Source organism: Brachyistius frenatus, unplaced genomic scaffold (genome assembly GCF_029030835.1).
Source record: "Brachyistius frenatus isolate BFR_SWC_R1_liver_20210118 unplaced genomic scaffold, ASM2903083v1 Contig_10, whole genome shotgun sequence".
Lineage (NCBI taxonomy): Eukaryota > Metazoa > Chordata > Actinopteri > Embiotocidae > Brachyistius > Brachyistius frenatus.
Genome location: NW_027210609.1, coordinates 3,212,888 through 3,284,976, shown reverse-complemented (window position 1 = coordinate 3,284,976; position 72,089 = coordinate 3,212,888). Strand labels below are relative to the sequence as shown.

The 72,089-nt window shown below is 39.0% G+C and overlaps 4 protein-coding genes across 4 annotated transcripts in view; 2 read left to right on the top strand and 2 right to left on the bottom strand.

Moving 5' to 3' along the window:
* Nucleotides 1-6,199, bottom strand: part of LOC138616539 (protein shisa-5-like) — an 11,994-nt gene extending 5,795 nt beyond the window's left edge. The window contains exons 1-3 of the mRNA XM_069690915.1: nucleotides 6,045-6,199; nucleotides 4,173-4,323; nucleotides 3,187-3,326 (exon numbers count right to left, since the gene is read on the bottom strand). Coding sequence (XP_069547016.1) covers nucleotides 3,187-3,326; nucleotides 4,173-4,323; nucleotides 6,045-6,111 — 358 coding nt within the window. The 5' untranslated portion in view covers nucleotides 6,112-6,199. The remainder of the gene's footprint in view (nucleotides 1-3,186; nucleotides 3,327-4,172; nucleotides 4,324-6,044) is intronic.
* A 3,305-nt stretch (nucleotides 6,200-9,504) lies between these two features.
* Nucleotides 9,505-15,064, top strand: alas1 (aminolevulinate, delta-, synthase 1). The gene is made up of 11 exons (XM_069690913.1): nucleotides 9,505-9,520; nucleotides 10,666-10,907; nucleotides 11,121-11,303; nucleotides 11,398-11,538; nucleotides 11,770-11,989; nucleotides 12,540-12,724; nucleotides 12,820-12,999; nucleotides 13,107-13,271; nucleotides 13,828-14,096; nucleotides 14,240-14,402; nucleotides 14,734-15,064. The coding sequence occupies exons 2-11, from the start codon at nucleotides 10,700-10,702 to the stop codon at nucleotides 14,892-14,894; spliced, it is 1,875 nt and encodes a 624-aa protein (XP_069547014.1). The 5' UTR covers nucleotides 9,505-9,520; nucleotides 10,666-10,699; the 3' UTR covers nucleotides 14,895-15,064.
* Nucleotides 15,065-29,912: 14,848 nt separating this feature from the next.
* Nucleotides 29,913-71,794, top strand: poc1a (POC1 centriolar protein A). The gene is made up of 11 exons (XM_069690904.1): nucleotides 29,913-29,986; nucleotides 34,440-34,524; nucleotides 34,634-34,805; nucleotides 35,051-35,230; nucleotides 35,437-35,544; nucleotides 35,667-35,782; nucleotides 37,389-37,522; nucleotides 41,799-41,867; nucleotides 42,049-42,198; nucleotides 56,851-57,126; nucleotides 70,886-71,794. Exons 1-11 carry the CDS (start codon nucleotides 29,972-29,974, stop codon nucleotides 70,994-70,996), a joined length of 1,416 nt encoding a protein of 471 aa, XP_069547005.1. The 5' UTR covers nucleotides 29,913-29,971; the 3' UTR covers nucleotides 70,997-71,794.
* b9d2 (B9 domain containing 2) lies at nucleotides 31,235-32,046 on the bottom strand. Its single transcript, XM_069690905.1, has one exon. The coding sequence runs from the start codon at nucleotides 32,044-32,046 to the stop codon at nucleotides 31,519-31,521; it is 528 nt and encodes a 175-aa protein (XP_069547006.1). The 3' UTR covers nucleotides 31,235-31,518.
* Nucleotides 71,795-72,089: the final 295 nt, after the last annotated feature.

Here is a 72,089-nt window from a genome sequence, read left to right as displayed (position 1 = left end):
TCTTTCTGACTTTGAGTTTCGTTGGATAATGGCCATTAATGATGGAATGCTTGAGGGCCGACAGGTGAAGAGTTGTAACCAAAAAGATGGCAGGTGATTTTAATTTACGCTCGTTCGGAGACGAGACACGCACAGGGCAAGAGAGCAATAAAGAGAGCACACTGGATAAACACTGCCTTCATCAGCTCAAGTAACTGACATAACACGACGATCTTTTCATTGTGTATTTCGCTTGGGAACATAGCGAACAGTGCGTAAAAAAAACAAACAGGCGCAACGCTCAAAACACCAGCAGTGAGTCGAGCGTCCCACAGGCCGCGAGGCTGCTCGAACCAGCCGGATATTATGCTGCCCTGCAGTCTTGCTGTTAATGGGTTTAACTTCTCACTAGCAAAGGCAAAAATCCGGCACAGCCCAAAAACTGCTTTCCCAGAGGACCACCATTATAAAAGACACTCGTAAAACTGTTGACAAGATACATCAAAGTAAAACTGGGTCAATCGTAAAGCTTCCAAATTATATACATTCAATCCATGAAGGTTTTATCTGAAATTTTCCCAAGCCTACAAAAGCAAAGTGTGTGACCGTCATACAACGGAAAGTCTGTCGGGACAAATGTGGAATTCTTCTTTGTAGCCGTTGTTGCCCAAAGACTCTTTCTCACACACGAAGCTGAACAGGTCAACTTAAAATGAGATCTCACAAGCACACACTTTCTCTGGTGGGATTTATCAGGATCAAATGAGCGATTGCATTACAACTTTGTACAGTTAAGAGTTTGGTGAATTAACCTTGGAACACCCATACGGGCAAGCCTCTCACAAAAGAGTAAGAGCTTAAGGATACAAAACTGTTCATGTGTCTTTGTTTATGACTCAAACTCTGAGCAATGACTAAAATTTGGTGGAACGAGGCCAAAGAGGATTTCATCACATTCTGTTATGTTCTGGTACTAAGATGTAACTAAAGCAATGAAAGAGACAGGCTTGGTTGAAAACTCTGAAAGCCTAAATCCGGAAAATGTTTGAGTAGTCACAAGTACTGATGGAGGACTTCCACATACATAAATAGACATTCTGGCATCTTGTCTCCAAAACTGCACAGCAACAGCTCAAAAGTGGGAGTGGTCACAGCCAAGCAACCACAGCAGATGAGCTTCAAGGTCTACTGCTCAGAGGCAGATCAGCTGATCTAAAACAACAAGGCACTGACCACAAGGGAGACAAACCTGAAACAGCAGGCAATCACTGCATGAAATATTGATCCTTTGCCTTGATTCTAATTGAAATTACTTAACAATATCATGATTGATGTGAAAAAAGCCATTCTAAGCACTTACAGATCTTTAACACTGAAGGCCACTAAAAAAGCTACAATAATCTATTGGACAAGGCTGCCTAACCCATCTGTGGCCTTCAGCTTACGACTGAAGGTAAATAAGCTCTACAAACAGATCACAAATATTAAACACAATTTTTTTAAGAACAGCTCAAAGTTATATTTCAGAGGTGTGTTTCATCAAACATTACTCAAACAGGAGTACATAGTCAATTTCTAGGAAACTCTTTTCATCCATTAGTAACTATGTACGGCAGCTGGACAGTTCATGTTGCATGGTTGCACGGTGCAACATCGTGGCTGTTAATTTTGAAAGAAGCGTAATCCTTCTCCGACCAGATAGTCAATACTCAGTAGGATCAGTTAATTGTTGCTTTTGGTCTTTTAGGGAGATTATAGATACTTATAGATATAAGAGGTGCGGTTTAAAGACAATTAGATTGAAAAATGAAGCGGTTTCTAAAAATCTTAAAGCTGGTTTCACAAGTGCAGAAACTTAATTCACCATAAATGGAACTTGATTTCAGAGCACTGAAAGAAAGCAGTGGCAAAAATCAAGTAAGGACATGACGCTTCCTTAATAGGAAGCACAGTATCTTCCAGGTTTGGCACATAATCCAAACAGCAATTATCTCCAACTACAGTGAGTCATCAACCCGTGGGATACGGCTCACCAAAGAGAAGTGCTGAAAGCGAAACCTTGCACAGCATGCCGAACCAGCACAAGTGTTCTGTTTACAGAGTTTACATTGCCCTTGCATATTACTTTGCTATTGGAACATTCGATCAGTTTGCACTCTGTGCCTCAATGCCTTTTTTATTCGTAAGACCAAACCACAGCCATAATGAAAGTCATGTGGTGGGTTGGCCAACAGTCCTCAAATGAGTGCCCTGTGACGTTCCGCTCTGAAAAACACTCCGACAAATCACACCGGAAACCAAGAATCTGACTTCTTCTTTTAAACAAGGCATACATCAGAGAATGCATGTCTATGTGGGCTGAGGGGCTTTTAACAGCCAGCAGTTAAAAATGGGTTAATGGTGGTTGTGGGCAGGAAGCCTTACCATGCGCAGCAAATGCAGCAGCATATGCCTTCAAGGTGTCAATACATTACATTACAAAAATCTGCTTGAGTTTAGTTGTATGAGGAGGGTACGGGCAGGTTTAGGTTTCCCTGAGTCTGCAGAGAAAACGCTGCAATAGTGTAATTCACACTGATGGTTCCTTGTTTAGATGAGTTGGTATAAGTTCCTAACTGGTAATTCATCGATTCATTTTATCATACTTATTGAGAGGAAGTAAAAACAAGCATCAAAATGATGATGTTGTGGGAGGTTAAATCCTCTTGTCCTCTCTGAGAAGGTTCCTTCTACATGAAAATAGCTCAATGCAAAGGACTAATGCTTTGTTTATAAATCATATTACTACTAGAAGTAGGTGATATGGATATACTGTGATATCTAGACATTGTAACTTTCAGGAAAATCCAGTATAAAATTGTAAAAACAGTTAGTTTTGAAGGATTTACACAGATTTTTCACTTCCTCATTAAGATTCTGTTGAAATACTCCTTTTGCCACATAAACTGAGGCACCATATATGAATGGTGTTTCTGTAGAGCTACTCAATTTTGACAAAGCGAGGTGCCTTACGCTCACCGACATTATGGTGCCGACTTGTTTAAGTCTGCCACAATAATAAATCAAACCACAGTTTCTTTTGAGCCCCTGAAACATAGTAAATATCAAGGCTGTTAAACTCTTGGCTAAAGAACTAGCTGCCAGGTCTGCATCTAAAAGCATCTCCTACAACAGCAGAAAGTATTCACCGATGGCGGGGGTACTTACGTCGTGGCTTACGGCACATCTTGTACAAGCAGCAGCAGGGACAGACACAGCAGCAGATGAAGATGAGTACACTGATGACAGTGCCAGCAACACCAACGATCACGGGCACTGATGAGTCACTGCTGAAAACATGGTAGTTGCTGAGAGAGAAACAGAGAAACATTATGCTAAACAGTATTCCTGTTGCTATTATCTCGCTGGTACAAAATCATTGACAAAAAAAAAGCATCCGTCCAGGGTTCACCAAGTACTTTTCAAGGCCTTTTAACACCACATTAAATGTAACAGTTTCACAATCATATTAGCCAACATATGAAAGCAGGACAAGAGACATGCCTGCATTTCATTATTATATCACATTTTTGCACTACTTCTTAGAACTACACAGTATAATTTGTTTTCCAAAGGATATAGCAAATTAAATTCATGGGATCTGTACCTGGATAAGGGCATCAGAAAGGGGATAGATTGATTAAGCAATTAAAATGATATCTCGGCAACTACGAGACGATAAGCTTCTTGTAGCACGCACACTCAAGCTTTGGTTAGTCATCTTCCAACAACCCACGAATAGATACAAAACATTTCAAAAGACTTGTAAATAAAAAATAACGTGTTTTTTTTTTGTTTTGTTTTGTTTTTGGGAATTCTGTTTTCTCAAAAACAAAAAACAACAAAAAAAACACGTTATTTTACACTTAAATAAGACTCACAGCAATAATGCAAATTAAGACGTTTGCACGTTGTAGCTGGTTCGCCCTAATTAGCTCCTTGCTGGTGGTTATGCACGGGAAGTACTTCCTGTTTCCTCACCGTGTAGTCCCAAAAAACATCTCAACTATTTTTGTATAAGGACATCAAAAGAGATTCAAAAAAGGGACCCACTTATGTATTTCGGTTCACAATCTAAATGGGAAATTATAATCGCACAAAAGGTATTTAAGAGGCATTCATTATCAGTTGCAGAATTAAACAGAAGAGAATACCATTCTTGTTGTGCATCCTCATTAAACCGGAGGAAAGAATTGTGACAGCAGTATCTGTTGTTGCAGCTACCACAGCAAAATCCTGAGAAGCATTTCTGCGTAGAATGGTACATGCTGGAAATGTCTCTGTAGGCCTGACAGTCATTGTCCCCTGTTGTAACAGAGCAGAGATAGAGGGTAGAGAGGAGCAGCAAACATAAGCCTTGTTACCACTGAAGACAAAGTTGTAGTGGTGCTTAGCAGTCAGAGATCTATGAAATTGGAGTAGAGCAAAAGAAGAGATTACTGAAACACACACACACACACACACACACACACACACACACACACACACACACACACACACACACACACACACACACACACACACCTCAAAACACTTAAATAAGACTCACAGCTATAAATTCATATTAGCATGGTGGCTGAGGTTTATGGCAACTCAGAAATAAAACAATTGGGTTATTAATAAATTGGCGGATCAACAGAAAATGAATCAGCAACCATTTAGATTATTAATAACTTTAACTGATGAGGACTTGCTGCTTTATAATTTATCACATATGTTAATATACCAAATATTTTTGGGTTTTGAACAGCCGGTTGGACAAAAACACAATCTGAAGTATGTCACTGTGGGCTCCGGAGTATTGTAATGGGATTTTTTTTTTTTTTTTCACTATTTGCATTTTATAGGTAAAATGACTGCTTGATTATTCATGACAAATAACACTTGTTGCAGCCCTAAACGGTTGTTTATCAGAAGTAAACACAACTAAACTTCCACCAGAACATGGATTTTTGTTGTTATCGAAGTGTACACTCAGTTGACACTGTATAGACGAAAGTAATAAACAGAGCTGTGATATCCAATACTGACGGTTATAATGACATTATTTATTATATATGTATTTATTATGTTTGTGTGTGTTTATGACAGCGATATTCAGTCTGTCTGCTTCACAATTCCATTTTCCTGCGAAAAAAAAAATGATTGAAGTGAAATTAACAGACTGAAAACTTCATATTTATTAGACACAATGGATGTGGTCAACATTTTCCTTTGGGGATAATAATTGCTTCTTTTTTCTTCTTTTTTTTTTTTAAAGAATAAACTGAAATATATGTTGTTGCAATAATTAGCAAATGTTTAAAATCGCAATAATATAATATATTAATGTAATAATCAAGACAACATCGTTTCATGTGACCTCTGGTAATCCTAATCATTACGTGAAGATACAATTTAGTTCATGGCTGCTCCTTTAGACGGTATTAAGTTTCACTACCTGTATTTAATTAACTGGAAACTGAGGGAAACTTAAGGCAAATTATTTACAGATAACAATAACGTATGGCTACGCAATAGATTTTTAAAGACAAGTTTTCAGTCAAAAATAAAATGATATTTAAAGTGAACAGGTAATTATGGATAATAGCTGTAAGATATTAGAAAACAAGCCGGGCCCTGGCAGTGACTAACGGGTTAAACGTTAGTTAAATATGTCGGTGTGTGTATTTACATTTTGTAAACGAATGTTGACCTTCAAATCCTAAAAAAAACCACAAAAAAAACCAAACAAAAACCCGGCTGGGTCTGGTAGAAATCCCATTAGTTCACTGACACGAACTAAAGTTACAATGTTTTAATAAGAAACGGAAAGTTTGACGGGAGAGCCAGGGAGGGCTCTCGGGTACGCAGCTAACGTCACCGACATCGCCCCTAAATGTGGTCTATCTAGAGCCTCCGGCGACGCGAGCTAACGTTAGTGAGAAACAACGCCGATAAGAAGGAAAAGAAGGATTGTTTTAGAGCTTTTAAAAAAAAAAAAAAAAATTTAAAAAAGAAGAAGAAGAAAAAAAAAGCCAACTTACCGGATACACAAGGGGACAGGATCACACATAGAACAAACACTATAACACAGGAGAGGCCTGACGCCATGGTGGCGACTTCAAGATTCCCGGATTCAGTTCAGGAAGCGGAGAATCTCCTCCGAACAGTCGGGAGGAGGTCTGACTCTGGTCTGAACACAACGGCTGCTGCTGCGAAGATCGTCTATGCGGCGCTGCCTCACTCCGTCATAGCTCCGCCCACCTCCTAGGGGTCATCAGCTGTGTGTATAAATATATTGAAAGTTCAACATGAGTAAATATTTTCACTTAGAATAATTTTTAACTAAAGTGAATGCTGTAATTTGAACAGCTCTATGGCTTTAGGCAACTAGTTTTATTATTTTCTTAACTATACTGTATTTTGTTTTTGTTTTTGTTTTTTAAATGAAAAAAAATGTTTGATTAACTTGCTGGAGACAAAAAATTAGCTGCCGGGCCCTATCAAACACACCCAGGTCAACACGTTCTGTTTCTACATGTACAGCGTTCCTGTTTTAGAAAAAATACGTTTCCTCTATGTGGATTTCATTGAACACCGGTGGCTGTAATTGAGATTTCTAAGATAAGCACAATTGTAGTGCTTTAGTTTCGTTTTTCGTTTTTCGTTTATACACTTTTTGTCTACTACATTTAATGGGGAAATATTGCGCTCTTTATTCGATCACATTTGTGTAGTTATTAGTTTTTGTATTTGTATTTTCAAAAAAACAGTAAATAAATGCCTCAGCAACATAATTATAGCACTTCTTACATGACTGTTATATAATATTAAGTCATAATAACGGTTACGCTCTTGGGTGAGAGATGAAATGTCTATTGTATTGTAACGTACATCTTTCTATCTTCACAAAGAAATATACTTTAAGAATGTACTTTCATAAAAATAATAGTCTACATGTAAAGTTTCCTCTAATTTTAATAGTGGATCTGCATCTGGATTAATGTTTGCATCACAGTATTCTCTATGCAGGAACTCGAACTCTGACTCTTAATAAACTGTTTTCTGAGTGTCATTAAACTATTTTTGGTAGATTTAAAGAAAAGACAGCATGACATAAATCCAGTCCTGTATACAGTATAACATGTTTGCAAATGCAGAAGCCTATAAAAATCAGTAGATGGCAGCAAAACACCATGCTAGTTAATACAGAAACGCCAACACTGGGACCGGGACGTGGTCTGAAGAAACAGACACAGAAATCTCACATGTCACACATGCAGCCGGAGTTATTTGCTGTCTTCTTTTAAATGATGGTCTGGACTCACTTTCTTGCGATGTAAGAAACGGCGATTTGCTCACTACTTTTTGCTCATGTCACAAACAACATTTGAAACCTATACTTGGGCTTCAAATGAGTGTATCCAATTTATTTAGTTCAAAACACAAGTGGTAGAAGTTGTAAACAAGTAAACGTTTGAATATACTGACATGCTTATTTATAACAATGGAAATGTGATTTATTACAAAAATAAAGTTCAGAAGTTAACCCTTAAAATCTGGGGGTTTAGTCTTTCTTTGTTTTGATCAAATTTACACAGGGTTGTTTATTAAGTACACCTGGGTCAAACTAATACAACAGCAGCCCTGCAATAAACCGTAATTTCTTGAAGGTTGTTTCTCTCTGTTTTTGTCTAAACACCTTTAAAGAGCTGCTTGTTCAATTCTTTTCTCAACCAACATTTTTTGGTTCTGCTGAGTTGCAACAGTGTTTTACTAACAGTCACTGCATGGCAGTAGCACATCCACTGTATTAGACAGACTATGTACACTCTCAAAATATCTTACAAGATGGTTTCAATAAAAAAAACTAAACATTGCAACCTTTGTGAGTGATATAACTCAACCACGACTGATGTATTAAATGTATTAGTTCTGAGATGTAACTACTGTAACCAAGTGTATGCTGTTTATTGGGTTTAACCTCAGTTTATATTCAGTCATGTTCAATCTAAATATTTGAGACACGTGTTTCCACTTTCAACCTATTTTAGAACCGCTTCATGCTCAGCGTCCCTGTTTCAACACCAGAGGTCATGTGTGTGCAGAAAATATCTGCAGCAGATTAAATCTTAAACTAAAGAATTGTATGTCAATAAGGCTGTACAAAGACGATTGAAGGAACAATTTGATGTGCCAGATATGAATTTGGTGTATTTTTTTTTACGCTTCTTTGGATTTTAACAAACAAGTCATTCGTGTAGTGAAGGGCAACTCTTATTAGTTGAAAACAATAGCCAAATTCAAGCAGTTTTTAATCACATAAGTATCGAGAAATAGTTATTCATGTAATAATCGCCTCTAGACTGGACTACTGTAATCCTTTATATATGACACTGAGCCATTCCACAATTTCTAAACTACAAATACAGATACTATACTTTTAAACAGAGCAAATATAACACTCCCATCGGCTATCAGTTTAACATCTAATTTATTTTAAAATTTGATTTGGTCTATTTGTTCTTAGAGCCTTTGGATTAGCTCCACAAATGATTACAGATCTGTGAACTCCATTGTGTGCCTCTAGATCACTTAGGTAATCTTCACAAAATCTCCTCTCAAGTAAAATACTCTGTATATAAGTATAATTTTGATTTAGGCTGCTTGATTATTTTTCAATTTGATCCTACTTTATACTTCCACTCCACTACATTTCACAGGGACATATTGTACTTTCCACTCCATTTATGTGACAAATTTAGTTACTTTCAAGATTAAAAATGTCAACACATTGCTACAGATTAAAGCAGTGTTTCTTAATCTGTTTGTCTTCTAACATTTTACAAAAAGCAATTTGTAGTCAGAGTCACATTTTAGATGTCTCAGTTGTTCAATTCTGTGCCGGTATCATTTTAATAAGTGTTCAAATGATCCACTATGTCACCAAAAATCCAAGATTAGAGGAAAAGTCCATAAACTGAAAACAGATTAGAGAATCATTGTTTTTTTTCCCTTCTTTCCCCTTCCAGTAATCATCTGACAACCCCCTCCAATTGATTTGGTACCACTGTAAAACGGTTTATAAAGCTCCACCTGCAGCAGCTGCAACAGTAACATGCTGTTTACACACTGATGCTTACGAATTAAAAAAAAAAAAAAAAAAAAAAATCTAATGGTTTATATATTAAGTCCGAACATTTTGCCAAACAACCTCTATACACAGAGGTGAGTGTTTGATGACTCATAAGGTCGTCTGAAACGGCCGTTGACGTCAAACAAATAAGATCTCGCGAGACTTGTACGCGGCTGCAGCTCTTATAACCACTGGCGAGTCCTCGTCCTTTTCGTTCGTCCTCAGTGCAGGATAACGAAGCGGTCTCCGGCTCCACTTTCTCAAAAACACGAGTAAGATCCTCTGAGGATATCTTCGCTGCTGTCATCCTGCGCGCTACCCGACCCGTAAGGAGAATTTACGCCCATCAGGTGTGCCGTTTTAAAAACAACAACAACAAAAGAAGTAAGTTTCTTATTTAAAACTCCTGCCGTGATCACAAACATCACCACTTCTCGCTGTAGCTTCTTGGCTAAGGTTAGCCGTGCCGGCTCGCGTTAAAGCTCGTTCAAGGAAGCGCGAGTCCGAGCTAAAGTTAAAGAGATTTAGATAAATTACCCCCTTAAACGTCTTCATTTTCACGTAGACTCCGGGTGACGTCGGAGCCAGGCAAGTCGTGACTCTCGGGTTTTCTGTACGCAAGCGCTTTACACAGTCTACACATGGCTGAAACGTCTGAATGGTGCTAAAAATGATCATTATAACATTTAACGAAAGGTATTTCTCAGCGATATTTTTGTTTTATTCACACACACAAAAAAAGATCTGAATTATCATCAAAAGCGATGGATAAGCAGTATGCTGCTGACTATTTGTTAGAAGTAAAATTGAGTTAAAATTAGGCCTTGCGTTTGGTTTTTTGGTTTGTTTTTTTTTTTACTGGCTCTTGCGCCTTTTCCATGAAGTTTGAAGGCAGGAAAGTTTGGGAGTGAGCGCTCTGTCGAGGAATGTAATGACCTGGCTCCAGCTGGGGGAAGGGTACGACAGCCTCTGGTACTGTCCGCTTTTACGCAACAAAACTTTTTTTTCGTTTTTTTTGTTTGTTTGTGTGCACACATCTGTTGCGACGCGTAGTCTAATAAAAGATAAGGTCGTGAAAAGACGGTTTCCTTTTTAAAGAGGATTTTTTTGTGTGTTTTTTTTAATTACAAACTTAACATTTTACAAAAGATGTAAGGAATCTAATGTGGACATCATAAAGAAATGATTTGTGTGCTATTCTAAGTTAAAACGGCCTAAATTAGGACATCTTGGCTCCGTTATTGACTTTGAAAACGATATTTTGACCAAATTCACGGCATAAGGTTCACTTATTGGAACTTTTCCATCGCTTTCAGACCCATCAAAGACTGAGCAAAATTTATCTTGCTTGCCTCTGAAAATTTCGAGTAACTGGACTTTGTGCTCATAATCTAGATTTTGTGCTATTGTACTAAAAACTTTTCATCCTTTTAATCCCCAAAATTTGCCAAACTGGTTTCCCTTTCCACACCACACATTTCAGCTAAGTGTCCACTCTTCTCTCCCCTCCTCCCCCCTCCCTCCTTCAGATCGCTGGTCAGTCAACCATCCCCTCTGCTGACGATGGATGTGATAGTGCGTCGCTGTCCGTTCCTGGCCCGTGTGCCCCAGGTATTCTTCCAGCAGTCCAAAAAGTCTATGGTGGTGTACGCCCAGCGATGCCCCCTCATGATGGAGCTGGCTGCAAAACCCATGGCCCCTTTAATGGCACGGGCCCTCTGCTCCTCGTCCTCCCACCAGAAGACTGAGGACACCATGTCTGCCAGTGATGGTGAGGATGATAGAGGACATTATGCTTTTTTTTTTCTTCTTCTTTTTTTTCCCCCTCCTGTGTAGGTTGCCCTAATTAACGCTGTAGCTTCATTAATTGAATTACCCCTGTCATGGTTATGTCTTGCTGGATTACTGCGGTGTATGATGTTGGTTTTCGGATTGTAAGTGTTGACATATTTGAGAGTCTCAATCCCCTTTTGTGCACTTGTAGCCCCCAAAAAGGAAGCTGGGTCCATGCTGCCAGCTGGTCACCGTATGCCACCCCCTGGCCAGGCAGTTGCCTCCAAATGCCCTTTCCTGGCTGCTGAGATGGGCCAGAAGAACAGTGGCGTGGTCCGTCAGGTTGGCATGGAGTTCCAAGAAGATGTGCAGGAGGTTCGCACTGTCCAGAAAGGTAAGATTCGTCAGAAACTGATCAGGTTGGGGTTCAATGTTTTGTACATATTTTGATACCATTTAATTTTGTATCCTCTCTTGACCTTTTTCAGAAGTTTCATCTGTCCAGCTGAAGCAGCCATCCTTGGTCACTACAATTAAAGGAGGGGAGCAAACTAATTTAATGAAGACTCTCCTGAAACAGCAACCTAGGAGGGTCACCCACTTGCTGCAGGACAACTTGCCAGGCAAAAGTAGGTTTTATTTGGGTGCTTTCCATAAGATTTGTTAAATCGCAAAGCCGTACTAGTTGATAGGGTTGTTAAGCTACAATAAAAGTCCTTAAAGACTCATTCTAGGTCATAAGTGTCACTGAGTTCAAGATGAAGTAAACCTTCCGTTCTGTTAATGTTTCTCCATCCACCACAGTACTGCAGCAATACTGAGCCACATTAAGCAAGTTTTGTCTTCCTGTTCTGTTGCAGTGTCTCGCTTCCATTACGATGACTTTTTTGAGAAGAAGATTGTGGAGAAGAAGAGCGATCACACGTATCGTGTGTTTAAAACGGTGAATCGTCTGGCCAGCGAGTTTCCAATGGCCGATGACTTTACAGGCTCTCTGGACGAAAAGAGGGGGGTGTCCGTCTGGTGCAGCAACGACTACCTGGGCATGAGTCGACACCCTCGAGTTATACAGTCCATCATGTGAGTTGTGGAGGAGTTGTTGTTTGCGTGTGTCGCCTAGAAAGGACAAAACTTGATGATCCAGTCTCTTGGGTCAAGGTGTGTTATTGTGTTACAAGACAAATATTTTTCTTTCCGGTCTGTTTTTCCTGATTGCTCTTTACCTTTCGTCCCTCTGAGAGAGCAGAGTTCAGAGAAACGGAACAATTTGAGACACGACACCTAATAATTCAATAGAACCTGACACTTGTGGGTAATCCAGGGCATTGTTTATGTGCCTGTATAGTGTTAGTTGGCCAAAGTTGACACCTAAACCTCACAGGTCCCAATGAAGGTGTTTTTGTTTTTTTTCCTCCTTCTTTTTCTTTCAGCTTGTTTGAGCTTGCCCAGATCTCCTAATCCCTGATCAGCAGTAATAACGTCAACCAATGTGTCAATTAGTCAGCCACTCTTTTACAAGTCTACGTTTTGCTTACAAATGCACACCACTTTGACTGTGCAACTTCAGAAAAGACCAAATAAAACAATTATTTATTTTTTTTGGTCTGTTTGCTTGTCGTTTAATATCCAGTGACACTATACAAAAGCATGGTTCTGGGGCAGGAGGCACCAGGAACATCTCTGGGACCAGTAAATTCCATGTGGAACTGGAACAAGAGCTGGCTGACCTTCACAAGAAGGATGCTGCACTGCTTTTCACCTCCTGCTTTGTTGCCAATGACTCCACCCTCTTCACCCTCGCCAAAATGCTGCCTGGTATGCAAAACAGTCTTTCCATTTACACGAAATCCAACCGTGTTTTAAACTCGTGGCTCATTCTCACCTGCTCGCTCTCCGACCATCAATTTCAGGTTGCGAGATCTACTCTGACGCGGGCAACCACGCCTCAATGATCATGGGTATCAGGAACAGCGGTGTCAAGAAATTCATTTTCCGTCACAATGATGTCGCTCATCTCCGGGAGCTGCTGCAGAAGGGAGACGCCACGAAACCGAAGATTGTTGCCTTTGAGACCGTTCACTCCATGGATGGTCAGTGTGGTCCCCCATCCCTTGTTTGATCAGATTATTTTATTGCAAGTATTGCAATCGCAGACCTGAATGACCTGTGGTGTGCCTTTTCTCTTTCTGTACCGCAGGTGCCGTGTGCCCGCTGGAGGAGATGTGTGACGTGGCACATGAGTTTGGTGCCATCACCTTCGTAGACGAGGTGCACGCCGTTGGCCTGTACGGTGCTAGAGGAGGGGGCATTGGAGACAGGGATGGAGTCATGCACAAGATGGACATCATTTCAGGAACACTAGGTCAGCATGCAATCTCTACTAAATCAAATCATTGCTGTTACACAACGCTTTGGACTTTAAAGTCAAGCAAAAATGTTCTTGATACATTTAAAGTTCAAAGAAATGGCTACTTGTATCGGTGTGTTTATGTTTACATTCATTTGTTGCTGTATTTTTCATGTCTACATATATTTTTACATATTAAAACAACTGCTCACTGGTAGCTTGACTTCCCTAGCTCTCTGTGTTGATGTTGTACTGACGATCACGCCTCAACTGTGTCACCCAATATGCCAGAAGGCTTAAAGAAGCTGGAGCAGCTCTCTTGTTGCTAGGAGACTGTGGGCTCTTATTGAATTACTCTGTCTGTGTGTCGCTGTCAAGCGGAGGGGACAATTATTTCAAACTCAAAGCCCCCAGAGCTCATGTGCAGCTGCCAGTTCAGGAAAATCTCATTTGTGAGAATTCAGCGGGAGGTTTTTGTATAGACCGATGAGTGTTTCAAAAATGATGTCTCTGGATCTGTATTAGTAACCAAAATTGAAGAATAACCGCCCGTGTCATTGTTGTTTTGCAGGCAAGGCCTTTGGCTGTGTGGGCGGCTACATCGCCAGCACCTCTGCTCTGGTGGACATGGTGCGTTCGTACGCTGCTGGTTTCATCTTCACCACCTCCCTGCCACCGATGCTGCTAGCTGGAGCCCGGCAGTCGATCCAGGTTCTGAAAGGGGAAGAGGGCTGCACACTGAGGCGTAAACACCAGCGCAACGTCAAGCTGCTCAGACAGATGCTGATGGACTCGGGGCTGCCCGTGGTGCACTGCCCCAGCCACATCATCCCTGTCCGGGTAAGCTCTGATTTAATTCATGGCCTGATTGCATTGCAGTTAAAACGCTAAAAGTACACACATCTGATAGTTAAACGCATGTAAAGTACATCAAATATCTTGAGTCTGTCTCTATTCTAATCATCACTCGTCTCTGTTTTTAGGTGTCAAATGCAGAGAAAAATACAGAGGTGTGTGACATCATGATGAGTCGCCACAACATCTACGTGCAGGCCATCAACTATCCCACCGTTGCTAGGGGGGAGGAGCTGCTGCGTATCGCCCCAACCCCTCACCACACTCCTGAGATGATGAAATACTTTGTTGGTACGATGATTTAATTGCCTTGTTGACATATTTTAGTGCAAAGTTAACCCTGTTGGACATAACACCCTCCTGTTTTGTAGTTTCTTATGATTATCTCAAGTGTGTGCATTTTTATTTTGATAGCACGGCTACATGTTGTTGTTGTTGTTTAACACGTCATAGTTTGCTCAAGCTTGCTTTATTCTTTAGTCCAATTTCTTTAGCTGTTTATGTACTAATCAAATTCAGTGATACACAGCACCTTTAGTAACTTCATGCAAACTTACTCTTAATGTTCTGTCTTTTTAAAGTGAATCTAATGCCCCTCCTCTTGTCTGTGTTCCCTCCTCAGAGAGGCTTGTGCACACATGGAAGGAGGTGGGTCTGGAGCTGAAGCCGCACTCATCAGCGGAGTGTACGTTCTGCCAGCAGCCACTTCACTTTGAGCTGATGAGCGAGCGGGAAAAGTCTTACTTCACTGGCCTGAGCCACCCTATCTCAGCCCACGCATAACACTAACCACCGCTGGCTGGAGATGGCACATACACACTCAACCCCCATTCCTCTATCACTGTCATAGAATGTATTAATTATCTTTGATAAGTCTTCCCACACATATTATTTAATATACCCTATGTTCAGATGTTCTATATGCTCCAAATAAAATACGAGAAAGAAAGTAAGTCTGTGTTTGTTTGCTTTATAAAACTGGGAAAGAAAATACCAGAGGCTAAACATGCAGGTGTGAAAAGGAGCCGTGAGTATAAAGGGAAATGCACTGGCACACACTCTACAATTGTTGTGATACAAACGTCAAAACAAATTTTAAAATGTCCTCCGAACGTTATGCTGCTGATGTATTTACATCTTCAAATCATCTTCAGTCACATGCATCTGTTGCTCAGAGGTAGAAGGCATCTGTTGGGCTACAAACGTGGGTCACAACAGTTGCTGTGGCTCAGCAAATGTAAACGTTAAATCTTTGAATGCTGTTGGAGACCGTTAGAGTAACTGTTTTGTTCCACTGACCTACTTCATTCTGTGTGAAAAGTGGGACATTGACAAAGATTTTTTTATTTTATTTGGTACAAATAAACACCTGGAACAGACAATATCAGTCATTTGGAGCTAATTTCCTCAGGCACTATAACATAATCCACCTACAGTGGGTACGGAAAGTATTCAGACCCCTTTACATTTTTCACTCTTTGTTTCATTGCAGCCATTTGCTAAAATCAAAAAAGTTCATTTTATTTCTCATTAATGTACACTCAGCACCCCATCTTGACAGAAAAAAACAGATGTAGAAATTTGTACAAATTTACTAAAAAAAGAAAAACTGAAATATCACATGGTCATAAGTATTCAGACCCTTTGCTCAGTATTGAGTAGAAGCACCCTTTTGAGCTAGTACAGCCATGAGTCTTCTTGGGAATGATGCAACAAGCTTTTCACACCTGGATTTGGGGATCCTCTGCCATTCTTCCTTGCAGATCCTCTCCAGTTCCGTCAGGTTGGATGGTGAACGTTGGTGGACAGCCATTTTCAGGTCTCTCCAGAGATGCTCAATTGGGTTTAGGTCAGGGCTCTGGCTGGGCCAGTCAAGAATAGTCACAGAGTTGTTCCGAAGCCACTCCTTTGTTATTTTAGCTGTGTGCTTAGGGTCATTGTCTTGTTGGAAGGTGAACCTTCGGCCCAGTCTGAGGTCCAGAGCACTCTGGAAGAGGTTTTCTTCCAGGATATCTCTGTACTTGGCCGCATTCATCTTTCCTTCAATTGCAACCAGTCGTCCTGTCCCTGCAGCTGAAAAACACCCCCATAGCATGATGCTGCCACCACCATGTTTCACTGTTGGGATTGTATTGGGCAGGTGATGAGCAGTGCCTGGTTTTCTCCACACATACCGCTTAGAATTAACGCCAAAAAGTTCAATCTTGGTCTCATCAGACCAGAGAATCTTATTTCTCATAGTCTGGGAGTCCTTCATGTGCTTTTTGGCAAACTCTATGCGGGCTTTCATATGTCTTGCACTGAGGAGAGGCTTCCGTCGGGCCACTCTGCCATAAAGCCCCGACTGGTGGAGGGCTGCAGTGATAGTTGACTTTGTGGAACTTTCTCCCATCTCCCTACTGCATCTCTGGAGCTCAGCCACAGTGATCTTTGGGTTCTTCTTTACCTCTCTCACCAAGACTCTTCTCCCACGATTGCTCAGTTTGGCTGGACGGCCAGGTCTAGGAAGAGTTCTGGTCATCCCAAACTTCTTCCATTTAAGGATTATGGAGGCCACTGTGCTCTTAGGAACCTTGAGTGCTGCAGAAATTATTTTGTAACCTTGGCCAGATCTGTGCCTTGCCACAATTCTGTCTCTGAGCTCCTTGGACAGTTCCTTCGACCTCATGATTCTCATTTGCTCTGACATGCACTGTGAGCTGTAAGGTCTTATATAGACAGGTGTGTGCCTTTCCTAATCAAGTCCAATCAGTTTAATTAAACACAGCTGGACTCCAATGAAGGAGTAGAACCATCTCAAAGAGGATCAGAAGAAATGGACAGCATGTGAGTTAAATATGAGTGTCACAGCAAAGGGTCTGAATACTTATGACCATGTGATATTTCAGTTTTTCTTTTTTAATAAATTTGCACAAATTTCTACATTTCTGTTTTTTTCTGTCAAGATGGGGTGCTGAGTGTACATTAATGAGAAATAAAATGAACTTTTTTGATTTTAGCAAATGGCTGCAATGAAACAAAGAGTGAAAAATGTAAAGCGGTCTGAATACTTTCCGTACCCACTGTATGTGTGATTACTAGTTGTGTGTTGGTCTGAATGCGAGGTCCTCCTCTTAAATAAATGAATATCAAACACATAAAGTCCTTTTTATACACATTATTCTCAGAAAGACTTATTGTAACATAACTTAATATTAATCCAGGATAGATATGTGGTTCATGGTTTTAAATCCCAAATAGATTAGTTTCAGTAAATACAATGCAACAGGCTGTATGCTGTGTTTTTTTTATCAGGGGAAATCTTGCACTGTGTGTGGTGGACCTAATAACTCACCTATAAATTTGAGGGAGATGACATAAATCTAGCTGTGAGACCCAAATCAACAAAATAAAGGAGGCCACAAAATAAACACATACTCGCTACTTGAGGTCCACATAATCATACCTTCCACAGTCTAGTCTCTCATGTCTAGCCTCACTATCATGTACCCAGAAGAGACCACAATCATATGGATCACTCTTCTTCATCACTTCTCATTTATTCAAAATGTATTACAAATATCAGGTTTCACAGTTTGAAACCAAACCTTGTAAAGACTGGTTATTTATATAACTGTTTTCCAGATACTTAGGTGTTGCAAACACCACAGTTGCCTCATAAAAATGCAGAACTACTTTGAAAATGGAAGTAAGGAACATTTTTAGCTTGAATTAAGACTTCATATACTGCTTTGCATAAATGCTTCCACTTTTTATTTTACTCTGGTTGATTCCTTGTTATACTCCACAAGAGCTGTTGGTCACATCACCTAAAAGCTATCTATCTAAAAACATCTGAAGACATACAGTTGTGCAATTAACAACTAGTAAATCCAAAGGAGAGTCAGGAACATGGAAGTGGTTTCATGAAAAACAAAGAACACAAATAAACACAATAAAATATTCTGAGATTTTGACAGTGAGAATTTTCATGGAGAGTTTTCAGTTACGTCTGATGAAAGTGTAGAAGTAGGGGGACATTGTGGTTCCCATTTTTGGATATAAATGTTATATGATCTACAGCGTATAATGCAGAATGATTATTTTCAGTTCTCACAAAAATTGCTCAGTGCAAACACAAATTGAGAAAAAATTTAACTATTTTTAGTCCTTTTTGAATTTCTGATATTGTTAAACTACGTCATATTTTTGGTGGTAACAGATCTTAATACATGGGTAGCTTTGTCCTGCCAAAAAATATGTGAAATAGGAAAACCTTCCAATAGGAAAGATTGGAAAATATTCAGCATGCTCATGAGAAACCAACAACGATGGCAACAAAATTTATTTGGGTCGAATCCCTTTTCTAATAAATGACCATAAAAAGAGGAATAAAATAGATAGATAGATAGATAGATAGATAGATAGATAGATAGATAGATAGATAGATAGATAGATAGATAGATAGATAGATAGATAGATAGATAGATAGATGGATGGATGGATGGATGGATGGATGGATGGATGGATGGATGGATGGATGGATGGATGGATGGATGGAGGGAGGGAGGGAGGGAGGGAGGGAGGGAGGGACGGACGGACGGACGGACGGACGGACGGACGGACGGACGGACGGACGGACGGACGGACGGACGGACGGACGGACGGACGGACAGACAGACAGACAGACAGACAGACAGACAGACAGATAGATAGATAGATAGATAGATAGATAGATAGATAGATAGATAGATAGATAGATAGATAGATAGATACTTTATTAATCCCACAAGGGGACATTGTTTTCGCAACAGCAGGATTATAGACTGTGCTCCACACAATACTGGCTCCACCCAGAAAGAAGCAACTTCATTTGTCAAAAGGTTTTACCGGATTGACTCACACAAGTTGACCAGTTTTGAATGTAAGCAGTGAGAAGGATTAGGAGTGTAGGGTCAAGTTAGATAGCTCAGCCACATCTAACACAGTATCTTCTGGCTCATTGGCTTCTTTGCTATTTTTGTACTCTCAACTACGTGACATAAAAAACACACCACTCCACCCCCCACCCCTAACTCCCTCTCTCACACACACACACACACACACACACACACACACACACACACACACACACACACACACACACACACACACACACACACACACACACACACACACATTTATAAACAAAAATAACCCCACGTGCATAAATAGTTGCATTTCAAGTGTGTCTGTATATGTGTGTGTGTGTGTGTGTGTGTGTGTGTGTGTGTGTGTGTGTGTGTGTGTGTGTGTGTATCACTAAAGTCTTCATTAGCTATAACGCAAGTGTTAATGGTATAAAATGCATGACCAAATTGACACTTGCAGTGCAAACTAAACTTGACCAGCAGCTTTTCTAACTCACCCGTAGGAACTTATGTAATAGAGGTTTTTCCACTGGGTGTCATCTTTGCCTGAAGCGAGACTGTAAGACTGTTGTTCAAAACAGATGGCAGTCTATTCTCCACAGTAAAAAGGGCAAATAATAAATTTTAGTCATGGCTTTGTGTAACGTTCACCATTTATAAAAAAAAAATTTTTTTTTTTTGCTTTACTACAAAAGACCTGGAGGCATTTTGATTGGTCTCAACAGTGAAAGCAGTGTGTAGCCCAACAAGTATGAGCCTGACAGAGACCGACGCTTTTCTGCTGCTGCTGCTATTGTTGCTGTTGTAGTGGTCTGTTTACAGTTTAAGTTTTGAGGCTCTGTGCTTCCAAATGCTGTATAATGAAGGTTGTTACCATTTGTGCTGATGCCTGTATACGGGCAGTAAGTGCTGATGGGCAGTAAGTAGAGATCAAGTACAAAATTGTGAAGGAGACAAAAAAAAACGTTCTAAAAGCCAGTCTGTGATTATGCTAGGTGTATTTTTCAGAGTGGAAGAAGCAATTAGCCCCATGGTGACTTCATCCACTAAGCTTCATGGATTCGAGGCTGGTCTCTGTCTGAACTTTACTTCTCAGAGGATTACTTCCTCATTACAGGGAAAACACTGACACATGAACAGACAAAGGTCCTTTCAGGTAACAGATGTATTTTAAACACATAAACACACATGAGCACACAATTCAATATTTTGTTCTTATTAAATATCTGTCCACAACCATGCCATCATGTCTCTGTGTCTGTCTGCCCCAGAATGAAGCTGATTAAAACAGCATTGAATTTCAAAGGTTTAAACATTCCTCTGTGTTTCAGACAATGACTTTCATTGCAGCTGGGTTTTTGAAAACAATGCATCCTCTTTCAGGATTGCAGGGTCATCTTTCAAGATGAGTTTTCTTTAAAATGTAACGAGATCATTTCATCCCCCTTCGTTCTCTGGGCTTTACAGAATTAGAATAGATAGAGGTGTTGCTGTGTTGGAAGCATATGAGATCGTAAGTTGTTCAGAGGCAGACTTGGCAAAGCAAAGTTAAACGTAAATTTAGAAGAAAATACAGAAGAAAGTGTTGTCATAATATCTGGGGCTGCTGCTTTTATAGCTAAAGATTTAATGAAAATAGTTGTCTTAATTCAAAATAGTTGTTCAATTCAGGATCATGTTTTGGTTGTCTTTGACACTGGCCTTGCTGCTACCTTCAGGGTCCAGATAGCTGTAAGTCCTTGGGGCCTACTGGCATTTTACCATGTGACTGCTGCACTTTTTCAGCAACCTGAGAGGTGAAGTTTTAATGTTTCTGAATGAATTGCATGCACTCATATGCATATAGAAAGATGCCCTCAGGATACATGATTGCAGTGCTATGTCATTACTGGATCAAAAATTGTGGAATTAATGTGTTTGTTCAGCAGTAGTTATTATGTTGCATTAAAAGCTGTTAAGGGTCATTCAGTCATGCACTTATGACATGGCAACTGTATACAGTACAAACTGCATTCATGCTTTGATTTACACTGAATAAGTTGACATAAATCTTGTTACGATAACATGCTCTGTTTAAGTCAGCCATGTTGTATTTATAACTCACCACTAGTATAGGAGCGTCATTCAAATTTTAAAATGACGCTGGTCAACTGCCATTCAGCTCTTTATAATGATCTGATCAGTTTATCAGTTGTATAATACATTCAAGCCTGTAAATCCCAAACTGTATACAGTACCAATTCATTTGTTTTCTAATTTAAAAAAAAACCCTGATCATTGATTTGATTATTATAACATAACCATGTTTATTTTGATTGTCTGTTTTTTATGCTTTTAATGTGAGGAAGAGTGCTACTTACTGTAAAATACTCAGTATTACCCTTTGAGTGAGTCTGCATGTGATCATTATTATCACATACACATTTATTATCGGCAATATAATGCATTGAAACCATAGTGGCCCAAATCAGTCCCATGGTATTTAAAAGTCACCACCTGTCAACAGTATAAATGACATTTGTTAGTCCTGTCTATGACTTCAGTCTTTCAGTCCCATTACATTTCTAACACAGTACCTGTATACAGTGAAAACTCTATTCATATTCTAAGTACTCAGACCAGCATGCTTATGAATAAGCTCATTATGATGACCAGTACAGTGTATAAGTTGTACGCTAGAATACTGTAAAGCCTAATTCTAATTCTGGTGTTTAATGCTCCATGGCATCTACGACTCAGCCAATACATTAGGCTGGTGAGTTTAGTTGGATTGTTCCAGTTTACTTTGATGTTTAATCCTTGTTTCATGTTTATGGGGACAAAAATACACCATGGGTTTTATGAAGAGAGTTTTGCCAAATTGATCACCTGAACTCTGTAACTTTATTAGCTGTATTGTTGCTGGATCCAGTGGCTAATGTAATTTGACTTGTTGTTTTTTCTTTTAACACAGGCAATCATGAGACATACTGAAAATACTGATGGTAACTCCTTCCATTGAATACACTTCTAAGGTCAAGCGGTTTTTGCACTGGCTATTGCGCAATTACCTATCCTGTGGAAAACAAACCAAGACTACAAGAGCCATGACTGTTCTTGCCACACAGCAGAGAACAATGAGAAAAAGAAAAAAAAAATCCCCTGAAAGCCATATTAAAGACGTGCTGTCGGAGTTAAAGTAAGTGTACTGATTGTCTATGGAAATCCCTTCAGTTTTTGAAGCAGGTAGAGCGGGTTTGACACACTGTAGTATCAATTCCTTGTGACTCTTGTGTCCAGTTAAAGGATTCATGGCAACATTGGCAGTTTCATATCATCAGAAATAACATGACTTTAAAATCGCTAATTTTGCAGATACAAATATTTTGTAGTAGTGTTTGACTGTGTTAAATATGACTTAATCACATGGCGATGGCTTTGTCATCTTGAGATATTAAACAAAGTTTTTTTTTTTTTAAAGCTCTCACCTTTGATTGTTTATTTTATCAATCAATATCTTACTGTTTTGTTTGCAGACTAATTATGTCTGCATTATGACTAATTATGACTAATTAATACTTGATGATCACCCATTTCAAGGAAATACTACAGTGAATACAACATACAGGAAACCTCACTGCCAAGCCTTCGTTTACTGTTTGTCTTTTTATAGTGGTTCCTCTATGGCTTACTAGAGCATGACATCAGAGAAGAATTTAACTGCGGATGCTGATAGGCTGCAAACAATCCTCACCCTGACTTCATTGTTGGAGGGACAATTTTCTCTCTCACGAGTTTCTTATGTTAAGTGATAGCTTGTTTGCAAGCAGACTGCACGTACACTGTAGTTTGCAGTTTGTGGAGCTTTTCCAGTGCTCACAGACTACAACAGTGTGACAGTTAACACATCTCAAAGTTTTGAAAGCCTAATTTAAACCTGCAACCTGGATATGATGCGTCTAATAATATCAATCAAAAATAAATGATGGTAACACTCAATTTGCTGATTATTTCAGGTTTATCTTCCATAGTCTGACAGTTAAATGGTTAACTACAAACTCAACTGTGGTCCAATTGTATCTCTGTCAGCTTGTCTAATTGCGGTGATTACTGCCATTGTCTGTAATTGACTTGATGTCATGTAAATGAGGGTCACTCAATGATTTCTCGAGTATAAATAAAGGTTGAATGAATGAATGAATTTAAAGGGTCTGCAATTACCTAGGAACTTCCTAGGAAGTGTAATTGTGTACTTTGGTGCCCAAGAACAAAGAGATAAAAGCTGAAGTAAAATCAAAGTAATACTTTTTTTTATTATAGAATCATTATTTGAAATTGAATTCTGAATTTTATGCTTGCATTAAGTCAAATTTCACCAGCCGTGCACTAACCAGATACTTCTGTGATTATAGCAATTGTACTGACTAACAGACTCTATTTACCCAATTATTCGTACCAAATACAAAGTTATTTCTTATGACACTCTCACTTATAAATTAGAGAGTCTTTAAATGGATACCAATTATTTTGACAGTTCCATAAAAAAAAAAAAAAAAAAAATACTTAGTGGATGAAGATTAGTTTTTGACAGGGCATGAAGAGTTTGAAGGTTTTGGATCACAAGGACGTTGCCACATGACGATGGACATAGATTGTCCAGCGCCCAGGCTCACCAGCTGGACATTCCTCTCCCTCTTCGGCCTCTTGAAACACCTCCACAGACAGACAAGGCCATGTTACAGATAAGAGCCAAAAACCCCAGAATCTCTTCACATGTAGTCTGCTTTTATTAGTAGTCATAATAATGGTCATTATACATAGAGGACATCAAGTTTTATGTTTAACTTTAATTTCTGTAAAACAAACTAAATCTTTGTTGTCACTCTTTATGTAATCATTAGTGGTTTTGTTGAGAGAAAAAAAAAAGGTCTAATACGGTTAATGTTTGTTTTGACATTCGTCGCCTGTTTCAACCTTCGCTCTAGTAAGACCTGAGTGAGACTTTGTCCTCGTCTGCCAAAAGGCCTAAAGAGAGATGAGGAACAAGGAAATACAAAGGTAACATACCATCAGCAGATGTCAGTAGGTTGTTCTACTGAATTGTTGGTAATTACAGCTTGAGAATTTCTCTCTCAGACTTCCTCTTCATTTACAGCCTGATTTATGTTGGTGAACAGAAGGGTTAAAAAAAAAATACTCCCCCCCCCCCAAAAAAAAAAAAAATAAAAATAAAAATCAAGCTTAATAATTTCAGTCCCTTAGGTAAACCACAGTAAATCAAGTGCTGCTTTTTGTGCAACTAAGCTTTTAAGTAATGAGATATTCTGTTGTGTGCTTGATTGTACCACTTCACTCACTGTTTTTGAGAGAGAGTATTGTTATATTTAGAGTATTAACTGTATGTTTGTACGTGACAGCAAACGCTGATAAACAGATTAGAGCCACAGCAGCAGAGTCTTGGAATAGTTCAGTCATTTCCTTGGCTCCCTGTGGGCCAAGCAACGTGCCATTCCTTCTTCTTTGACAGGAGGCTCACTGACAAAAGTACTTTCATTAAACAAATCTGTTATGCAAGTGAAGTCATTATAGCCCAGCAAAGGAATGTTATCGTGTAGACATTAGTATGATTTTATCATCCATAGGAAGCCTTTTTGAACTGTGGACGTCAAATAAACTGAACTCTGGTGAGAAGGCATCAAACACCTGCAGTGACATCATGACCTCTGTTTCTATATCACTGCGGGTGCTACCAGCTTGTTTCTGCACCCTGCAGGTAAAAGGGCATCAAGCAAATAAGAAAAAGACATTGAACCTTTACTCTCATAAACCAGGCTAAGAATGGGCCCACACCGGTTTATGGCTGTCTTTATTTTTTTGCTGTTTTGATTTCCCTTTCTGTCAGGGTGAGTTATTTACTGAGTTTCCTATTAGAGGGCTGTATATGTGCGGGCAGCGATCTCTATGGAAGAATTGTTAATTTGATGATGCCCTGCCAGACATTCAGGCACATTCAGAAAATTTCAACAAGTGCATTTCCTTAATTCCTTCATAGACTTTATCACAAGCAAAAGAACATATTCTCCCTGGTAATACCTGCACAGTATAGACTCTGAACTTTAATAATTGCCACTTACAGCCTTTTTAATTGATCACCTTCACGTGTGGAACACTGATGAGACCAAACTTGTCTTTGGCAAATGAGAATTACTTTTTAATTCACAAAATTAAAAAATTAAAAAATTTACTTTTAACCTCAAATAGCTTAAACTCACAGGCCAAAAATAAAATGTGCTAGCAAATCCCACACCACATCCACATGACACTGCAGCTGTTTTTGGACTGTGCTTTAAAACTACCCTTTTAGCATGATAGTGAACTGCTGCAACTAATGTTTAAGAGTCCTAAAACATGGACGTGAGTCAGCACTTTTGCATCATAGGTTCTCCTATCAGATTTCCCAAGCTTTTTTCCACAAGATGTGATTTATGCACAGAAAATATTATTTGTTTATAGAGGCCAGAGGGTTTCGCATAGTATTTTCATGTGTGAATGTGAATCAGATTTGGTAAAATTTTACCTGTGAAGTCTGAGGCAGAACAGTAGTAGTAACAATTTCAGGATCAAACACTGAAAGGGTTTGGACATTGCCCTGTTAAACAAAACATACGGACTCTATGAGCCATTAATTACTTTAATTAACTAACTTCACCCAAAATCCAGAGCAAAAGCATGCCTTAATCAAAACAAGTAAACTCTTCAGATTCTATTTAATCCTTGGCATGACAGTACAAGTGCAGGCTGTCTTTGACACAGGAATAAACAGAACACAGTGCACTGCATATGACAAGCAACTGGATGCTCTAACCTTCTCTGCGCCCTGAAAAAAAACAACCTGAACACCGTTATGCTGCAACTGCAAAGCATGACATGAGGCTCATTTTAGAGTGGGGACATTTTCATGAATATTTTATATCACAGTTCGTACCCATAAAAACCCTTTAAACAAAAAGCTTTATTTAAGGTTATGATTTTGTTTTGTTTTTTAAAGATAGTGTTTTGGACTTTGCTACCACTGTTAAAGACTTTGTTTCTTTTACTGAATATCTTTATGGAAGACGTTTGTAAGTATTTTATTTTTTGTCATGGGACTGTTGAGCCAAACCATGTTGTGACAGACAGCTACATAATGGAGGCAAACCTATGTACATTATCATAAACATTCAGGGGATTAACGAGCCTTAACATTTCCTCATTTCAGGAGATGCATATTTTCAGTTTGGTCTCTAAAAATATGCCACTTCATGCACTCTTCTAGCATTGTTGCATTGAAGCTGTGCAACAATGAAAACAAATTCCTTCTTTGGTTTGTTTGCCTGTGAAGGAGTTGACAGAATCGAGGCGATCATTTAAAAACCTGAGGGAGAAGAATGTTGTCAAATATGTTTCCTTCACTCAAACAAAGCGTTGAGTGAAAATCAATTACACATTGCCAAAGAGCTTTTAAACACAATAACGTGTTCAGACACTGTAAAACCCCTCGTCACACTCGTTTGCGTGACTCAGATCTCATCATAGTGCATTTTGTGAGACTTCAGACCACATACTTCACCTCTATCATGCTGTCATGAGTACATTCACATGATAAACATGGCTGTACCCTTATGAGGCTATAAGTGAGATTGACGGTTGTTATGAAATCATTTTCTGTTCCTATTCAACATATCTCAGTTTCATATGAAGGCAGCCTTGTAGATCATTTCTAAACCTGTCACACAAGAAAAGGGTCAGAGAGGAACTTAAATCTAAGGAAATAATGATTGCTTTTTCATACCCTCACACCAAAAGTTAAAAAGAAGATATCAGCTTTATTTTTGGTATCTTTGCTGCCCTGATGCTGTCAAACACTTTCCTGTTTGCCCAAAGTTGTGCCACGTTGACAGAAGTCATGTTTCCCAACATACTAAGGATGTGGGTGCTGAAATCGGAGTACATTGCTCCATGGGGCCTTTATGAACCTGCTCTGTAAATGTCAGCCCCCTAATCCAAGGCATTGTCGAGATGAGATGTTTGTTTATGCCACACATAAAATGGGTGGGAGAACCTGTCTTGGCCTAGTTTAGCAAAAAGACTGGAAGCTAAACAACTTGCTGAAATCTGAAGTTAAAAAATTAAAATAAATCAAACATAAGTGAAAAAAAACTAAAAACAAACATTGAAGACGTTGTTCTTCATCTCAGCCTATTGTAGCAAGACGAGGTGCATGAAAAAACAGACGTTGTCAAGATGTGAACTACTACTCCAAAACAGTCTCTTTTAAGATTGTGTTGTCTGGTTAGCTCCCTAACTAGCCAGTATATCCAGCTCAGTTTGACTTTTGTCACAAATGAGTCAAGGACTCATATAGCTAAAACATAGACCATAAAACATCCTTTTTTACTGAAAAGGAAATTGTGTCTACGGACCAAGGCCAGATTATTTTCAGTAAACTATTTCCTGCTGCCCTAGATAATATGCAGTGTGACTTTTGGCATTGATACTGACATTGACTTTATTGCTTTGGAACCTAGAAGTGCTACTGAGGACCTTTATGCATGGTAAAGATCTGACTCCACGTGCATGTGTGTGTGTGTGTGTGTGTGTGTGTGTGTGTGTGTGTGTGTGTGTGTGTGTGTGTGTGTGTGTGTGTGTGTGTGTGTGTGTGTGTGTGTGTAAACGACAGAGGTGTGTCAAACGTGACCCTGATTTCTACAGTTACTTATTACAAATGTTTAACTGCGGTGAAAAGGATTCCAGTCAATTAAGCTGTTTCTCTTTCTCCTTCCGTCTCCTTCCAGTCAACGTCTACTGGAAACAAAGGGCATTACCTTTGTCAAGAAAAACGTGAACCTTCCCCCATTCTCATATAAAGAATAACATATTGATGTGTTGCATTGCATGATTTTGTTTTATGAAGCAGTGCATGAAAAGTCTGTAATGTATGTGATGAAGTATTATTGTAACTATTTAACCTGGTGGGTGTGTCGTTTTCTCTTGAGGCCGGACTGTGTTTGAGTATTTCATTAACATTTTTGAAAAAAGGCCCATGGGTTATGCGATTTGTTGCTTGTTTTTGCACTACATTCTAAAAAACAGAAACAATACAACATACTGAGAAAATAATATGAAAACAACATAATTGAGGCCATTGATGCCATACAAATCTGTGGTAACAGCAAAGTATTACATCATTTGAGGGATGATTTTCCTGGTTATATGACACAGTGTCCTCACAGCTCAAATGGCCCACAAGGGTTTTAGTTAAAAACAGGTTTGTGTTACTGGTTACGTGAACAGAGAAGGTTGTTTCTTAAATAATTTATCCTCGAAATGTCACATTTAAGTAGTTAAATTAGTATTTGTCGATGCAGTTTTTGTTGACTCCTTCCACCCTTTGGTAGCCCTGTGATGATTGTAATCTCAATTATTTTACTTTTAGCTTTGGCAGACAATATGACAAAAAAATGGTACAAGTGAAATAATCTGACCTGCAATCGGTGAGGTAACCTATGCCTTTACTATGGCGTTGACATGCTCTACATTTGCAAGAGTGATGCTCAAAACAGGATTACTCACCGGGCAACGCTGTCCGAGAGCCCCAAAACCATTCATGCTTCAAATGTTTTGGCTGGTTTGTGCTACATTAATGAAACCTGAATACACCATCAAGTATCAACTGACATTATGAAGGACCGTGAAGAAGATCTCATGTTTTATTACCTCATCTTTAGGGTCATTCTTGACGATGGTCCCTTTGTCATAATTTTTTTTTAAACCTTCATATATCTGTAAAGAATATTGCATATTCTTAAAGTTGTGTATGTGTGTGTACAAACTTTGACCATCTTGTTCGCAGTTTTCACAGAAGACATGCTGACCTGTCACATTAGAGAAAGCACAGGAGTAAACAATGATGTTCATCACTAGGACACTTGAAGAAGACGTCATTAAAGTTATCCATAACACCTGTGCTTTTCTTACTGTTACAGGGCCTTCTATTAAGTTAGTCTGACCATGGTGATATAAATAAAGACGTAAGCTGTTCAATTAGTTTTTATTTAAACTCAGGTTAAAATATGTATATACATTTTTAGCACACACACAGCATTTGGAAATGATATGTGTAGAAGAGGTATTCAAATTGTTTGTTTAAGAGAAAGTAGCAAACTTACATTTGCAATTTTCCATGAGAAGTAACAGTAACAAAATATAAGTTAAATAATTAAAATACTCAAAAATGCTCCTGTCAGAGGGGGCAGCATTTTAATGTTGTTGCATCATATGTTACAGACAGCTATTAATAGCTGTAAGATAAATGCATATGAGTAAAAAGGACAATACCTGAAGAAATTCAGTGGAATACAAGAAAAGGTAAAAATGAACATCAGCTATTTGATAGTACTTTTCATTTATCTTATTGTTGCGTGAAAAATGACATATATCTACATTAAAAAGAGGTTTACAGATGCCAGCTGCAGCAAACGCCACTTAAAAAGCATTCAAGGGAACGCAAGTAGTGCAACACTGCTGACACCTAGTGGCAAGAGTAAGTCACTACACTTAAAAAAAATCCTTAATTTACGATCTACATGGATCAATATTATAGGCGTAATTTGCTCCTATTCCTTTTTAAATATTATCCGACCACACTCGTGCAAAATTACCAGCGTTTTATGGAGGTTTTTGTCAACAGGCACGTTATTCGGGGGTCACGTCCCCTTTAAGAAGAGCGACCAGCTGCTCGGCGCCCAATCGCGGCGCGTAAACTGAATTTTTGTTGTTGTCAGCAACTACCGGTTAGCTCTGAACTAGCGGTGAGCACAGCGCCTGGCGAGACAGCGGGACGACATTGTGTGATCCTCACGTCCTATTAACGGACCAGAAGAGCGTGTTTTTTTTTTTTTATTTCGCTCCCAAACGGGTGTTTGTCTCCGATATCAGAACAAACAAACAAAAATGACTTCTGGACTGGTGAGTTTTAGCTGCACGGCACTTGTTCCCTGAACCACTCAGATGAAGCGCGTTTCACATTGGTTTCTCGGTACATTTAATAATCAATTGATTTATTTATTACTGCAGTAGTGATTTTTTTTTTTTTGACGTGGCAACTTTCACTTGAGGATAATTTACCACAGCTGCATTTAGGGGCCAGAGTACATTATTAAAGTAGATAATTTGAAGCTTGTTGCTATAGTTACGTGTCTGTAAAGGATGACTGCCTTGCACACTAAGGCAGCAGTATTTCTAATCCAAAAAAACATAATACTTAATGAAAAAAAAAACGATTATAGTAAGCATTTTCATTATATGAGGGGTTTTTTTTTCTTCCCCATTTTGATACTTTAAACAAATTTACTGATACTTACACACTTTTACTTTTAGTAAGGTTTTGAATGCAGGACTTTTACTTGTAGTGGAGTATTTTCACAATGTGGTATTAGTACTTTTGCTTCAAGGACTTGAATACCTATGCTTTTGGTCACACGTATATATGTCTGGCAGGGGCTAAAGGGTAATACAAGCACAATACATGTCCAAGGTTGAGGTTTATAACTAGTTTTAAAGCTACTGAGCAGCTAAAACCTCACAAATACAAATTAACCCACTATGAAAAAGGAAATGTCATACTTTAGTTGTATTTCATTTTATGCGTCACAAACGGTCAATCGTGTTTACTGCTATAAATTTACATTTGTCATATACATAGCCAGTGTCACATTTACGTAAACTTGTGAATTGTGCTATTGAGCCTGTGTAATATTATCATTTCATGTATGTCGTTTATGTGACATACTTAGGTTGGAGATTTAAGAAATTATTTAAAATCCTGCCTTTTTAGTGGATAAACACAAATACTAAGAATCTGCCAGAGATGTATATATATACCCCATAATATTGTGCTTATATGTGCACACACATTTAAAGTGTACATTGAGGGATGCATGTGTATATATGTTTTATTATGTTCCTGTGTTTATTGGAAAATCATTGCTCTTTGCACTGTTTTTATATTTTGCATAATTTACAGTTTAAAAAAAGTTATTGTGGTAGTATCACAATAGTCAGCATATTAAAAAAAATGTTGAAAATCACAGCAATACCGTATCACACTTATATTTAGAAAAACACCTGCTGCTCTCACTGAGTGCTTCTTAAAAATAAATACTTTTATTTTCCAAAAAATATTTAAAAAAAATCAAATGCAAGTAAAACTATGAGCTCAGCACAGTATTATATGGTAAATGTATTTAAAAAATATTATGAAAAATGGGACATAATTGTGAGTGACAAAGTACATAGCAACAAGGAACCAACTTCGTTAAGATCAGGTTTTTTTTTTTTAATTTACATACATCCGGTGTGTAAAAACATAAACGTAATACAGAAAAAAATGGTAGAAAACTTTACTAAAAAAAACCAACAAGTAAATACAAAGGCTGTCCAACATATCCGTCTCAATTTCCTAGAGTTTTTTTTGGTTTTTTTTTCCTCATTACAAAGTCTCAGCTCTCGACGCCATATTTGTCGAAGTGCCTCATGATAACGCCCAGCTCCACCTCCACGGTCCCCATGGCCTCGGTGTGCAGTCTATATCTGTCCGCCCCGCTGTATATGAGGTCCGGGCTTCGGAGCTGGGGACCTCCGCCGACAAACATTTGCGCAAGCTGCTCTTGCCAGGAGCCGAGAGGCCTCCAGGTCGCGCAGCTTATCCGGTGATGTCCGGGGCTCGAGGGGACGTGGCAGTAGCCGTATCCGTACAGCTGGCAGCGTCCGAACGAGTCCTGGTGCCACACCTGAAGGTGGAGCTTCGGCCAGCCTTGGAGCCCCTTGGTGGAGTAGTGCAGGTCGATGGGATGACTCCAGTACGCCGTGTCTCCGGTTTGAGGGATGTCCACCTGGGTCTGACCCTCCTTCAGCCCAGACAAGAGACGCCATGCTCCACCCGTGTGAACTCCCCATTTGCAAAAAAGGCTGTTTTGTGGGAAACCACCGGCCCCAACGATCTGGCCTATGATGTGCAGCTCGGCCATGACACGACTGTCCACTTCAACCAGGACATGCGGCACCGAAAGTCCCCTTTCTTCTTCTCCGAGTTTGACTGCTAGCAGTCGGTAGCAACGGCTCACGTCTCCTTGGTAACACAAGCCTGCCTTTCAGCCAACCTTTTTGTGACGTCAGTGATAGTAAACCCGAAGTTTAGCCTGTCAGGCAGCACTTCCTTCCAAGATCAGATCCCACATTCGTAAATACGTTTAGTCACTTGATGTCTGACCAGTAACCAGATACGTTTAAACTGTACTCTTTTCAATATTGTACCTGAGCAATAGTTAATTTGAATCGTAAAGATAAATGTTGGTAGACCATTTTAGGACTTGCTGCCTGACAGACTAATTGCAGGGCTTAGAGAGTTGTCCGTAGCACCGTTTCTGTCTTTCGCATTGTTAATAAAATAACATTAATGTATTTTTCCTTATTAGAAACAAAATACAAATTCCCTACATTTTGATTTCGCATAATCAGCCAGTGATGAAAGAATCCCGCTTCTAACAAGCTCCAAAATGATTTGTTAGTTTCTCGGGAATATAAACAGGCTTTCTGAGTGTAGGAACACGTGCAATGTGAAACAGCGCGACACCGCGGCCGTGAAGCTTCCAATTCCAGAAAGCCTTTGGTATATAGTCAGTGGAGTAATTTACTCAAGTACAATCCTTCATTTAAGTTTAACAAAATTGACAGTTGTTCTTATAAAATCGGGTACCCTATTGTGAATTATGCTACCCAACAGAACAGTAAATACAAGCAGAGCTGAAATGATTATCAGTAATTTTACAGGATTTAATAGGTAACTCTGTTATTAATGCAGTGCATGCACAATGCTCCAAATTTTATGACACCTGCTTACAGAAGAATTTCCTGACTATTTAATTCTCTTTATTTTTTGTTAATCATTTTCAGGCATAGAATTAACGTCCTTTATTATTATTTTTAATTATAAACCAACTAATCAAGCGGTCCTTTGATAAAATAATCTGCTGATTAATCTTTTATAAAAGTATGTAAAAATTGCTTTGCTATATAATAGTTTAAAATAATTATCTACTTTTTTTTAATATATATTATTACATTATTTATTATATAATTATTTACTATGTAAGAATTGTCAAATTTTGTTACTTGATTAAGACTCAGCTGTAATGCTAATGTAGATATTTTCACCATCCCATGCCCCATACTTTTGATAACCACTGTCAAATGTGTTTCCACCTATGTATGTAATGTTTGCAGCTGTGAAATTTGTTTTAGTTAGTTCACTTGTACACCAAGATTTGTGTAATCACATATATTACCATTTGTGACTCTATCTATAATTTATATTTGAATTTTACATTAAACTTAAGCATGTTTTGGTTAAGTTTGTGACCCTATCAAATAGTGTAGGAGCACAATTATTGTCTATAGCTATCACAACAAAGTATGATGGAGAATGATAACAAGCAACATGTAAAATTACTATTCCAGACACAGAATGGGGTTTAACATTGATCCACGCTCTTTGTGTATTCATCAGTCAGGGGATGCTTATCATCAATTTGTTCAAAATCTTGTCGAAAGATTTTCCAGAGGACTGGTGGCAGCTATGGTGACCTCTTTAATCCCATGCTTTTGGAATGAGATGTGTCACAAACGGTGGGTGTTTTTCACAGCAAACATTTTGACTTGTCGTAGCAGAAAAAGCCCGTGTGTCACTAATACCGTAAACAATGACTCAATTCCATTAAAGTGTTCCAGTAAGCTGTGATAATAAGCCAACGTGCACAACGCCAGGACCCTGACACTGAAACAGCAAAGCTGGAGTTCATCCATCCCCAATTTTATTATAACACCTGTTCTTTTTCCTGGATGACTTGTAAAACTGTCTTCAGTAAAAAAAGAAAAAAAAAAAAGAAAAAAAGAAAACCAGCTCAATGTCTGAGTATGTTGATCAAATACATATGAATGCATAATGCATGTAGCTGGATTCTCAATAGCATTTTATGACACTTTGCAGTATGAGTATTTTACAAATCAAAAGTTTACCCTTTGATATTTGCTCACAAACTGTATTGACAACAGAGTGAGAACAGTTAAAGTGGCTGGACAAACTTTCAGCTCATTGTTGCAGAGAATATCATAATTTTGTAGCTAAGTATGATAATTAAGGGTTTGTTTGCTTTTTGTGTTGCCAGGCCACTGTCAGTCATATCGCACACCCACATAGTCCTGATGAAGCAGATTAGCAGTTGTTCTGTGTTAAACTCTTAATGAAAAACACCAAAGGATAATTTGTTGTAAGATTTTTAACTTAGCTTTTTGCCTATTTGACCTTGATTAATGACTATTGATTAATCCCAAATTTATGGTGTCTGTCTTTTTGTCTACATAGTCTGATCCGACCCTAGAGCGACATTTCAAGGGCCACAGGGACACGGTGACCAGTGTGGACTTAAGCTTCAACATGAAACAGATTGGTAACCACCTCATCTTTTATGAATCCGTGTTTGTTTGCTTTTCTTTTGTTTCATTTTCTGTGTGTATGTTGTTGTTCATACGCCATATTCTTGCTCCCTCCTTTCCCAGCCACGGGCTCTATGGACTCCTGCGTGATGATCTGGAACATGAAACCTCAGATGCGAGCGTATCGCTTTGATGGACACAAGGAGGCTGTCCTCTCCGTTCAGTTTTCTCCCTCTGGGCACCTGCTCGCCTCCGCCTCCAGAGACAGGACTGTACGTCTTTGGGTGCCCAGCATGTAGGTTTTGAAGAATCCCTTTTTTTGTGTAGCATCTTTCTTTATTTACTTTTTCAGTTTTTTGATTCCACATCAAGACTGCCACAAAGGACAATGATGCTGACTCATAAAGGCAGCAAAACAAGTTCTACTGAATACCATTTATCTCCTTCTTCTACAAACCCAAAGGAAGGCACACATTGCTGAACACCCACTGAGTTTTGTTTGTTTGTTTTACACTTCAATGATGTCTTGTGTGCTTACAGGAAGGCTGAGTCAACAGTATTCAAAGCTCACACTGCCACCGTGCGCAGCGTTAATTTTTCTGGTGACGGACAGAATCTGGTCACAGCCTCTGACGACAAGACCATCAAAGTGTGGACCGTCCACCGGCAAAAGTTCCTCTTCTCTTTCAACCAGCACATCAACTGGGTCCGCTGTGCCAAGTATGAGACACAGAGACAGCTTTCACCACATAATATACTATCCAATTTTAGCAGTTAAATATCATTTGCTATACAAACATTTCTACTTGTGATTTTGTTTGTTGTTTTTACACTTATGTATGACCTTTTAATTACTCTTTACATATTTTCTATACAGAGTTTAACCAGTTTGTGATTCACAATTTTTTTTTATATATTTCTTGCAGGTTTTCTCCAGATGATCGTTTGATTGTGTCGTCCAGTGATGATAAAACTATAAAGCTGTGGGACAAGAACAGCAGAGAGTGCATTCACTCTTTTAACGAACATGCTGGGTGAGCACCTGCGACCAGAATGATACATGGGAAACGTGGATGGGAAATGTCATGAGGAATGACCAAAAACAAAATGTTTTTGACAGTTTTTCTGCTTGCTTTATTTTTTTTTGTCTTCCAAGTTATGCAAACCACGTGGACTTCCATCCCAGTGGAACGTGCATTGCTGCAGCAAGTACTGACAACTCTGTCAAGGTGTGGGACATCAGATCCCATAAGATGCTGCAGCACTACCAAGGTAAAGACACCTCAGAAAACCTGTATGAAGGTAGATCATGGTCATCTGATGGAGCAAAATCACACTGCATTTTCCAGCTTAAAGCAAAACTGTTATGTACTTTATTTAATGACAATATAGCAATCCTAACATTTATAGAATAATTTAATGTTTCTAGACTCTCAGATTAGTAATCCCTGATGTGTTATAGCTGCAATATTGCAATAACACCACAGTCAAGTTTTTTAGCTTTTATTATATGATAGCTCATATAATAGCACGAAAACACAAAACCACAGCCCAGAGTTTGTGTTTGGTTTGGATATATAGTGCTTTCTCTAATTTCAGTAGAGGAGCTTAAATGGCAAACATTTAAAGTCTGCTCATTCCCTCCAAACCGACTCTGCAATGCACCGAAAGTAAATCCTCACTTTTAAATACAGATTAGGTTCACGACAAATAATTGAAAGATAAAATTAGGCCTTAAAGCTCATGATCAGGGTGCTAATCAAGCTTAATGATTTCTTGCATATTCAATAAACCACATGTTGATGCCTTTTTGCCAGTCTGGCACTCAGTCTGATTGTTCTAACAGGCTCTCTTAAATGGATTTCAGTCGTGGAATCTAATAATGGATAATCACATCTGTCTGAGGAGATTGGGCACGAAGATAAAAGCTTCTCTCCTTTTCTCGGCTTTTCCACTTCACTTTACATGTTGTTATTTAGCAATTTAACCTGCCTAAAGTGTGACATTGTGGTTAAAATGTGGATTGTTTACTGTTAGACCCATGGGAATTATTCAAAATATACAACCCAGACAGGTACATAATTAGAAAGCCTTAGTCCTGGTCCTTTAAGACATAGTGTATGGACGGGCAGCCAACGCCACAATGGCAGAATGGTGTTGTCTTGTAGCCATCTCAGATTATTGTTGGGCTGTTAATTCAACTGGTTTGGGGTTTATTGAGGTGTTTAGCATGTTCTCCGTCCTTGCATGAACCTGAGCCATACTAAAAAAGAAAATACACCAATCCTGCTTTTGCTTTTGCAGCTGCAGGTATTATATCAGTATGTCATCGCATCTATAAGCCAGCAGAGGGACCTACCGCTCATCGAATGTCTTCTGTCCTCAATTTGACTTGAACTCACTGATCACATGGCAGAATATTTTCAAGTCTGGGGAGTTTGTATTGGCTACTCTACTTGATGTAATGGTCTATATTAATATTAACCGGGTGAGAAATCACTTAGTTATACAATAACTGGAGCAGTGTGATGTACAGCAGCAGTGCACTTCAAAGGCAAGCATCTGTCCCGGTGAAGTGTTTTAGAGCAAAACGTTTGCTCTTAACGGTGCCAGAGTTACTATGAAACAACTGACCTGGTCCTCTGACTTCCCGATAAGATGTTTTATAGTCCACACAAGTAATATTCAACACTATTTGGAAGATTGTCATTATTTTGATGAAAATAATCTTTAATCATTCCTTGTTATTTGACAGGCAGACGTCAAATATAACTGTTTGTCTTAAACTGCTGAAGGATATATATCAGTTTGAATTACTGTAACAAATTGTCTGTTCAAGTCCTGTTATAAACTGTGTTTTTGTGTGTGTGTTTTCTAGTCCACAGTGGCGCGGTGAACAGTTTGTCTTTCCACCCAGCTGGTAATTTCCTAATCACTGCGTCCAGCGATTCCACAATGAAAATACTGGACCTTGTAGAGGGCAAGCTACTATATACACTGCATGGACACCAGGTAGACACACGCGCACACACGCACGCGCACGCGCACACACACGCGCGCGCGCGCGCGCACACACACACACACACACACACACACACACACACACACACACACACACACACACACACACACACACACACACACACATCATACTGGCCAAGCTGCACAGTTTGATGTCTGCTTGGTTCTCCAAAACGAAGCTTTAACCATGTTTCTCTTTCCCTCTTGGTGTGGGTGTGTGGGTGGGTATGTGTGTGTGTGTGTTGGGGGGAGAGTGGGGGGGAGGGTTGGTGTGGACAGCTATGTGTGAAAGTGTTTGACATCTCCTTTGTGCATGTTTGATTCTCTAAAGTGTGTATGATGCCTTTTTTGTATGTAGTGTATTTTGGTACTTGCCTGGCGCAGGCGGCCCACTCATGGTGACTCATCTCAGGGTTGTTGGAAGGAAGCAGAACTGTGTTTCTGCCTCTGTTCCTCTGTATCCTCTCTCCTCCTTCTCTTCTCTTCCTTCTCCTCCTGCCGTTTTTTTCTCCGACCTCAGCACACCTCTCTGTTTGCCACCATCATCATCCTTTTCATTTTCCTCCTTTTCTTCCTGTATTTGCTCTTTCCTCCTCAATTTCTCCTACACATGATGCACTCGCATTTTGGCTGGCTGGCCGGCCGGACAACTCCGTGACTGTATCTGTTTGGTTGAACAGCTGACGGACTGGTCTGCTGGCTAGTTGTGGAAACCGGTGGCTTGCCAGCACCACATGTGGTCCATCTGTTTATCTATCCCTCCGCACGCTTTGCTCGTGTCTCATTTTGTCTGTTACCTGTGTTTCTCTCCAACCACTTGCCAAGTCTCCTCTCTCTGTCAGGATAAAAAAAAAAGAAGAGCTTTTCCCCCCTCTCTCTTTGCGCCTCCAAATTTGTCATCTCCTGTACTTTGTCTCACTTTCTGTTGTTGCTCTTTTTGGCTCAGTGGTGACTCCACCAATCTGTTGGTGCTGGGAGCACTCAGAGTGCTAATTGTCTCTCCAGTCGCTTAGTTAGAGATTGGAGAAGACCCCCATCTGTTCAGTGTGGGTGTCCAGGTTTACGTGTTTACGTGTCTGCTTTGATGCCGTGTATGTGTGTTGACCTATGGGGATGTATTATATATGAAAACATGTAAGTGTTTTGCTGTTGGATCTGACAAACGTGTTGTTTGCCCAGCCTCGGGAGAACCTTACCTGGCTGGGTTGAATCGTGCTAATTTGGGTTAGTTTGTCTCTGCTCCACAGTCACACAAATTTCACAACCTGTCCAAAACTTTTTGTGAAGCAAGTCCTTCACTGAATGCATACGATTATTTTCGACCCCACGAAAAGGATGAGATGCGCTCTTCTGTAGCTTACGTAGCTCCTCTCCTGCTTGAAACTGGGATAGGGTGGGACAACGTCAAGTGACAACTGATTCAAAAGTTAAAAAGGAGGCATCACAAAGACTAAAAAGCTTTCACTCCGCTGCTAGAAGTCTTACGTCGCGATGCTTTTAGAGGATGTGCCAGTTTTGTATGTATCTAGTGCCCACGCACTACAAATAGTTGTGCCAAAAGGAAATCCGATCAACTGTTGATATCTGAAGACACAACCCAATCGTCTGTCTGATCAGCACTAATCGACAATCGGCACAACTCGCACAAGAAAACTGTTTGTGCTTTATTTTTTGTTGGCTAATCCTGCCACGTGCTTCCACTTCCATGAACTATGCGTAACCATGGCTCCTTTCTCCGCACTGCTATCTACATGCTTTATGTTTTTATGCGCAATACCAATTCTGACATATAAACATTGAACTTTTGCCAATGAAGCGTTCAGATTTGTGCTCTTCGTTGTTTTAAGTTAAATGTCTGCTCCTCTGATAATTGTAAGTGGAAAAATTCAGGTTCAAACATTTTTTTTTTTATGCTGGTGTAAAGTTCAATTGTTCCTGCAGAGACTGCATCATTACAGTTTTATGGCAACACGGACTAAGAAGTCGTATTTCATGTAGCTCAACCAGTTACTGCACTTAGAAGGAGATTTCAGAGAAATAACAGTACACTAAATAAAAACAGTAAAAGTATGTAATCATGTTTGTCGGTTATTTCTTTATGGAGAGCATCATGTGGATGTGGGACCTGTCTATTTTCTGCAACCTCTGTTCATTTGTCAGTACATAAAATGTGTCTGTTCATTGCTTTGTCAAACTGTGTGTGTGTGTGTGTGTGTGTGTGTGTGTGTGTGTGTGTGTGTGTGTGTGTGTGTGTGTGTGTGTGTGTGTGTGTGTGTGTGTGTTTGCACGTGTCTGGCAATGGCAAGTGCCAGCCTGGCAGCAGGCATTAGTCAGAGCACAGACAGAACATGCTGTCTGTCAGGCCGTCGCGTTGCCATAGTGACACTGTCTGCTTCTCTCAGGTGCTTCTGGGAAACCATTCCTCACCCAAACTAGCCTGTCTGGGTGCCAGCCACAGGACACAGCTCCCTTTTTTTTCCCCCCTCACAGCAGCCTCCCTGTCCGTTTCTTTTCCAGTCTTTTGTTTGTTCTCTCCTTCATCCTCTCTTTGAACACAGTCGGAGGGCTCAAGCTCTAATCGTTGACCCTATTCTGCATTGTGAGGTGGAAAAAAAAGAATAGACTAAGATAGAGTGCGAGTTTTAGGAGCTAGATCCCGTCTATGTTTCAGGTTCATACACGCACACTCAAACACACACACACACACACACACACACACACACACACACACACACACACACACACACACACACACACACACACACACACACACACACACACACACACACACACACACACACACACACACACACACACACACATAGCATGCCAAAGTCCTGACACCAGCAGGTGATCCTTTTTGGCTCTGACCACATGTGACCTCACTCCACCTGAGTCTCTGCTTTTTGTTATCGATTGCTCCCTTGCAGTCTCACACACCCACCCCCTCCTCCACACACACCCACACATATACACACATTCAAGAGCTTCTCTTCAGAGCATAATATTGTTTCCTCGGATCGGTGAAAGATGTGGTATGAGTATTGGACACAAAAAAAACCTAGGAATGGTCTCCAGCTTTTGCTCATTGTACGTTGTGCACACAATTGCTGTGCTTTACTAGCAAGTGTGTTTGGAGTATGTATGTATATATACGTGTGTGTGTGTATATATATATATATATATATATATATATGTATGTATACTATATTCCTTATGTTGCATTAATTCCCCTTGTGTTTACATTAACACCTACACTTTCACTGTAGCCATGTTTCTTGGCAGAGGAGAAATATTGAATTATTCATATTTTTCAGTTACTGTGTGTAATGTTTGGAAATGAATGAACGCTCGGAATGCAACACAGAGTGCCATTTTTACAAGTACTGTTTCAGCTTTTCAAATATTTCGGTTTGAATAAACTGATAAAAAGAAAATCCTCTCAATGCATCATTCAGTCTGTATAACTATAGTAATTTATCAAATGTTCAGCACAATTTTCTTAACGTTACTCATTTAATTGTATGTTTAGTGGGACAGCGGTTTCATAAGAGAGAACTGGAATTTGACTACATTCATAGTCATGAATAGATAATAATAATAATAATAGACACGACTTTTTTCTCAAACTTAGGTGTAGGAATGAAAACTCAAATGACATACATGTGACTAACTATACTATTACTCACATTTAAATAGGAATTATCTGCAATGAACTCCACTTGAGATAGTAAGGAAAAAACACATTTCCACTTCATATGATCATATGAGGTGAGTCTTCAGTTTGGCAGAAGCATATTTTGAAATCATTTAAATAGTTTTGGAAATATATCCAGACATACGAGGGTGTATCAAAAAGTTCTGCAAAAAGGAGCGCAGCACCGTATCGTGCATGGGACAGGAGGGAGCTATAACCTCGGTCAATAAGTATTCCAAGTTACGTCACGGTGCTGCGCTCTCTGAAGTCTCTGAACGGTACAGTGCTTCTGGTTGCAGATCTGCATATCATAGAAGAGTGGACTATTGACGTTAGCGGAGGTCTGTGCTCTTTTAGTGCCCAGCTCATCTGAATTGGTTGACAGTTTTATGGAGCACAATATTTCTTAATGACAGTGACGTTTATGATTCTTAAAAATGTAGTTAACAGTTCGCAGCTAGGAGTTTGAGGATTATTGTCTTTGTTAAAAAGATAAGGAAACTAGACGAGGCCAAATTATGGTACAATTTTTCATTTCCCTCCCTTTGTTTCTCCTTCCCTTCGCTCCAGGGTCCAGTCACCTGTGTGGCCTTCTCCAAGACAGGGGAGTACTTTTCCTCCGGAAGCTCTGATGAACAGGTGATGGAACCTTCCTCTAATTGATCTTAAACATTGAACCTGATATAACCAGACTGATAGGCTTGCTTGTGTCTTGGCAGATCCATTATTTGCTTTCTCCATAGTGCTAAGGACACTTTTTTTTTGTTTTTCACTTGAATTTTGTGTATTGTTTTGGAATACATTTATATTTGATTTACAGGTAATGGTGTGGAAGAGCAACTTTGACTCTGTTGAATGCGGTGTTGGTATCAGACTGCAACATAAAACTGCCTCCAGCATACAGACACCACCAGCCAGCTCCACGGCTCACTTCTCCGTTAACTCGCATCCATCTGTGTTCCGCAGCCAGGTAAGTCCAGACAGCAAGGGACAAACACAGCAGTTCTACCTGAACGTCCTGTGTGCATTCAGCATTTTATGCAGCCCCTTTGCTCCTTCACACAGACACATTTATTTGATCCTAGATACACTCCAATCACATATATTCTTTTGCACATAAAACCTTTACATGCAAACATGAATATTGTCCATGGTTAATAAAAGTTCAGACTTCATTGAATCATTTTATATTATTCATCAGATTTGGCTTTGACATTTTATAGGGCAGAATGATTCATATTTGAGTGATTAAAAAAAAACAAAAAACAAAAAAAACGATAATCTTTTCACAATTTGTGTTTCAATGGATACTTTAAGAATTAAGGCACTGACATGAAGTAATTGCAGTTACCTAATATGCCTCTTAACAACTAAGCCAGAGTGCCCCGTATTTCAGGTGATTTCAAAACCAAAGTTTAAATCTGTGGTTTAAGCCCAAGGATTTCTTAAACGTCACAACTCTCAAATCTGTAAATGCCAAGGACTACAGTATGTATATATTAAATGACAACACATTGATGATTTTGACAAGGGACTCAAGCAAAGCTCTCATGAAGAGTATTATAAAAAGGTAATCCTGTAGTTTGGCTGTTAGGGTATGAGAACACATGACACAAGCAGTTAGAAAATATGCTTGTGTTCAAATAGATAATCTCCTTGTTACAAGTTACCGTGATTATTGTCTATATGTGACTATTGCTGAAACAAGGCACTGACAAACTTGAAGTAACCATGAAAATTCAAATTGGATGTTATATCTTATTTAGCATTTCCAAAGTGCCTTGTTGTGTTTATTGGTTCTTGTCCGATAATTTGTCTTTATGTTAGTCTTTTGTAACTTAATAACACATTAATATCGTTTCCGTCATTACAGTACATGAGACGGTGCACTATCCTGGTTCATACTGTTTTGATTTAATTTGACAACTAAGAGGTTTTTGGATAATATCCTGAGAGTCAATCAATGCCAAAGTCACTTAGATTATTAAAAAATTCAGATGGAAATCAAGCCTTACTGACTCTTAAGTCCATTTTGTGGCAGCATGTTCTCCAATTTCATGAGAGTAATTTAATAGAACATCATTCTCTGGTTTTCAGTAGGAGTCTCTACTTGCTCTGATTCCACCACACCCTGTCTGACTGATATGCGCATCTATCCAAAAAGACAGTGCACTTAATATGTAGCCTAACAGCCACGTTCTGTGGCTCAATTTCAAAGCTAAATTTAAATAATATATTTTAGCAATGGTTCTCAACTGGTGGCTCGTGACCACAAGTTGGCGTAGCTTTTGGGTCTGAAAAACGAGGCCAATATGGAAGTGCCTTAAGCTGTAATACCGCTGAGGGCTGCTAGGGGTTGGCTCCAAAAAGCCTCTGGCTCCATAGACTCCCATTCAACTTCTCTCATGAAACACAAAGTCAATAATTTTTTTTCCATGAAGTAATTTTGGTGTTGTTAGCTAAAGTCACTCCTTCTTATTAGTTTTCTGGTGGTCCATCTGAAAATAATCCCATCATTAATTAGAAAATAGGCTGAGAAAATCGGTGTTTTGGTCGTGTCTATTTGATTGACAGGCCTGTTGTGCAGTCAGGTTTCCACTATCGGTGGCCGGGATGTATAAAACAAGTTAGACTTTTTATTTTGAAATATCCAGAATTCCTGTTGATGTGCTTTTATTTTCAAGGATATAAATTACATATGACCGCGTCCGTGCTTTAGCTGTTTGCTGCCAGTGTTATCATGACAGTAACACTGTCACATCAGTAGTTAGCTCTCATTTCAGCATCCGTTAAAAGGTGTGGGATGAGATCAGTTCTGTGCTGAAACTGAATGTTGTTGTGTAGAGTTGTTAGTTGAAGAGTCTCTGAAGCTTTATTGGATAACCTGTTCGAAATTTATAGATACTTCTCTGTCTTAAAACATGAAACAAACTTGACAGAATGGATGTAGACCTAATATTTTTGTAAATCTTTCTTGCTGACATCCAGCATCAAACGAAGACGTCCATAAGATAGATTTCAGATGATGTCTGCATATCATATATAACTCATAATGTGTATAGTATATCATATATTACTCATACATGCTCATGGCGCTCAAGGATGTGAATGCTCAGTTGGAAAGTGACAAATGTTAATGTCATACATTTTAACTGCTGAAGGCATAGTTCAGACTTGTAGAAAAAAAAGATATTCTATTTTCACACAAAAGCTAAACTGAGTTGAGAAATTACAGGACAAGGAGAGAAGGAAGAAAAAAAAACTCAGCGCTTCACTTCAGAACATTGCTTGAAATGAGATTTAAATAACTAAAGGACAGATACAGGAGATCGTTCCTGCCCACTGCAATAAGACTGTACAATAACTCACCTCTGGTAAAATCCATCACACAACAATAACACTGTTGGTTGTCTGTTTTCTTGTTTGTTTAAATCTTTGCACTATTGTTTAGTTAGTTTTAATTTAATTTGATTATTCTATTTTATTCTATTTATTGTATATACTGTGCATTTTTATATTTAATATTTTACTGTTGTTTTATTGCTTTCCTGTACCTGTAAGGCTGCTGTAGCGAAAAAAATGTCCCCTTGTGGGATTAATAAAGTATCTATCTATCTATCTATCTATCTATCTATCTATCTATCTATCTATCTATCTATCTATCTATCTATCTATCTATCTATCTATCTATCTATCTATCTATCTATCTATCTATCTATCTATCTATCTATCTATCTATCTATCTATCTATCTATCTATCTATCTAAATGAACACAAATTTTTCTCAGAAACAATTTGGGCTATAGGAGGTCAAAAGTCTTTGACCAAAGCAGGTAATATTAAAATCATTCAACCTAGAGAAATGAATCTCGTTCAAACGGGAATTTTGTTTCACTTTTGTTGTGCAGAGAGCAAAATGAATCTGAAACATGAAAGTGACCGAAAAGATCAACTCAAAAGAACGGTAAAGGTAACACAAACGCATAGAGAGAGTAGTGCTGCCATTAGTGATGTTTAAATATTAAAGGACCTACAGCAGACATGCATACAAAAGGAGACAGGGTGTCATAGGCTGGCCGGGGAACTTCAGGGAATGGTTTGAATTTCAAACCCTTTGACTCTTACAGTGTTATTTACATCAAGAAGGGCACAGCCAAGGTCTTCTCTCTCACACACACAGACACAGCCTCAGTGTCTCTCCTTTCTTTTATTGATGCTTAGTTAGGAGTTTTGATCCACCCACAGTGATGCTGCATCACTTTTATACTCCAGAATCCAGAATAGCAGGATCAATAACAAACAAATGTATCTCAAAAGTGAACAAAGGGACATTGCATGTAAATGCAACATCCTCAGCACTCCCCCCAAAATTTCTGTTTATCTCACAACTGCCCAAATGACCTAAAAAATATTTAAAAAAAATTAAATATATTTTGCTGTAGTGCTTTGACTAAACCGCAATTATGAGACACAATTACTACTCTTTTTTTAATGTAGTTGTCATTTCATTTACATTACATTGCCTCACTCCCTTTTTTTCTTTTTTTTAAACTTATGCTGAGTTCAGATTACACGGTGTGTCACTAAAATAGCTTGAGCCCAAAAAAAAACACGATTTAAGAAACCCACAAGCGTTTGGAGGTGATCTTTAAACAACCACGATAATTATCGAAAAGCTCCATCAATCAGCACAGTCCCGATTATAATAAAAAGGATTTTGAAGAAAGTATTGATGAAGCATTAGACATGTTAATGTCAATATTTCCTAAAATGAACTTGAGCAGTGTGAGTGCATACAGCAGTTTTCAGTTTCCTGTAAACACCTGCTTTTTTTTTTTTTTTTAATGCCATTTGTGAAACCTTTAAGGCTCTTCCTCCTCTTCTCTGGCTGTCTTTTTTTTTTTCCCCCTTTGTGCTGTAAGAATAGGATTGTAAATGGATTTTACTAGCTCGTACACGTGGCAGCCGTTATTGTAGATGTGGCTGAAAGGGTGATTCGAAAATCGGCAGCTGGACCATGCAGAGGGAGATAATTAGTGCCATGTATGAAACATATTCTCTTCTTCTGAGAACTCCTGGTCTCGTATAACCATGAACCCTTTCATTGGGATATATTGTTTTTTCAAACACAGCTGTCTGAAGCTTCGGCACTAATGGAAAAGTTACACTTCACATCTGCTTGATTATGAAACGACTGTGCTGGCAAAATTGGTGTTTTTCTTGACTCTATCTTCTTTAAAAAAAATATGCTTTCACAGGTCATGTTTGAATGATGATAGAGGTATTTGTAATGTATTTGATGTACTGGATTTTTATCAGCCAAACAGTTGCAGTCTCTGTTTTGGCAGCTGTAGATTCAAAATCAAAAAATTGTGTGAGCCACCCAGAGACCCTGGGCTGTTAGTTAGTTTGTTTTTAGGTCACTTTAGCCCTTTTTTTTTTTACTCATGCAGCTGTTAGATATTGGGTTTGATACTATTTTATCAACCCCTCAGTCATACTGTATAGCAACAAGAACAAGCTGAAAAAAAAAATCAACGCTAAATGAATAGTTTGGTTTGGATACAAGTAGTTTGGTGCCTGGGTATGCATTAAACATGTTACTTATGTTGCTGTTACCACAAAAACCTTGTAGTTAGACACTTCTTACAGATTTAATTGAAACACCAAGTCATTAAAAAACAATGATAGGTAATCTTTGGTCTTTGAATGCTGCTTTTTATTTGACTTGATAAATGTTTAATTTCTACTAATTCCAAATAAATATTTTTACTACAAGTAAAAAGAAAACTCTACCAGTGGGACCTCAAACCTTAAAGAAAACAATCCCATAGAGACTTGTGTCATCATGGGGACAAGGATTAAGTCCTCACTGGAATATAAAAACAAGTACACACACACACACACACACATGCAAACATTAACCTCATTAACCTAAGTTAGTTCCTGCCGTTGACATTTCTTTCATCCTTGTTTGGATTGTCATCTGCCAGTTTGTTACAATTAAAGTAATGGTGGGAGCTTTCAAGACTTTCCTTTTCATTTATAATTTAGGCATTTATAATTTATTATTAATGCAAGCCCTTTTATCTCTTATGAACTGCCACGAGTCTCACACACGTGTTGCCTCAGAGAAAGCAGAGAAGAGAAAAATGTCACCTGCTTGCCTAAATGTGATCATTTGTTTTTCTCTTGGAAAGAGTATTGCAATTTTTTTTTAGTTAAAAGGGAAAGAAAAAAAAACAGAGAGCTTCTCTAATATAGGAGAAGTGGAGCTAATGTGCTTTTATAAATTGACTTATTTTCAGAGAGGCTGACTGCAGTAAACAGGATGTTCTTTGGCTGAAAGCAGCCATGACAGTTGCTGAACACTACTGGCAGTCATACATCCAAATACGCAACTGCAACCTCCTTGAAGAGGTGCACAGCATGTAGACTATCATAACGCTATTTACACATTTACATTTTTTAAATCAGAAAAGGGCAATGTTAGAAGTTAAGGTTGTATGTCTAAAAATCATTATTCTTCACCAGCAACTGAGTGTATGTTGTAAATTTAGAAATATCTTTTTGTCCATAACAGCTTTTAACAATTAAATGAAGCTTAGTGATTGCCATGGCTAAAATTCATGTTGTGTCTGTATACTAGCAAAATAAGGTTTTATTTTTAAGATACTAGCTGGTCATTTTTTACTCCTGTCAACATGTAAGTAGATACACAGTTAGCTTAGAGTATGGTTATAACAAACCTCTGGATAACATCAGGAGAAGCTTATTTAAAAAGATAAATCACAGAATCCTTTTTATGTGATAATTCTGCGTTTAAGTCGTCTTATGTCACCCAGGTGTTAAAACAACCCTTTCTTTCCCTGCCTGACATCCAGTATTACACAATACCGCCTTTGGCAATAATTCATTTCACCAGGAAGAAATTGACTAATGAGACAGTAATGCTGTGTTTATTCATACTGAGGCAAAGGCCACCCATGTCCACTACCCTCTCAGAATCAAATCCACAGGGATTTCATAAGTAGATAATTTGATATGCTTATCCGTTAATGTACTTGGATGCAAAGCTCCATGATAATTTGCCAGCAGTGGGCACTATACCAGGAACATGTAGGCCTATTTGGTAAACACAAAAAGGCAGCTTTAAAATGAGGTCTCTCCAGCTAAAGATTGAGAGTGTGTGTGGTTCAGTCAGGTTGTTTCTTTGCTCAGCACAGCTGTGCAAATCTTAATTTGCTGCTGTTTTGTTGATTGAGCATAGATGCATTGGTGTGTGTGTGTGCGTGCGTGCGTGCGTGCGTGCGCGCAAGCTCGTGTGTGTGAGTGCGTGTGTGAGTGCCAACCATTGCTGACAGGCAGATCAGCTCTCTGATCACATCCGCCCTAATCCCCCTCATCTCCCACCTCCTCCTCCTCCTCTTTCTGTCTCTAGCTTCACATCTGGGTCTTTCTCCCGCTCACGTGTGCAGACAGACGAGCTGCACACTCACAGCAGGCTTCCCTTCACAGCTCAAAACACACAAACCACTGCACTGATCAGCTCAGCTTTAGGATGTGGAGTGGAGAAAATGGGGCGGGGGAGTCTGCAGTCGCTGTATAAACTTTGATCTCCTTCACCATTATTTTATCACTCACGCTTTTAAAGCCTCCACAGCAGTGAAATAAGTCAACTTCACCAATCACAGATATTTCTGATACAGTGTTTCTGGTTATGTGTGTGCATCTTTAAGGTGTATAGGCAGGTGGCATTGTTCTCACGGCGGGAGCTGAATGCATCGTACAGCGGGGAATACAGAGAAAGGCAGCGGGTGTGAAGAGGGAGGGCTGAAGACAGGATAGCAGTGGAGTTAAAGAGAGCTTAATGGTCTAGTGGAGCGAGAGAACATCAGTGAGGAGCAGGGAGAGTGAATCGTAGGGAAAGTGGGAAAACAGGGTGAGCGCGTGAGAGAGCTGCGCTTGAAACAAAACCAACAAACAACCAAGACAATAATGAAAAGAGAAAATCTGAGAGCCATTACCAGACACCTGTTCATGCTTCTTACATGAAAGGAAGATTGAAAGAGATGGTGACCAGGAAAAATAGAAGCAGATAGAAGACAATGAAAGATGTAAGAGGAAGAAATAGTGGAAGAAGCAGCTGAAGAGAACTGGAAAATGAGAGTGAGAAACATTCTCTCTTGTTGATTCTATAAACTACCATGCAGCCCAAAAGCATAAGTCAGAGCTGAGTCACACCAAACGCTTCATTCATCAAAAAGCCTCACTAGCAGTTTGTCTTAAAACATTTGATTCACTCTCATTTAACTAAAATGTCGACAGCTAGTGGAAAGGATTGTCTACATTTTATAGTTATATTATGATGCGCACACACACACGCACGCACACACACACACACACACACCAGTCTGTTATCAAAAAGTACATTTTTGTCCAATGGGAATACACTGAATGGAGTAACCAATATGAAGACACAAACCTCCAGCTTGTCTTGCTTGCTTGCTTGGAGTTTGCTTTTTTCCAGAGTACATCATGAAACTGGAATTACCACCTGAGGGATGTTTGCCTCCGCCAGCTAGTCAAATTGCAGTTTACATCCATGTCTGTCTAGACTCATATAATAGATGTCGTGAAGACTTTGAAGGAATCCTTGTGTTAAGATGCTTGGTCAATAAAGCTGCTTTGACAGTTGACGACATCTTTTAAATATGGATGTTGCTGCAAAGAAGCTACAAATTTTCAAACGTAGATACTTAACACACGTCGTCAATCTGACATTTGACCTTTGGCCACCAAACTTGAATCACTGTATCCTTCATTCCAAGTAAACATTTGTGCCAAATTTGAAGAATTTCCCTCCAGGCATTCTTGAGATATTGCGTTCACCAAAATAGGCCGGTGTGAGGTCACTGTGAGCTTGACTGTTGACCCTTAAAATCGAATCAGGTCATCCTTCAGTCCAAGGTAACATTTGTGCCAAATTTCTAGAAATTCCTGGGGTACACAGTGACCCTAACTTTAGCCTCAGACTGTTTCACTTCGTCCATTTCAGAGCTTTTAAGGTGATGTGCTTCAAACGATTATGTTATGTGACTAAAAGTCATTTCTAACAAATGTTTTCACCAGCGGTCATTGATGCAACTTCTAAGCGACATGAAATGTATGTTCGGCATTGTTCAGCCCGTCACTCTGGGAGTGTTGTTTTCATGTGATTAATTGGCACGTGAATGTGTATTGCTTTGGTCATGAGAATCTTCACACAGGCCGTGATATATCACGCAGCGAAAAAGCTATTTTATATTGATATTTCTGAGCTTTCACACTACGAGTAAAAGCATTAACCAATCACATTGTGTGAAACGGATGTCAACATCACAACTCCTAATGACAACGTTGATTTGTTTGTGTCTCTGGCCACATGGTGTTATATGACAAAGGGCACAACAACTACAAAGACGACGGTCTAAAGGGCAACGTATGGAACAGCTCTGCCAAACAGCTAGACTGTCAGGATAGCGGGTCGTTTATGTTGTTTAGTTTTGGACGTGGGACAACAACATCTCCACCAGGTGTTAATGAATCTATCAGTTTTGCTGAAGAATGAGCTAACGCAAATCTATTCCAACCTTTGAATTTTTATAAACAACTGTTGCAATTGTTGCAACAATTTGAGGTGTAATATTTTCACTTGAGTGTTTTGCATTTTGGTGTTGTTATAGTTGTCACATCCCAGGTGTGTAAAGGCCTTTAGTCCTGATGACGTATGAAGAACAGCGCTCGGTTTAAACATTAAATATGAAGACAGAAATTCAAAGAGTTTGTTACTGACTTTTTTTTTTTTTTCATATTTTGACTTTTCATGGTAAAGTGTCACGGAAAACATTGTTCACATGTTCTAGTAAGTCGTGACACAGTGAGTGTAAGCCAGCATGTACAATGCCAGGACCATGAAACTGAAGCAGCCACAGGTAACACAGCCATCATTAATTTTAATGACTTACACCTGTGCTTTCCTCCTTGCGACACCAGTTTCCTTGGGGCTGTTTTGCAAACTCACAGAATTAACTACTATTTTGCTACAACTGATTCGATTTAGCCGCAAACTTTGTCAATGTGACATCAATTTTCACTTGCTACAAATACGCCTTTTGTTATGTTTGTTTAAGTTGTCATCAAAATCACTGCTTTTGCAATTCAAAAAAAAAATGGCACTTTTTCAAATATTGGTTTAGATATACAAACATTCAGCTCTAAGCGCAAACATTTTTTACAACTCGTCAGGCATCACTGTACAGCTTTGGTATTAGTTCTCTCCCTATTCTCAGCATTTTAGACTAAGGTTAAAACCGTGACAAAAAAAAATTCTGTGACAGTGAAGGCGCCCACAGTTTCTCAAATAACAATATTCTCAATAGACTTTTGTAATGGCAGGCATTTTGACTTGTCGGGGCGCAGCTGGAACCAAACTCTAGCATTAACAACATTAATAACATCTTAATTACTTTTAGATGTGCTTGTGAGCCAGCAGAGACCAGCACAGCAGAGAGCTCTGGCACTGGTACAACTGCAGGGAATGTAGCCATCATTAACATTATTAGTTACACCTGTGTTTGGCAACTCAATGTGCCCCCTTTTAAAAAGGTCTGTATTCCATTATCTACAGCTGAATACATATATATATATATATTGTGTAAATGGCATGACTCTCTTTTTTTTCTCAACTGGAAACTCTTATTATTGCAGTCACTACTCTTGTAGCTGGAAGGGTTTCAGGGTGGTTTCAGGGAGATTTAAGCCTGGCAGATGCTTGCATTTACAGTACATAGTTCATTTATTTCCAGAGCTGATGTCACAAAGTGCTTCACAATGAAGACAAAAAAGCAAATAAAAGACAGAACAGCGGACAATATACAGTATGTGCTGTGACAAGGGTTCCTAAACTTTTTCACACGATGTACCACAATGTAGATACCAACTTTTTTCTTTTTTTTTTCAGAAAAATAAATTCACTGATGTAACCATGCAATAGTCTCAGAAAGGATGAAAAACAACAACGTTACGCTGCTGTTTTAAAATTAAACAATACATTTAGATCTCTTGCTAGAGGGAGCACCACTAAGATTCATTTTTGCAATTAAGAAGTTCATGTCACTTCTCTCTTAACATATTTTTAGACCGTGTAACCAATTTATAATTCCATTCAATCCTCTTTCTAAAATCAACGACTGGGGAGTCCGAATCCGACTAAGTCAAGCTAACGTTTGCGTTATGCTATGTCCAGTATGTCACATCACCATAGGAAGATTTTATTTTTTATTTATTTAAGTATTTTCAGCAAATTGTTACATCATTATAATGCCATGTGCCTGTTGTTTGTTATAAAATGAAATTAGTTTTTAGTTTACGGTTACATACATACATTTCTAGCACTCTTTAAATTCAACAATAATATCTAATGTTTTGAACACATACATGTTTAGTCCTTGGATATAAGATGAGCCCCATTTTTCTTTTTTAAAACCTAACTTCCTGTATTTGGGTCATTAAGGTAGTCAAGCACAGCCAAGATCAGTGTGATTCTTTGGGGTAATTAAAGACAGCTGGTAACTCAGTGATTTTTAATTACCTTTAATACTGTTCAGTTTCTATCATTAAATTTTTTTATCTGAATATAACTGAAAGACCCCAAATTGATGAAGGAACCAGCTGCTGAAGCACAAAGAAGACATTTGAGTTCGACACTTCAACAACTATTGTTCTTTTTTTGTGTGTGTGTGTTAATGTGAGGGTGCTTGTGTGGACTGATGAATGGTTCTGCATGCAGGCTGTATTGATGGCTGGCTGTGTCAGACTAAGGTTTTAATTTGGGCCTCAGGAAATTTTCCACTGTTGGTTTTTCCACTCCAGGTGATTCATTAGAAGGGTGGTTACTGTGTTTACGTGCGCGTTCACGTGCGCGTATGTGTACACATGTGCGTAACAGGGTTTTCCCCGGACCCACATTAGACTACAGTGGCACAGGACATGTTGAATTTGCAGAACAGTATATTGTTTCAGTATCAACATTGCTATGTACACATCACATTAACCACAATAGTATACATTACAAATAATTTTACTGCGAGGCACTTTTGGCTGTATTTAACTAACATACAATTCAGTCTTAATAAAAATGTGAGTAAAAAGTTAAAGAACAAATACCTTTCTCGTACATTTTCTATCACACCTTCTCTCCATAATTCTTCTAGTCAGTCTTGATTTTCTAGTCACCTTTTCAGAACTACTTACCAGGTAGCCTCAGACTTAGGCACCTGTGTGTGAATGTATGTGCGTGTGACACGTGCAGATTCATCTACATCCATGTTTGCCTCGTTTTGTGTTTGCGCACAAGTGTTTTCATGGGGAAACCAGTGCTTGGTGTCTGTTTGTTTAAGCAGCTGTTTAATACAAAGCTACAAGGCACACTCTGAACAGGAGTTAATCCAGTCTTGGTGAAGCTTGTAGGCTCAGCAGAACTGCTCTATTGTCTCTTTCTCACTGTCTCTATCAGTCACCAGTGACTTGTCTTGTCTAATCTATTTTCCCTGAATCTGAGTGTGAGGCAGATGTGCTTTTTAGTTTAGTCATATTCTTGACACAAAATCATGACGGGTCAAAAAAACAAGACCAGTAATAAAACACTAGAGTTCAGGGGAAGATTTAGTATAGTTTTGTTTAGGTTTTTTTTTGTCTGTGTGCCATCCCGCTCTTTATTTATAGGAACTGTCGGGGAAATTATGTCAGACAGTTGTAGCTATTTTTACAAGAAAATAACGAAAGCATATTATCAATTTAACAACGTAACTGCTGCATTTATGGATATGCAAAATTTGAAAAATGAAAGTTAAAAACATCAAGTCAAAATAAATGTCAAAATTATTACATAATCGCAAGTATGTGAACATAATCTGCATATTTTTTTATTAATGGTCAGAATAGCTTCCACTCATGCCTATAAAAACCACTGGATAAAGCTAACAAAAATATAATGTTTCAATCAATGTTTCTGCTTAATTCTCCACCATTTGCTGGCGCTCTTTTAATCTCATCTCACCTCCTTCTTCTGCTTTGATTTGAAGGCACATGAGTGTAGAATTAGGGCAACCAACTGCTTATCTCGTGGCGCTTAACTTCTAATATTTAACAGACGGCTTTTCGATGAGCATCTATTGACATAAACATTATGGATGTAGGTGCCACCCAAACATCACAGCTGATAAATGGCACTTCTTTACAAGTTAGATGTGTATTTATAAACTAACTATAATAGTTACATAAAATAAACAGAAAAATAATTACATCATTAATTACATTTATTTGTATGACAACTAATGTTCAGCTAAAATTTAATGATCATGACAATTACTGATCCATACTTGGAACAAAAAAAATGGTAGTTCAGCAGTGTCAGAGTTGTAACCCCCCTGTTGTTTTGTAAGCCAGGTGACATTCCAATTTGATTTGTGTCTAACACCTCGTATGAATAGAAATATTTTTCGTTATATTGGGCTGTATAAACAGAATTGACTTGACTATGTTGTTATTTGATGGTAATGAAATACCTAACGGCAGCTTACCAACAGTTAATTAAACCATTTAACCCAATTAAGACATGAACCGCATTGGAGGTTCTTTTTCTGTCATTTTACTGGAACTGATCCTGGCTGTGATCTCATTTTCAGATATTGCCTTGTCTTGCAGAGCTGGCCGGCCTAAAACCTGCCACTTTTACATTGTTCTATTTTTTATTAGAAAATGTATTTTGTTAGTCACAGATGTCACTTTTTGAACAAGATGTTTCCGTGACACTTAAGTTCTGTGTTTCTACTGGTTTATTTTGTCAGAGCTTACTAAGGATGACACAGATAAGAAGTCATATCAAGGAACATGTCATCGCCCCTTTGTACGTGACTGAAGGGAACGTGTTGAGCCAAGCGACGGCTGATAGATCCCCTCATCTGGCTTCATTTAGGAACAATGCAGTTTGACACTGTGCTTAGCTGAGTGGGAATAGGTTTCCTGGTGCGTGGTGATGAGTAAAACAGTTGTTATGTCCCTCACAGAGACGGAAGAGAGATGTTACGCACGCGCACATACCCACAATTTTTCACAACCAGAGAGACAGAAATATGGATAAACCTCCACATGGGTGCAAAGCTTTAGGCATGACGATGGAGATATGTGTTCCATGACCTTCGTGTGTTTATGCCTATATGAATTAATAACAACAAAGGCAGACTGACTTGTGTGTTTGTGTCTGTGCGTGTCATTTTGTAAGAATGTGCTTGTCAACAGTTCCCCTCAGTGGCAGTATCTAACTGATCTGAGGGTTTGTAAAGTATATATAGTGGAGCCTAAATGAGCTACAACCGACATCTATTGGGAGCTGATCAGGCTCACGGTGGGCTGGCTTTTAAGATGGCGCAGCTCACCCTAATACATATGGTTTGACAAAGAGCCTCATCAATGATTGCTTATGTGTTTTTTTGCATCCGTGTTTGTTACATTTTTAGCTTTTAAATCTTTTAAAACCAAATTAATATTCACTATAATTCAATTTTACAGCATGTGCATGAAGTTTGACCTGACCATATCTATTTAATAAAAAACAGTAAGACATAGTGACAAAGAAAGGGATTTTCACGCCGTATGTAGAGTAATATGATGCAGTAGTTGGTCATAACACTATTGCAGACAGAAATACTTTCGAGTGACAAATGTCTACGGTGTCGACCACACACTTGGCACATAAACAGTGACCCTTCCAGCAAACAGAAAAACAGATTTTTGGTGACATATCTTTTGGGGCGAGTAAATCACAACTCTGTTGTCAGGAGATTGAATATTACTGCTATTGTTGCTATATTGTTGGTTGATTTATTGAAGATATAATTCAGTGTTTCCCAACTGAACTGGCTGCAGGAGCTTCTCAAATTTATTTTACAAATATTGGTGCAGTAGTATAGAACCCCTTCATGCACTGTTTAAAAAAATTAAATAATCAAAAGAAATGTGCAGCAAATGTGCAACTAGAGTTAATATGCTGTTTACAAATGTTTGAATGAGAGCTAACTACTTAAATGACAATATTAGTTATCTTCTTACTGGCTTGACAATTCTGGCAGTAAACACAACTGGATGAAACCTACAAGATAAAACGTTTTTGTCCTTCAAAATAAAAGCTTAGAATTTATTTCTTGAACTGTATCTCTTACGCGATCCACCAGTTGAGAACGACTGATCTAATTCAAAACTTGTGTTTTGTTAAAAAAAATAAAATAAAATGAGTGACCCTTTTCTTTTCAGTATTTAAAGGGGAGCTGTTTTAAAAGCACTTTATGAAGTTTAGGGATAAAACAAATAACTACCCATTTTCAACTAATTCCTGTTTGATAGCATACTCAAGCGGACAGAAGCCCAAAGTACAGTAAACATTTCAGTGTCTCTGTAATATGCACTCACTACATATTGATGACGCACTCGTCTACAATTGAGCTGTACTCCGGTCACGACAGAAGCACATAAGAGACATCAGAGTTTCTCACAACTCTTTACCCTGTGGCCTCTCTGTTTTCAGACCTCTGAATCGGCAGAACATTTGCACAGACTGGACTCTCAAACTGCTGCCCACATTCAGAGCTGCAATCGTAGTGGCAGCCACAGAGCGACTCATTCCCACGCCTACAGAAACCCCAGCACCAGTTCCTCCACCACCCACCAGACCCAGACCCAGAGCTCACAGCACCATTCAGCCCGGGATCAACCGCAGTCCTTCACTTCAGATGGAGGGGTCCCCCCTGCCCTAGCCAGCACCCTGGAACACATCATAGGTCAGCTGGATATTCTCACTCAGGTAAGCAGAAGATGTGCTAATCTTTCATAACAAACAGCATGTACTGTACTTTGCCTGTGCCTCCCACCCACACTGTTCAGAACAAAAGCTTCCTCTACTTTTCAACCTGCAGGGCAGAGATGGTTTCAGCAGCACAAACACCAAAGTATTCAGAGAGCACAAGCTGTTTCATTTTGTTTGGTACTCTATTAAACTGGTGACACACAGGTGATTTTATTCCTCATGCTAAGAGTTGAATTTCATTATTTCATTCGAAACCATTCTTTACTTAAGGTGTGACATAATAAGACTTTATCATTATCATGAATAACCCTTGGACACTGCCAAGCCAAAGCTATGTTTTTAAAATCTAATGTTAATGCTGTATATTATGTATAATATTCCACCCACCTCCCTGATCTGGAGAGAAAGCCAGGGACAAAAACAAATAAACTGTCTGCATGGCTAGAATCTAGAATCTGTTAGTTGTTGGAGTAAAGTATGGCTTTAACCTTCTGATTTATCCATCCATTTACTTGTATTGATATTGTTGGTTGTGTAATCTTTTCTTTTTAATTTACATATACACACCCACATCATGCTAGTGTTTGGTAGGCTCTTCTCTGTGTGGCTGGTGAAGGCCAGGCACAGATTGAAGCCAGACCAAACCAAATCCTGCAGTACTAAAAATAGATCCTTCAAATAAAACCGAAAGGAACACAGCAGTTTAAACTCAAAAGTTCTGCTTCTCATCAATTCATGTCCTTTTTTTAGATTTGTGGTGTTTTTGTTTAGATTCATACGTTATTAGTGATGGACACTGACAGGCATATGGAATAAATGTTGCAGCAATATTTGAGTTGAAAATGAAATGACTGCGGCTGTTCATCTTGAATTATGCTGTCAAGATTTATATTTGGGTATCCCAGTTCATTGGCAATGTTGTGGCTCCACATTAAACCACACTAATTGCAAGGTGGTACTCACACCTATCCAGTTCTTTTATGTACCTCGTCTGTTGTGTTTGTGTGGTAAGATGCTGCAAATGAACACTTCCCTCTGGAAATGGAATTTCAGGGTCGGTAATTGATAACCGATAATTAGGTGTTTGTTGTGGTCCGTACTGAAGCAATAACCAAAAATATTAGTCTTACAAATGCAAAATTCTAAAGCCGAAGTGTAAATATTTTTCAACAAGTTTATTTTTGCAATACAACATAATCTCACATTTGATGTAAAAGGGCTTGCAACTTGGCGCATTGCTATTAAAACAGTGTATTTGACAAGTTGTAGGAAATAATGCTGTTCTGCAGAGGAAATCGATTTCCTCATGTGCAATGATGTGCACATTATGAATCTTTCACATTGTAATTTTTTAACTTTTGCATGTTTTTGCGCTGCTGCGTGTCTTTGTGTATGTAACAAGCTGACTGTACGTATTTTGTTGACCACCTGTGTCAGTGCATATTACTTAATACTACTTACCTCAATAAAGCGCCCTTAAAAAAAACAACCGTAAAATACTGAGCCACTGACTTAAAACCAGGTGTTTGTTGGTCAATCACACAGTAGCTTCTCACTCCCTTAAGATAACAAAATTGCACTTGACCGCAACTTATTTTAAGACCAACAAGTGCATAGGTGCTGAGATGGGAGCAATTTGGGTGAAATTGCTATTTACCCAATGTGGACGGTAAATGGGAAAATTACAGCTGCGTTCATCTGCAGCAAAAGACACTTGAGTTGCGCTTGGCGCTGCTTTACACTGGGTGTAAGATGCCACTAAACTGCTAACTCACTGCAGGCAGAGAGGAGGAAGGAGAGCCGTCTTAGCCTCAAAATCTACAAGAGTTCAGCTAATTTTCAATTTCACAGATCATTAGGTTCAACTGTTATAATATAAATAGTGTTTGTTTTTAGCACATACATAACTCGTTATTACTGTGACATGCTCTAAATGGCTGTTTGAGGTAGAAAGCATAAAACGGTGGCGTGGGAGAGAAGGTAAAGATGGGACAATCGTAGATGCACCATCTTTTACCTGTTTAATATGTTCTGCTGGTTGAACAGGTGTGCGATAAATCGCTTGTACTTACTCGCGGACTTTGTTGTGTGTGTATACTTAACTATTGTCGTGGTCACCCTCGGTAAACTGTAGCCCAAAGTTTGTTTTATTCCCTGCGCTGTGTCCTCTCCACTCTGAAGTGACTCTTCTATTTGCTCTGTGTGTGAGGAGTTCAGCCCTGCACTTGTGTAACCAGGCAGCTACACGGAGAGCAGAAGAGAGAGCCTAAAATCACCAATCAAAACTGAGTTTGAAGGGGTGTTGCCGGTTCGCAGCATGGTTTTCATTTTTAGATGTAATTATGAGATCAAATTCCATTATCTGACCAACAACAGAAATTACATTTTCTTTTTGGTCAGTAATGCATCAGCCACCAATATTTCATGCATCCCTGTTTTCTGTCGATGATTTAAAAGCCATACTCTCTCCGCGTCCATGGAGGTCTTTACTGAGACATGTGCAGCTGTGCATGTTGGAACAATACTAAGTTTGAAATGGAGTGCATTCCTGGTATGAGCACATTAAACATTAAAATTCCATTTCTTATCCACTGTCTACTGACTGGAAAGTATTTCATTAAAGATGTTTATTTACAGTGTTATCTTGTATTACATTTCCCCTCAAATTTTTAGCTTTAGCATGTTGACAGATCGTCAACAGATGAGTGATGCTGGTTACTTTGCCTTGGCTTTTCATGGAGCAGCTTGTGATGTTCTTTGTGCTGTAATGAGTTAAGAAAATGCACATTATACACTTTATTTATGTATTTATATGACAGCATCAGTTTTGTGCTGTTTCTTTCATCAACACAAGTTCACTTGAAAGACAAAGACCCTGAATTACTCTTCCTTTATATGAATACCACAGTAGTGAAGGACTCAAGATAAACGTTCATGTATCAGAACCCTTGTTTTTGTCAAGGCACAGAAAATAATTCGCAGTATCTGAGGAAAATGATTGGAAGGTATAAAAACAATAAATGAGAGAAAAAGGATAGTCCTGATGGTGGTGCAGGAGATGAAGAGTAAGGTGAGGGGGAAGTGTGTGTGTGGGAGGGGGAGGGGGTGCAGGTTTGTGTGCCCTGAGGAAAATACATGATTCATGTAAAAGTGCTGGCAGCACTCAGTGCCTCACTCACTGATAGTAAGTGTAAAGGCTTAATGGCCTTGAAGAGACACAGAAACTCTTCTTGTATGTGTGTGTTTTTGTCAAAGGTTTCTCCCTTCTTTTTTTTTTCTCCCTCTTTCTTGATCAAGCTGTGGTCTAGCATGTGGCAGCATTTTATATTGGCCCAGGCACCGAGCTAACCCCTCCCAGGGGATGGTGCCAACCTCTTAGTTTTTAGCCCACCGTACCCCAAGCTTGATACCAGATGGCCTGCCTGCATCTGGTTTTGTTCTTCTGCTCTTTTATTGTTTGGTCTGATTCTTCAAGGGTGGAAACGTGGACAATGTCTTTTCTAGATTGGATCCTGAAATAGTTATCAGTAAATCATGTCTGGTGGTTTCTGTACATTTTCCCTTGCGTGTTATAGAAATATATATTTGTTACCATCTATAGCAATACGCTTTCATGGATAAAGAATTATTCTTCCCAGGTGGCTTTGCAAGGATTTCCAATTGTGTCAGCACAGTAGGGGACATTCTTGAATTATGGTATACAGCTTGTAATTTAGGTTACATATATACAGACACGAAACGAGAAGAGAATGGGAGGTAAGACTTGCAGCAAAGGTCCGGTGGTCAGGAGCAGGACCTTGCGGTTGTGGAATGTGCCTCGTTAGCCGCCAAAGTACGCTGCAATTTGTGGGTTTTTCTTTTCTTTTCTTTTTTTTTTTTCTTGTTCAGCTGTTTTACCAAAGAGATTTTGTTTCAAACATGAGTGAACAACTGATTTACAGTCTAATAAAACATGAATGAAGACATAAACACAATATGGAAGGAAATTAAAACTTACAAACAATATATACTAAACTATCAAATATTCACTTTCCTACAGATTGCAGTGATATGTGATATGCCGAGAAACACGGGAATAGTGCAGCTAAGGCACAGACGACGATGACTACCGATTAGTTAACATGGATTTAAACAGCGCAGGCTTTTCGAAGTTTAAAAATCGTGTTCACAGATATTTTATGAAGCTAGACAATAATTAAATGTAACTGTATTGTTTGCTTGTTTGTGAGATTTCTCCATATTTCAGAGGACCTCTGTAAAAGCCTATATAATATAATAGTCAGTGAAATGTAGTAAATTGCACAGTGGGTACAGACTTAGACATATTCATCCATACAGTTTGTTTTCAAAAGGTGTTTCTACAGTAAAGGTAGTTTAGACCACTGCTAATTAGATGTGAACTGTATTATGTTGTGGAAAGCTGCTAATTTGGAACTCTAAATAGTTGTGTCACATATTGTACAATGTACAAGAAACAACGGCTTGTGAATCACAGAATGGCAGCATAACGTAATGGGCCCTTTTAAACCCAAAGTCCGACTTGCTTAAAATACATTGAAACGTCTGGCGGTGCATTTTATTTAGTTTACAAAATGTAACCAGAGATGCATTGCATTTTTAAGACTGCATAAATGGCATGTTGGATGCAGTCCACTGTAGGCAAGCTGAATATGAAGGTAGTTTTAAAGAGCAAATTTATTGCACCAAAACAAGTTTGTTTGTAAAAATATGTGAACTGAGAACAAATTATTTGGAATTGCAAAAGAAATTCTCCATTACAGTTATGTTGGTTTTGGTTGCAGGCTTGAGAAAATTTGCTTATGAAACCAGCCTCTTTGTTTTGTCATAAAAAAAAAGGTTTTATTGTGAATCAGACCTCTTCGGTTGCAAGTCAAAAAACTTTTGGATGTGAGTTGAGTTGGACGAAACTGACGCGGTCTATCCTGATGAAGGAGATAAGAATTTCTATTGTTGTGTTTGTCTTGGATCCACAGTATGAGTACATACACATAACTTCCTTCTCTGACAGGAGAGGACTGTTTGAGATACATGGAGGTCATTAGTTGCTCTTTTTTTACTGAGCATTTATTATTATTGTAGCAGCACGACTATTGATTTGGTCATATTTAACGTTAATGCCGTCAGCGGGCCGATATCTTCAGCGGCATATACATAGGGGTATGCTGCTTATATTTCCACCCGCACATGCAGTTTTCTGTCGCTTACACCGCTGGATGAAGAGCAGCATGTCTGTATAATGTGGAAAATACCTCGGAAACTGTATGTGCCGTCGGTAATACAAGCAGAATACCAACGTACTGGCTGCTGAAGGGATCAGCATGTTGATGCCATTGACAACATGAAATATAACTTAAGTGAAGGTCAGGCTGCTACATTTATAAGCATTTCAATAGACAAGATCAATGTAACGTCAACTAACCTTATATGTGGTTCATCACAATGTCCTCTCTGTGTTTCTACAGCCATGCTGTGGATCCAAGTCGGACCCACCGATACAAACTCTTGTCTAATTTGACAGCGTAGTTCGCGCCCGTTACATCCAACTCAACTTGCAACCAAAAGTTTTTGACTCGCAACCAAAGAGGTCGGATTCAAAATAAAACCTTTTTGTGACACAAAGGCTCGATTCATAAACAAAATTCTCAAGTCTTTGACCAAAACCCGGAGATTGTAACGGGGAATTTATTTGCAATTCAAATAATTTTATTCTCAGTTCATATATTTTTACTGACAAATTGGAATTTTAATTGCAGTGTGAAACATTTGCTCTCAAAATTGTCTTTTATGTTTGCAGAGGCTTAAATTACCGTTGCCAAGACTGACAAAACAACATTATTTATTTCTGCACTATGTTCTGACTCCTTTATAAGTATTTTCCACAGCGTTGTACTTCACTATTATATCTCTTTGTAACTCTAATAGTTAAGGAGACCGAGAGGGAACATGATGAATTATTCAACATTCAGCTGAACCTTCCAAAGCCTCAGTTTGCTGTGTTAGCTGCTTTTCACTTGTACGCACCCTTCCAGCTCTCAACCTCCAGGTTCCTGTCTTTCTATTCTCCCTCTCTTATCTTAGTTTTTAATTTTTATCTTTGTGGAAATCAGGTCACATTTACATACAACGTGTCACAAATTTGTCCTCATTTTTCAATCTGTAAAACTAAAAAGACACAAAACAAACATATGAATGAGAGAAAGAAAAACGTATGTACAAAAATAATTCAATTAAAGTATAGCAGCATTAAAATTGACAAGACAACCAACCATACAATACAAACAATTTATACAATAGAAACAAAAGGCATCCATGAAGGAGAGAATGCATTTTAGCATTTTATAGTTACAACACAGTATCTTATTCATTACAAAAATATTCTTGATAGTCAATTTCTTTGCATGATGTGGAGCATAATACGAGGGTCAACTAAAAAAATTCCCAGATTGCTCCTTTTACCCATGAACGGTAACTAGCACCGTGATGTGCACTGAGTAGAGAGCATCTTCATTCAGGCATGAACTACAAGTTAACTACTAAATTCTGTAACTATTGGAGCAGCCTTTAACCAATCGCCATCCACCACGATTTGAGACAAACCTCTACCACCGCTGCAAATACACTTAGAAAAAAAAAAAAAAAAAACGCTTCCATTTCGTGGCACTTAGCCAAGCCCCCCCCCCCCCCCCGACGCTGATTGATCCACCCCTCAGACTGGCTGTGCTAACGCTAGTCACTAGTGTGAACAGGGTTTCCAGACTATTACCACTGCGAAGAAAACTGAAGCTGTTCGCAGTAGCTAAAGTTGGAACACAATGTGCAGGATGTGGCGTCCATTTAGCACCATTCAACCTTCAGGCAATAAAACCAATTATTTATTTTGAGTACATTACCATTTCTGTACTAAAACATAGTATTTGGGCGTGTGAACCCTTGGAATCGTTGCCATTTAAAAAAAAAAAACATATTTCCCCGTCTTGTGGTTTGGATCTGATCAGTAAAATGTGCATTTTGTGTGGTTTTCCATTGAGACTTTAAAAAATAAAAATAAAAATCTATCCAGATACAGATAAGGATAGAATCTAACCAGGCAGAGAATTTTTGTCAAAAAATTATTTGGAAAATCATTTGGACCAGGAGCCTATTTTTTTTTTTTTTTGCATTAGCTTAATGCAATTACTACTTTACTCCAGTTGCAATGGATCGTCCAACTTTTCTCTGACGGGGGGGTGTATGTCAGTTATTAGTGTGAAGTGTCTGCACAATACTCGAATTCAGATGAATAAAATGTGTCGGAGCTTTTGATTACAATAGGATCCATGGTCATTTGTTGATTGAACTTCCTGGATATGCCAAGATACAATATTGGATTGATGCTGACAAGCTAATAGCTAATCCGATTTGTTAATTTATTACACCACAAGACCAGAGGAGCATGTTCTCAGCTTGATTCGAGGATAATAAATGACACTGATTGAAGGCCTAGCAGTTTATGGGAACCTTGGGATGAGTTCAATAAATCGGCTAAAGTGTCGTATATTATGTTTTATTATTCACTGGTGAATAGCAGTCCATAACGATTTACTGTCCATAGAATAAATGAAGAGAGAATGTGTTGTTCTGTGAAACCCAACAAGAATAAACCATTAGCAACTTTGACCAAATATGGTAAACGTCCTCTGGTATCAGCATCTGGTATCTTCTCTTATAATTAGGTACAATAAGCCAAGGTTTCCTTTTCATAAACAACAGCATGAAGCATTTTCTCCCTTTTATTCATCACTCTTAGCTGTTTTGCACTAAACCTGCATTGAAATCCTTCTTTCACACTGTCATTCTTAATTAGGAAGAATGCTACATTTCCTGTTTCGAGTGCAGCCGTGCCTTCTTGTCCTCAATAGACCTTTAGTCAGTTGTTTACTAGAAAAGATTCTGTGAACTTTCTCTGTGATATGGCTCATGGGAAAACACTGTAACAAAAGGATTTATTAATGCTGGCTTCAGTGAAGCAGCATTTATCCTGTTCTGTAATTGCCCTAAACTACCGTAAGTATCTTTTTCCTGCTTATGTTTGTGTCAAAATAGATGAACAGAGATATGAACCAGTACACAGACTTCATTTTCTTTTTCTAGAAGCTAAAGCGGAGCTGCAAGGAATGTTAAAGGAAGTGAAAGAAACTTGTCCCTATGAATTCCCTGAACTGTTTCTCCAAATATTTTTAATTGGTTTGTATTTTTTTCTTCTTTTTTTTTAATGGGGGAGGGAGGGGGGATTTTTAGGTAACCACTGTTTACTGAGCAGTTTTTAAAGAATTGCAGAAAGTTTTTATCACAACGTTTCTGGTTCTCATGGAGGGGAGGAAGTCTCTGATTCGTCCGTTTATGGTCGTGCTTTGGAAGCGTGAAGCCATCTCTTGGCACCCGGGCTGCTTTTTTTTACTACGTCTCTGAGCTGTAGGGACATAATACAAATGATTTAAAATCGATTTGAAGAGATTCTGAGCTTCAGAGGCTACATTTTTAAGAAATACTGACAAGACAGACCCACCATAAATTCTTCATGACTCATAAATGTTTAACTGGGTCCCAAATGGGGTATGATGTTGATGTTAATGTCGTTATTTAGGCCAATATTTGCTCGTTGCAGATATTTTGGTATTGTCACGTATTTTTAAGGCCAAGTCCAGTCAAAAATGAATAGCTGATATATCATTATCAGTTGTTTGGTTGTTTTTGTTTTTTCTCCATCTCTCAAGCTTCTTTTATACATCCACTGGATCCTTGAACTTGTTAAGACATAGATGAGCTGTATGTGAGAACGCATTCTCATACTAAGTTTGCGTAATGTCCGCTTGAGCAGGTAATTGTGAGTGGAGCAGGTAATCGCGGTCGAGTTAATGCCATTTCTGTGACGCCTCCTGCACGCTCTGCCCAGGCGTCACCGCTCGCCTGAACCTAATGGAATATTTCCAGGAGGTGAGAACACATCTGACACGGACAGTCTCCTGCAGTGTGCCACATGTTTGAAAGGGCAACAATATCCAGAGTATCAGGTCCGGACATGGTTTAGGTGTCATATGAGAAAACGGCTTTCGATGTCAATATCAGAGTTGCGTTAAAGATCTGTACCAGTCAGGTTACAATGCCAAACGTACAATCGTCTTGCTGTACACATTGAGCTAAAAGCTTCCACTTCTGTGAAACAAAAATCCTTTCAGCCTGTTATTCAAGCTTAATGCTGTTGTAGCACGCTAACAGGCTAAAAGTATCGTGTTGACACCAAGATGTGGCTTTCAACTGATGACTGTTTGGCTTCTGTTTGGCTTTCTGCCAATACAATGGACTTAAATCCGGTTATGAGTATTAATACAGTTGTTTTTTGGTGGTTTTTTTTTTTTAGCAGTAATACTGGTACTCTACACCTGCACCTGTAGTAGCCTTTAATTGGCTTTTTACACCCATCAGCCAGCTTTATAATTGTCCTCATTCTGTTCTTTATTTCTTCCCCAGTTCACCAGTGATTTTAGAAAAGAAAGAAAGAAAATCCCTTTGCCACCAATCACCAGCACCTGTTTGACTTTCAGACTGCTGTAGCGTCGGTCATACTAAAGCTGTGAGACTTTGTAACGGAGGCCTGTAATGCTCGGGGCAACGGAGGGTATAATGTGTTCTGGAAAGAAAAGAAAAACAGCTTGCTCTATTTTTAGGAGCATAAAGATTTGGTTTCCACTCCAGATGAAAACTATAGGCCTGTATAATGTTGCTGCCGCATGGGGACACGTGCAGGATCACACACACAGACACCAAATAGCTGGCTTGGCTGAGGAATGGGTAGCCATATCGGGTTGGTGAGATAAACAGGGTAGTATTGATCTGGAAAACGGAGACAGGCGAAGAGAGGGAGAGAAAGAGGAAACACAAGTGGTCAAATGATCCATGAAATAGCAGGAGATGTTATCTGGTTTGATGACCCAAAAGAAACCGCCGCTCGCCCAGACGTTGTTGAACCCCTCGCCGTGTGATGAGTATGTTAGACTGTGTGGAACGAGATGATTTAATAATCTTTGTCAGTTCCTTCGGAGTTACTTTTTTATTTTGTTTTTTCATGCCTGTGTCTGTGTGTGTGACACCGTGGGGTCAATGCAGGACTTAGTAATGAGATTGAAATACAATTTCTGTCTTGTTTAAATGGTTTGCAAATTGCTTCTTATAAAATAGAGCCAAAGGAAAACCAAAACTGGTTGGTTCTGTTGCAGAACAACGACTGATTGGTAATCCCACTGGCATTCATAACCACCCCAAACATGTAATAACATGGTCTCAGAACAGATGTGTAAGTAATGGCAGTATTTTTTTTTTTTTTTTTTTTGCAAAACAGTTAATATTTTGGCCTATTTCAGATTTCTGTTCTATCGCAGCTTTTAACAGTCATCATCCCTGATGAGTCCTCGACATTTGCAGGCTAAATGTCACAACTTGAAAGGCAAGTCAATAAGCAGGTCAGCTGAAACGTATCTGAATTAACAGCAGGTAAGATACGATCGAAGCCATTTTTAGATTTGCCAGATTGTTGTGCTGTGGAGGGGAAGCAGTGTCCTAAAATACGGACAGTAATACCAGGAACAGCACTCAGCGCTCTATTAAACATCCACAAAGATGTGTGATGTGAGCCGGTCTGAACAGTCTTCTAGTCATCCCAGAAGTTAGAAGAGAAAAATGGACTGACGGTTTGAGTGTTTCTGCTTGTTATGTACAGGTAATTGGTCCACCAATCAAATTACACCCGTACTTTAAATGTCAAAAATGAAGTACACTAAAGCATTTACTTAACAGTGTAAAAGAAAAAGTGGTTCTTTAATGAGTATTAAGAGTAATCTGGCCTCTCTGTCTGAATTTGTTTCTCTTAATTTCCTTGCCCTCTTGTGCCTTTACGGTGTTGTTCCCCTTCTATATTTCAGGCTCTCAGTCTTTTCAGATTATTCAAAAATAAGGAATTTAATGATCTACTGCTGTTACAATTTAGTTAATGTGTTTGTGATTCAACCATGCACACATGTTTGTTTGGGGGCGTTGACTGTTTATAAAGTTCTTTATTCATTGACGTGATGCCCTGATTGTATCAAGTGACGGTCAAACGATCATGAAAGAGAGATATTCCTGGAACAGAAATGAAATAAGAGCTGGAGTATAGTTCCTGTGCAATTCAAACCCTTTGAAATATGTAATATAATGGTTCGGGGACGACAGCATCGGTTTCTTTTCAGACAAATGATTTACACTTTTGTGAAAGCTGACAACTTTTGATCTAAATTAGTTGTGTTTTTCATGTCTGTTCATCTATTCCATTCATATGTCTTGTCTCATTCACCGCTGGTTATATTTTGAGAAATACTCGGAGTGACTCATCTCTTTTCTGCTTTCTAGCAATTTCAGAATTGCACTCTCTGGCACATACTGTACAATTGCAGGTTAAGACATGCTGACATACGTGCAGCACAGTATGCTCTCACGGACGTGAACCTGTCTGAGGATGTTGTGTTTGCTGTTTGAATGTTGCTGCCTTTAAACCAAATTGATGATATCGAGCGCTTCCATCGAAAAACTGCTCAGTAGCTGGATTTGTGTTTGTCACCAGGTAACATTAGCTCAGTAAAACAGTAATGTCAGAGATGAAGAGGGAGCTGCTGCCACTTCATTGTTTACAGAGGAAGACTCATTCAAATCACTTCTAGCTTTTTGCTTGATTTATGTTGTTGCAGTTAGCGCGGATGTCTTTTGAACCTCTGTGACACGTTTTCACATTTTTGTTTACTTCTTAAATAGTGGATTTTCTAATAGTGGATGCGAAGTTGAAAAATAACTTTGTGCTGGTTTATCGCAATTTCTCCTGGTGAAGAGCAAAAAGCCGAGCAGATTTCAATCAGTCACCTCGAGACTGAAGTATTTTGTTTTTCATGATGGCTGCATAGTTGAAATTGCAAGGAAACTTTATAAAAAAAAAAAAAAGGTACTTTAAATGTCTCTGGTGTTTGAAAGGTGCTACATAGAAAATGTAAAGACAAACAGAAAAATGAAATCAAAGAAAGTAGACTCAAAAGAATTAAAAGCATCCAGACAAAGAAATCAGACAAATACAATGTCAGTGCATTAACGGCTAAATGAATTTGGTAAATAAAGGTGCAATAGACTGAACAAATTCATTTAAAGGCACAGGGAAACCAGAGTTTTCAGTAAACTTGGAGGTGGCTACAGCCTGGATGCATTTATCATCAGAACATTGCTACTATGCTAAATGTTTTCTCTGAATTTCAGGGCTTTCTTACCTGAAGTTAAGTCAGATTTTGAAAATACATCTCTGATTAATTCATCATAAAATTCCATTTAATATTATTTTTTTTGATGAGATTCTTATTGTTCGAGTGGTCAGGAAATCTATTTCAGCATTTTTTTTTTTTTTTTGTATCTGTGGCTTGATAAATGCAGTAAGTGCACTGTTCTTGGACACGCTGTTGTCTGTGGAGAGAAGTTCGAATCAGTGGTTAGCACTGTCGCCTCACAGCAAAAAGGTTCTGGGTTCGAATCCGGTCCTGGGCCTTTCTGTGCGGAGTTTGCATGTTCTCCCTGTGCTTGCGTGGGTTCTCTCCGTGTTCTCCGGCTTCCTCCCATCATCCAAAAACATGCACTTCAGGTCAGGTTACCTGGCGCCGCGGTCGTGGCAGCCTGCTGCAGCATCTCCCCCCTGAGAGCCCCCCTGCTGTAGTGAAGAAATTTCCCCTCGGGGATTAATAAAGTGTATAAAATCTAAATCTAAAAAATCTAAAAAATGTCATTGAACGTGTATTACGTGAGCTACAAACAAAACCAAAAAAATAAGGTGAACGAACGTGTACAAGGACTTTTGTTTAATTTTTGGCACTCACCAATGCTTTTACCAATCCGCACACAAATACCGAGCAACTTGAACACAAGTAAAACACTTTTACAAATTCAAACAGTCGCAACCTACATTTACATACACAGTTTTTAGGTTCAGCTTCACAGATTTGATCAGTTTCGCTCTGGAAAAACTTCCAGAAAACTTTTTCTGATGCGTTTTTTTTTATTTTTTTTTACCTTAATGTGGCTACTGAGGCTCATACAGGAAAAAAAACAAAACAAGAAAAAACAAATAGTCTGTCCTCAGTAATCTGTTCATTGTGATGGGGATGCCTCAGGAAATTACACCTTGAGGCCCCTCTGGTAACAGGCTCAGATGACAGAGTGCTCAAATGCACAAGCGCAAACACACAACAAATGCTGTCACTCTTGGAGGATGCTGAGAGGAAAAGTATGTCGCGCTGTGATCTCACTACCCACACATGCCCGTCCTGTAATCGGAAAGCGACTTTCTTGTATTCTCTGTGTGCGTAAGTGTGTTTATGCCACTGTGTGTGTGAGAGAGAGAGAGAGAGAACAAGAGCGAGTGCGTGCCAGACACAGAGACTCTAGTGTTTTCGGCTCAAGCAGCAGATTTCTCCGCCATAATCAGCTGGATTGTCTTGCACGCACAACATCTGTCTCAAACGCACACAAACACAGGCATTATATAGTTATTACTGTCAGGTTGATTCTATACAGCCCCTCTCTAATGCCGTGCTCTTTCTCTCTCACCCACCTCTTTCCTTCCCTTATTCCTTTCCTTGTCTTGTTTCTACCGTCTTCTCCTCTCTCTCCTCTTCTCGCTCTTCCGCCAATCCAGACGGTTTCAATCTTGGAGCAGCGGCTGACGCTGACAGAGGACAAGCTCAAGGAGTGTTTGGAGAACCAAGTGGAGATCAGTCTACATCTCCAGAGAAGAGGGCAGACCTAAAGGTGGCGGCGACAGAGAGGGGTCGAACTGTGGTGTGGGGTTCAAATGTGGTCACGTAAACAGACGGAGAGTCACACTGGTGCAGTTAGATCACGCTCAAAATGTGAGATTGTACGCGCGTATTTCAAGGGCTGGACTTTAAATGAACACCGAGTCTTACTGCTTATCTACTGTGTCTGGTTATTTTACAAAGAGATATCAGAAGTGAAGGAGATGAATATTCGAGAAGTTCCTCTACAGCAGTGCTGAGCGTGCAGTCCTCTTTCTGCTGACAAAGGACCTGCTGCTACTAGTCACTGTGTGTGTCTGTGTGTGTGTGCGCGTGCGTGTGTGTGTGTGTGCGTGCGTGTGTGTGCATGCGTGCATGTGCGTGCACGCAATGACTGCCTGTGTGAAAGTGTCGACACACGCAAAGGACTTTGGTGTTTGATATGCACTGTACTGGTTTTTGTTTTTTTATCTCAATTTATCTCAACTCACAGAATGTCATCACCCAAAGAAATTAGTTTTTTTTAAGTTTTTTTTTTTATCATAAAGTACATATTCAGTATGTATACACAGGCATCATTGTCGTTGTTATTTTTAAAGTCTCGAAAGACGCTCGTTGAAATGTGCTCGATTCGTTCTCCACAGTTTCATTCATTTTTCTTTACCGTCCATCATTAGTAGTTTTACTGATGGTCGTTGCAAAGCCGATAGAGTGCTTTTATGTTTTTATTGCATGCAGAAACTCAGGATTAAGAGTGTTAGATCTGAGGAGGTTTAAATTCATTTTAAAGGAGAAGTCAGGTGATGGTCTATGTTGTTGTTTTTTGTCTCAACATCCCATGAAAAGACTAAAACCACCGTGACCAGGTTTTTAGTAACAAGTAGCATCAATTCATGTGTTGCAAAAGCTTGATATATTCTACAGTGTGATGCGATCCGAGAGTCCTATAATGCGCCTGGAGCAGTGTGAGACAATGACTCCCTTTGAGTGAGTATTCCAAACTAAGTAATTCGATCAACATCAGCCCTTTTTGCCACCACAGATTTTTGCCCATTTGCGATATCATCATGTGCCTTAAACTTGAGCAGAGAGCACACGTCGAAC

What these genes read in the sequence shown, in the direction of transcription:
- alas1 (XM_069690913.1), top strand. Translation starts at nt 10,700, where the DNA reads ATGGATGTGATAGTGCGTCGCTGTCCGTTCCTGGCCCGTGTGCCCCAG. An exon ending in CGAGTTATACAGTCCATCAT is followed by an intron (nt 11,990 to 12,539) that starts GTGAGTTGTGGA and finishes TTTAATATCCAG; the next exon opens with TGACACTATACAAAAGCATG. An exon ending in GACCGTTCACTCCATGGATG is followed by an intron (nt 13,000 to 13,106) that starts GTCAGTGTGGTC and finishes TCTGTACCGCAG; the next exon opens with GTGCCGTGTGCCCGCTGGAG.
- poc1a (XM_069690904.1), top strand. An exon ending in CCGGAAGCTCTGATGAACAG is followed by an intron (nt 41,868 to 42,048) that starts GTGATGGAACCT and finishes TTTGATTTACAG; the next exon opens with GTAATGGTGTGGAAGAGCAA. An exon ending in AGCTGGATATTCTCACTCAG is followed by an intron (nt 57,127 to 70,885) that starts GTAAGCAGAAGA and finishes CCGCCAATCCAG; the next exon opens with ACGGTTTCAATCTTGGAGCA.
- b9d2 (XM_069690905.1), bottom strand. Translation starts at nt 32,046, where the DNA reads ATGGCCGAGCTGCACATCATAGGCCAGATCGTTGGGGCCGGTGGTTTC.